Genomic DNA, 72,089 nt, shown 5'->3' with positions numbered 1-72,089 from the left:
GCTCCTTATTTCCATTGCCACCTCAGCCCCTACCCCTGAGGTAGGATCAGCAGCTGCAATCATTCACAGCCCTCAGACAACAGGCCTTCCCAGCTCAGTAGCTCAGATGCTTGTCTGGAATAGAAGTACTTCTACAACAATCTTCCCCACCCTACATATTTATGTTTCCACAACACCATGCAGCATAGCTCTAGAGAGCATTAACAGAGGCCTTTTAAACATCTTTATTTAGCTGAGTAGACAGTTCTCATCACTCATACTATTACCAGCCTGAGACAGAACTGACTTGGATCTCTGAAGCACTCCTGAGGAACAGTAGCATCAGAGCACCAGTGTGTACACATTATGAGATACATCCCACTAGGTGTAGCTAAGAGACTCTGACACAAGCAACCATAGAACAGTTGAGATCACCATTTAGTCATTCCAACCAGCTAAGACAGCAGGACTAGGACTGACTTGACAATCTAGTCCACATGCAAATTAGTGGGAACCTAGAAGTGAAACACCAGTCAGAAATACCAAACTTGGTAGACGAGAGATTTTTACCTCTATAGGGTTCCTATAGAAAGACTGCTTCCCAGAAGATGGAAATGACATTGCAATAATGCGATCTGCAGAAAAGACAGCAGTCAGAAGTAAAGGCAGAAGCCTTCCCACATGTAGGAACTACATGATCAAGAGCTACATTATGAAACAGCTTATTTCTACCCTAATTATAAGAACCACCTACCCATTTCTGAGAGGTTTTATTTTGCATTTACTACAGCTAGAGCAGGAGACTAATGCTTTCTGATGCATCAGCTACCATTAAATGTCAGTCTCCATAGATTCACAGGCAAAAATACTGTGAATTAATCAAGTTTCTCAGAGGGCTTTCTGTCATTGCATACAGCATGGACAACCTCTCTCCCAGAGGGCTAATCCTTGAGAACAGCATCAGAGTCTGGAATTATATTTTAAAATCCCACAGAAAAGGAGTAGGCCTGGTTTGACTTCACACTTACGTTTCACAAGTCTAAAACATTGCCTGTATTCCATGTCAAGCACTCATTAACTGAATAACTAGTGTTAGCAAGTGTCATTTGCTTCTACGAACCAGTAACATAAGTGAGGTCCAGATCAAAGCCATCTTTCATATAACGTCTTTTGTTTTCAGAGACCTACCAAAAAAAAAAGTAGAGTTAGTCTTCCAAAGGAATGCCCAAGATCAAAAAGTGTTGCATATTATCGGGGGAAAAAACACAACCATCTAGACTCTGAACTTAAGTAATGAGTAGCAGAGTCTCATTTTGCTATAGCAAAGATCACAGCATTAGGCAAGAATTTGTGTTAAATTTTAGGTAGAAGCTCCATACAGAGTTTTTACCCCAAAGTGTCAAATTTATTCTAGTGCAAAGAACACTAGGGATTCTTTGCAGACTGCAGCATGAATCTGTCAGAGTGTTTGGGGGCTGAGGAAGGAAGAAGAAAATCAAAGGCAGCACAACCAAGACTGCATATGCCTGAGCAAGAGGACACCCTTGAAGCTTCAAGTACCACTTCAGTGTCCCTGATGAAAATAAGAAGAGGCATTTACAATGGATAGGGCTTCAACAGCTAAGGTCATTTTGTTTTCACCTGGAATGAGCAGCAGAAGCATTAAAATTCCTATCCTCCCATGTGAGGGCAAACAGTCCAGGTATCACACAAACTAGAAATTATCAATAGAGACACATGGTGGTGTTGCAGTCACTTGGCTATGCTGGCCTTCCAGGTCAAGCTGCTGCTCACTTGAACAAAGGTCAGAATTACTAGCTATACTCAAGTTGAAGGCAAAGCTCTGGTTCCCTGGCAAGGACACTGACCAGACATGTTACTTAGGCAATAACACCATTTGCAGACCAATAGGCTGTGGGCAGTCCTGCTACTCACCATTGATGGCTGCCTGGAGAAAGAAAGAGCTGGAACAGAAACTTTGATATATTAAGAAGCCAACTTACCATCCTCCTGGTCACTACTTCAAGTTGCTTCTTTTGTGAAGCGAGACGAAATATTCTTATTAAGATGACAATTCTCAGAACTCGGAGGAAAATAACCATTCTAGACAAGAGTCACATTCATCATAAAAGAAAATGAGCACAATTAAACTTAGATGCAAAGCTTAAAGCTATTTAAAAGCTGTTTCAGAGACAGTTCAAAGCTTTGTTTCATATATTGAACCAGAACTCCCCAGGCTGATTTTGGAGAAATACTATACTTGGAGAATACCACCATTTTGAGGGTTTTTTTAGGAGTACACATTCTGAATAGCTAACAGAAGTAGGAAACCCCCTACTTGCTTGAACAGACTTTTCACTGGCACATCTACCCACAAAGCAACAGGTTCCTTTAACACCACCCATGTTCTTATCCCTAAATTCTTGTTCCTTGAAGCTTGTTCTGAAGTATACATTTAACTGTAGGTAGCTACCTGAAAAACAGCTGAAGAGAGAAGCTAGACCGGCTATATACATCATGCCTTGATTAAGAAACCTGAAAACAGATCTGTATAAACCCTGTGTTTAATCATTCAGCAACTTGAGCAGATGTTTTGATTTGAGGAACTTTGAACTGCTGTTGAACTTTGAAGCAAGATGCTTATGCAAGTGGTTCTATGAAACAACTGAACAGAGGCCACTGCTTTCACATACCCTTAGGGACTAGGGCAAACTAACCTCCATTCCTTAAGGAGGTATGTTACCTAAGCATATACTTTTAAGTAGCACATGCACATATTTCAGGTCCTGATACACTTAGGTAAGAATCCTGATGAATGCCTACAGTAAGGGGGACAAATATTACAGAAACATTAACCCATTGCCTTCAGTTGAAAACAGTCTGCTCTCCACTGATGTGGAGCTTTAAGTCAGGAAGACATGGTTGTCCTGGACACCTAGATGGAAGCTTCCATTTCTGCCTCAGCTCCTTGCCAGTCCAGGATCACCCTACTGTTTTCAAAACACAGCTCCCTTGGAGCTAGTAGACAAGGAGATGAACTAACACTGGTTTAAAGACTCCAATAGCCCCTCTCCCCAGCTTGACCCACAACCATGAGAAGCAGCTCTTCAACATAACAGCAGTTTGCATTCTGCCTTTTAAGAAGTTAGCCAGTTAAGGATTAGCTCTCAGACTAATAACCAGCTCTCATTCCTCAAAGCCCTTTTGTAAGTCAATTTTCAAGGAAATGAGTAACCCAATCCAATGCACATCCAGCTAGGCCAGACTGGAAACAGACCATATTTCTCCATCAGGAGATGTTACCCCTATGGACCACCACCAAAATGTCACTCATCACATCATCCGCACAAATGCTGCACAGATTCTGATTACTCTGCAATTTATCAGGTGCTTTAAGACCACTGTTTTCTTCTTGCGGAAGGTCAATGAGCAAAGAAAGGTGATAAACCCCAGGTAGGCTACTGGGAATTAGCTGGATTGTGTGGACACTACTGAAGTGTTAGGTGCTAAGACAATCTTATCTCAAGATTTGTGATTTGGCCAAGTCTGAGTTATCTATTGCCAGGTAGTTAGAGCAAGACTGAAGAGCCCTTCACAAGAGAAGCTTTGCAGAAGACCTTGCATGGGTGAAATGGTAGGCCCCAGCTCAGTTTCTTCAGAGAGTATCAGTGTGAACTCCTTTCCACATGACCCAAAAGCCTATTCTAAAGCCCCATCGACTTCACCAAGTCAGAATACAAGGTACTTGCATACCCCAATCTACGACAGGATGGGGCAGCACAGGATCGGGCCTACTACTAACACAACACAGTGAAGACAGCAGTGCAGATTATCCTGTCACAGTGCTATTTCTCCTACCTTTAATCAGATGCTGCTAGAAGATTAAAGTTGCTTTAGAAAAATGTGGCCAGAAAGGTGGGAAGAAGTCATTTAACTCAGATTAATGTTTAAAAAGACCTAGAAGGAAACAGCCTTTTATGATCCTGAGGCCGCAAAAGCTATTCCTTTGACAGTTCTGCTTTCTGAAACCTGAGTTTAACTGGCATTTGAAGAGATAACTATTGCTTCGAGGTGTTTGTCTAACTCTGGATTCTTCAATAACTAGAGTTTCTTTTAGATTAATGTTTCTCCATTTGTGCCCAGTAGCCAGTTGAATTGGGGGTAGGGGATGATTTAAAAGAAACAAAACACACACAACAAAACTGAAAAAACCAACACACCACACACAATCAGCTTCTTTCCCTGGATGATGCAAGCAAGTTTCACTCATTCAAACCTAATGCAGATAAATTAATCTTAGGGTTGTAGTTCTGTCTCCATCAGGAAGGGATTCCTCTCACAGGTTATCATCTGATCAAGCTACAGAAATCAGATGGAAATATAACTTGAATCAACTTATGCACATAAACAGCATGTTTTCCCTTCTCAAGGCATGGCTGAAAAATCCAACATATGTTACCATGGGATTTCTGGAAAAGCAAGGTGGAAGAAACAAGACAGTGTGGTAACTCTCTCAAGATCCATTAGATGAAGATTCTCCCTGTTTGTCTCATTTGCTCTTAATAATCCAACTCTCCTTTCTGACCTTTTTCAGACTCTATCAGAGCTGCTGCACACCTTCCGCCCAGCAAAAAAATGCTTGAGTCAGATCATTTGATGGTGTCACTATTTACTTTTAGTTACCCCAACTGACACATTTAGATCATCTCTGCCTTCAGAACAGGGACAGTCTATAGTATAGCTGTTGACCCAAGTTAAGTGTTTCCTATCCCTCTTTAGTCTGCACCATGAAATACTAGCACTGCCATATGTGTGATGTAGTATGCACACATCTAGCTTACAGATACTCAAGAAAATTCTTAGAAAACTATCAAGAAAAGAGAGCTCATATTAACAGCTACCAAACCATTCTTACCTTGGTATCTGATCTGCTGCAGCAAGGTCTGAGAAGGAGTATGTCATGTTAATTAACAGAGTGCCCACCACTATGAATGCATCCAAAATATTCAGTTTGGACCGGAAATAGTTCCTGAAGCTGAAATAAAGGAGAGTTTTAGACAGATGCCAGTGTGGATAACAAAGATTAAAACATATCTTCAGGAAGAGAACGACCCATACAGAACTACTGCTAGAGACAAGCTCTCCTGAAGCAGTTCTTAACAGTAGCACAGAACACTCACTAAGAAAATAATCTTACACCTGGCCTCCACACAAGTCACAGCAAAGCTGAGGCACTCTTCAAATGCTCACTTAAATCAAAAGTGCTTTACAGATTATTCTATAGAAGGGTAACGCCAAAAAAAAGACAGCCATTGTCTAGAACCAGAAAGCTCACCTACAGAACATCCACGTTCACAGTCCAAGCCTGAAGTATGGCTTCCTTACTAGCCTGAGGACTTAACACACTGACTTAACTTTTGCCCATGTCTTACCCTTCAACAAACACCCTCAGGAGAACATCGATGAGGAAGAAGAGTGCTATTGCCAAGGAAACACCTTCAAGAATCTCTCTAACACCTTTCTTCTTCTCACTGATAGCCAGATCCACAATCACGACTATAATGTCCACAATGATAAGTACAACTCCAAATACCCTGCAAAAAGAAAAATACAACTTGAGAGCTAGGAATGAATTGCTGACATTTATTGACTGATGAGCACAAGCTCAGAATTTTGTTTTAAGCTGTTCCAGCAAGAGCATATTCTCTTGTATACAGACTGGGGTGTGCTCGTATAAGCAGCTGAAGGATTCCACAACACGGGCAGTGGGATTGAGTGCACTCTCAGTAAGTTTGCTGATAACACCAAGCTGTGTGGTGTGGTCAACAGGCTAGGGAGTAGGGATGCCATCCAGAGGGACCTGGACAGGCTTGAGAGGTGGGCCCATGCAAACCTCATGAAGTTCAACAAGGCCAAGTGCAAGGTCCTGCACATGGGTGGGGGCAACCCCAAGCATAAATACAGGCTGGAAGGAGAATGGATTGAGAGCAGCCCTGAGGAGAAGGACCTGAGGGTGTTGGTTGATGAAAAGCTGAACACAACCCAGCAATGTGAGCTTGCATCCCAGAAAACCAACCATATCCTGGGCTGCATCAAAAGCAGCATGACCAGCAGGTCGAGGGAGGTGATTTTTCCCCCCGCTACTCCACTCTCATGGAACTCCACCTGCAGTACTGTGTTCAGCTCTGGAGCCCCAAACATAAGGACACAGACCTGTTGGAGAGGGTCCAGAGGAAAGCCACAGATTTGATAAGAGGACTGGAGCATCTCTCCTATGATGAAAGGCTGAGACAGTTGGGGTTGCTCAGCCTGGAGAAGGCTCCAGGTAGACCTGATAGCAGCCTTACAGTACCTAAAAGTGGCCTACAAGAACACTGCAGAGGGATTTTTTTTTTTTTTTAAAAAAAAAAAAACCCAGCATGTAGTGATAGGACAACAGGTAATGGCTTTAAACAGAAGAAGGGCAGATTTAGGTTAGATATAAGGAAAAAATTCTTCACCATGAGGGTGGTGAGGCACTGGAACAGACTGTCCTGAGAAGCTGTGGATGCCCCATTCCTGGGAGCACTCAAGGCCAGGTTGGACAGGGCTTCGAGTAATCTAGTATGGTGAAAGGTGACCCTGCACATGGCAAGGGGCATTGGAACTAGATGATCTTTAAGGTCTCTTCCAACCCAAACCATTCAATGATTCAAACAGCATTAAAGTGATCTGCACAGAGCACATCATCCCTGTGGAACTGTACATTTACCTCTGACTCAACTGTAGTTATTCATCTGTATTTGCACAGTTACCTAGAAGCAGTGCAAAACTGAATGCCTTAGGGCACACAACTGTCAGTGCTGCCTTTCAGTCTGCTCATTTTCCCTCCCACTTGTGTCATAGTATAGTCCATTAAAAATAACTGTCCTTAATGGCTTACTTTGTTTCGGCACCTAGACTGCATACAGCTGACCAACTGGTTGTTCAAAGGCTGCCACAGCCTGGAGTAAGCCATTAAAGAGGTTTTATCCAAGTCAACAGCATTCACAGTTCTGACTTGTAGCTCTCCTTTGAGAACCTAGTTATCTGTTTAAGACTTATTTCCCAATCCAAGTATTAATACTTTCCTCAATCTACCCTTTCTGGGGGTGTTAGGAGGTTTAGCACTTTCCAGACAGAGAAGGCTGGAGTCACAGTCATTCAAGGAACTCTCCAAGTTCTTAAACCAGAAATAAGGACTATTTCAACCCTGCTCATACCATTACAAGCATGATCTTTTACCTGAATCCAAATGACATCACAAATGGGGAAATTTTTCTCCTAATTGCACTGCAAGAGAAGAAAATTGGCATCAAGAAAAGTGACATTCTGCTACTGGTATTAGCCATGAGAGCACTGTTAGATCCTTTTGTTCACATCCTTTTCATTTTAGAATTCTGTATAGTAGTAATTTCTTTAAGAAGAGATTATTCAGTTGCATTCATGAAGTATATAGGCTAAGACAGTACTTGAAAGCAATGCTTTGACCACTTGTTAGAAAAAGCATTCATCAGCTACAGACCCTAGAAGTACAGCAGTATGTACTCATGCACAGCAGTATTCAGTGTCACAATTGTAGCGAGACTAGAAATCTGGCTTAATGCCCAGTTATAAGCTTTAAGAAGTGGGCTTCTATAATAGCTGTTGGTCAAGAGGATGATTAAAGGATAAATGTCTCTCAAGGTATCTTGTTCAAGATATTAGCTTATTGTACCAGAGGGTTTTTTTTTTATTTTGTTTTTTTTTCAAGCCTGGAAAAAGCTGCACTTGTTAATAGCTCCACTTATGCTTCTGTGCTCTTGGAATAGAGCAAGACAAATCTTTCTTTTACCTTTAAAAAGAAATATTGGTTTGGCTGTCAGATTAAAAATTCAAGAGCCTTTTAAGAAAATGAGTTACTGAAGCCAAGTTCTTCCAACTGTGGGAGTTATTTCCAGCCCCAGCAGGGTTCAGCTCCTGTTTTAGTGCTACAGTTAGGTTCGGTTATGGTGGGACTCAATCGTCTTGAGGGTCTCTTCCAAATGAAACAATTCTATGATTCTATAAGATTATTTGTTGCCTCTTTGATATGCTTTAAGCCTTCTGGTTTTAAGCTAGGCCTTTGTGTCACTATCTCAGTAGCTGACAGTCTCCTTCAGCTAGATCAAAAACTAAGTTAGAAGGAATTATCTGCAAAATCGAGGTTCTGATCACTTGAAAGACAGATTTCCAGTCTGTTAAGTAATCTTGGGATGACTTAACTACAGTGAGCACTGGAATCTCTTAATGGACACTTAAAAGAAAACACCTTCTAAAAGTATATCACTAACAGTATAACCTACCAAAAGGTTCTAACACCAACAAAAAGTGCTGGTAGATTCCTTTTGTATTGTTCACATATCTACCCTCTTTCTTGTCTTATACAGTTACTACATTTCCCCTCCCACCACCTTTAGAGATACCACTGTTACAGGAAGTCTTTGTCAGCTCAATAATGCATATTGCACCCCAGTGATCCTGCCTGAGCTACTTGTTTTCTCAAGTGCAACCTGAGCATCGCATTTCACTTGGTACATATCCTTAACACCTTAGTAACTCAATTTAAGACAAGGCTAGATATATTTGAAGTGATGAGGAAGCATCTTTCTAGGCTTACTGATTGCTTCTTATTATTAGGTTCATAGTTTAAACTAAGGAACAAGGTCTAACAAGCAAACATCTGCATCCCTAAGTTGTAGCATCCACTTTTCCAATGGAAGTCAAGGACGTAATAAAAGGTCTTGTCTTGAAGGCAGCCTAACATATAAGAGGTTCTCGCATTCATAGATGTCTGATATCTAAGGAAACACTGCAATAATTACACTAACAGCCAGCTGGTCTTTGAGCTTGCCCAGTCAATGCAAATGTAGTAGGTATAGGAAGACTTCAGCTTTCTCAGTCTGAAGACAAGTATCTTTACCAGATGCACTTAAGACTGAAATATATACACACCACTCTAGTTCAGCCTGCAACATCTTAAATCAGTTGAAGAGAATGTGGCACATTTACTCACATGCTTAGATTAAAGCCTTTGTGAAATATGTTTGCAAATGCCAACTTCTGAATTCTAGAAAGACATGTTGTCACATTGAAGAACCAAGATAACAGGCTTAGTCTTACTGTTCTTGAGCTGCAGGAACAGAGAACTGTCTATTCGCTTGTCACTGACTTCACTAAGTATGCTGGGAGAATTAGTAACTGGTGACAAGAGAAACAGTTAGAAAATAACTACTTCAATAACAGAGTTAATCACTAGCAAGTTCAGGCATGATGCTTATCATTTGCCCCAAATACTCATTCACCTCATTTTATCAGAAGCATTTGTTCTTCTGTGCTCTCCCAAACTCTATCCTTTGGGGAAATTTAATCACCACAGTTTGGACTACCCATCCTCCATAATGACAGACTCACAGCTAGTTCTTGTGTTGGGCTTTCATCTCTAGAGGCATAAAGAAGCTTCCTGAACTCATCTTTATTACGTACCATATCAAATGTCAATATCAAGTGATTTACTGGGCTTCAACAAGCCATCTGTCTTATTTTGGCTCAATGGCTCCCACTTTCAGGGGTAAGCAAGGCATTTACTATATTATTAGCTTACTTGGAACAGCTGTCTGGTTCATTATCCTCATCACGACCATCATCAATCTTTACTGTGGGCTCTTCTGCTGTTGGAGAGCTGGCAAAGAAATAACATGAGTCACATACTGATACAGATGTCAACTTTACACATTGCTACCCTTCATTGTTCCAGAGAAAATATTAACTGTCAGCTGAGCAGCAGCCTGGGCCAGAGCACAGGCACAGTACCAGGGGAAGAAAGATCTCCCACATGTTGGTACCACAGAACCCCTTGGCTTGTACTGACCTGGTTCCACATCAGCAATCCATCTCCCAAAAGTTTCTCTTTTGGAGAAAGGAACAGGTGTGTTCAGCAATAGGATAAAGGGCTTTGAAGTAGGACATCTGAGAGTCCACTGAGGACTTTGAAGTCCAGTCCAGACTCTGGAAGTACTGGAAACATGCACATGCAAAATTGCTTCAGAGTCCAAGTGACAAAGAACGCTGTTACAGTAAACTACTTGTTCAGAGAATAAATGTTTCCACCAGGAAGAGCTATAGCACAGAGATGTTTTTGTGCAGCACAGGATACCAGACAGGAAACTGGAAGAGTAGAGCAGCAGCTGAGCTAGTGCTAGGACAGCATTTTTTGGGCTAGTGGCTGTTTGCCATAACTTCCTTAAAAGGGTTTCCTTAGATCAAGTTTTTGTTCAGCCACCTCAGAAGCTTTGAAGGTCACCTGATGACTTCAGAGAAAATAAAGTGCAAAATTCAAATCCAGGAGTTTCTAATTCAGCCTTCTCCACAGAAAGGCTATGCTGTGTAATAGCACAGCCAGTGTTTGCTGTGGCTCTGCCTCTGGCATCATTGCTTCTCCAACAGAAGCAACTACATAGACATATTCAATATTGACATTTCCCTGCTGTTCTGAGGCAATCTAGCATGATTGAAGCATTAGTGTAACAACTCAGAGGATCCAAGTATTCCTCGTCATGTACAATGGCCCCATGCACCAGCACTGCAGTGTGGGCTAACCCCCTCTTAAGCACAACATTTATTGATGCATTTCCTACAGTTTCAACAATCAGTACGGGTGGTTCACCACCTGCACTCAGTACCAAGCCAAACAGAGGAATTACTACCCCCCAACAACTTTGGTATTTAAAGGCTAATTTTCCAGCTCCAGTATCCTCATTTTGTTTCTAGAATTGAAGCAAAGCTCTGGCAGTATGTAGCCATTCAGCTTTGCTTCCCAGCTATTCTTATAGGATACTCACTTGGGAGTCTCCACTTAATGTACAGCTAAAATACTTCACTCATTAAAGCAGGTTTTTGCTGCTACAGCAATTTTGCTGCAGGTCACTTGTTTATACTTGCAGGCACATGAAGTGCACCAAATGCCACCTTCTTAACCTCTACTGCGATTAAAAAAAAAGTCCAAATAAGAATGAGTGTTTTGGATTAGGAAGCCAATCTTTAATACAAAAAGAAAACAAGCCAAGTCTGGGTACACTGTTTCCATTGTGTTCTCACACAAAAAAAATCAGTTCTAGATAATGCTTTCCTCTGAGGGAGTTTGTTTTGCTGAGCATTCTACAGCTGCTTGTTGTCCAAGCTGAAACAAGCTCTCTGCCACAAGCTACTACATCTAGTCTTTGACTACTGGGGTGGAAGAGAATAAGGATATACTAGAATAATAACCTATTTCCTCCCTACACACACTCTCCATACAGAGCATAAGCTCTTCTGATTGCTTACAACTATAGGGAACTTCAGACTTGAGGCTTTCAAGGAGAGAAGAGCATCTTGCTCTATGTGAGACCCTGACAGTGTTTCTGGATGCTAGAAGAGAGCAGAATTTATTACCATAAGATTATACCAGGGCTGGGTGTTCTGCAACTCTTAGTTAGCTCTTAACAACTTGCAAGAAGTCAACCATAACAGCACATTTCTCTCAAAGATATCACTCCTCTCAGACAACAGCATTTTAAGGAGGGGGTGGGAGATACAAAGGCTATATGCTATATAAACTCCAAGCACTGTGTCATTATTCTCTTTGTTATGTTTAAAAACTAAGAAACCCTAGCCAGGGGACCACACACTGCATACTTCAAACCAAAACCCTTGCCCTGGTGCAGTCCATTCCACTCACCTGGCCGCTTCTACCAGCTCTGCCCCTTGCTCATACCTCACCGTTGTCATCTTGTCTGTTGTTGCTCCACTGGCCTCAAGAGAAGCACATCTAGTTAAAGAGAGATGAGCACAAGAAACAGTGAACACCAGCATCCCATAGCAGCCACACTCATGTTACCAGTAGACAGGCTTCTGCTTCAGGCATTTACCCCCATAGTTGACAATACACAATCTTATCTATAAAGCTCGTGAGAGTCAGGGCACTCGCCAATGTGAGGAAGGTTTTTTTATCATAGTTAGTATGCCACAGTGACGATAACTTTAAGGCAGCATCTTCACCAAAGGATGAAACATTTTCCCCTGCTTCAAGCAATGGAACACACAAGAGTCCAGCCAGCACCCCCGGGACGGGCACATCCCCACCTGGAAAACCAGGGGAGGGGCTCCAGGAGCTCCCGGCGCCGCGCATCAACCAGCCCCTCGGAGGGGCGATCTGCGCTTCGCCCCTGGAGCCTCTGCTCGCGTACACCTGCCCCGGGCCCAGCCTCACAGCCCCAGGCAGGGAACCAGCCCCCACGCCGGCGGGTACGGCCCCGCCGCAGCCTCCCCGCTCCCCCGGCGACGGTCCAGTGCCCCTTCCCGCCGTGGGCCTCGCACAGGCCGAGCCCCAGCCCGGCGGCCGCCACACAGAGCCTGCGGCTCGGCAGCCCCAGCGGAGACAGCCCGCGGTGGCCGCAGCCCCCGGGAGCGCCCCCTCCGCCCGCCGCCCTCACCTCAGCGCAGCCGCCAGGCTCAAAGTCGAGCCCGGACACCCGCCCCGTCACGCCGCAGGCTCAGCGGAAAGTTGCGTTAAACTTCCTGAGGGCTGTTCTCCCGACCCTCCCGCCTTCCCTCGCCCGCCCCGCGGAGCCCCACTCACCCGCCGAGGCGAGGCCTAACCGCGGAGCGGGAGCGCGCCTCATCCCCCCGCCGGGCCGCGGCTAAATGGTCCCGCGGAGCCGCACGGCTGCACCTGGGCCGGCCCGGGCGGCACCGCCCGCTGCCATGGCGACGGCCCCGCCGCCGCTCCGCGGGCTGCAGCAGGTGGGCGGCAACGGGCCCGCGGCGGCCACAGGGGCCTCTCGGGGAGCTCCGGGCTAGAGCCGGCCCGTCCCCCGCGGATCATGCATTCCTGGGCCCCCAGGAGCGAGGAGCCCGCCAGCCCACCCCGGCAGGGCCCGCCGCCTTCCCCCGAGCCTCAGCCACTCGCCTTTTGTGGGCTTTGCTGCTGTGCTTTGGTGCCTCTTACTGCATTGCCCTGAGCTGGCGGACTGGGGGGCGCTGCAGGCCAGTCAGGCCCCCATAGCCTGTCACAGCGACTGTCCATCCAGGGCGAGAGGCACGTAACATTGAGCACTTAGGCTTTTCACATAACATCGAGCACTTGTGCTTTTGCAGAACCGGAGCCTGCGCGGCAGAAACGCGCCGCGTTACCCCGTGTTCCCAGAGGCTTCACAGCTGGCCCGGCGCTGACCCGGCCGCACCTCACGGTGGAATAACCCTGCTGGGGTTCCCCTGCTGCCCGGGGAAGGGTGTCTGCAGCACGGCGAGCAGCAGAGGGAGCTCCAAGCGAGCTTTTGGGGCTGCTCCCGGGGCTGCAGGAGCTCGGGCAGGGTTAGGTGCGGTTACCTGCTGTCAGGAGCCTTTCTGGATGCCCTTTGCCCGAAAGAAGTAAAATCTTTAGGATGAATGCTGAGAATAGGAAGCATTTCTGGGCAGCAAACTAAATAGAAAGTTTCCCTTTCGTGTGTATAAATGTGTGGGTAAGCGGCTAGCACAGACAGCGGTACCAAGTAATGAGCCAAATGTGTTTGGTATATTCAGATAATTATGTATTTGATAAACAGCCAAATGTGGATGGAAACTAAGTCAGATTATGAGAAGAAACATTAATTTGCTCTTAGTCCTGAGGAAAAACGTTACATGTGCAGGTTATTTGATCCTGTGGACCGTGTGGGTATCCTGTGAGTTACTCTCAACAGGATCTTATGCCCACGGGCTGCCTTCACAGGGCGTACCATATTGGAGAAGGGTGTAGAAATATGGGAGTCCGGTTTCCTCTGTCCTGAGCCCTGTAAGCACCAAGGTCTGGAGCACATGTCTAATGAGAAGCGGTTGAGGGAACTGGGGCTGTTTAGCCTGGAGAAAAGGAGGCTGAAGGGAGACCTGATCACTGTTTACAACTACCTGAAAGGAGGTTGTAGCATGGAGAGTGTTGGTCTCTTCTCCCAAATAATAAGTGATAGGATGAGAGGAAATGGTCTCAAGTTGCACCAGGGGAGGTTTAGATTGAATATCAGGAAAAAAATATTCACAGAAAGGGTTGTCAGGCATTGGAACAGGCTGCCCAGGGAAGTGGTGGAGTAACCATCCCTGGAGGTGTTTGAAATGCCTTTAGATGAGGTTCTTAGGGACACTGTTTAGTGCTAGAGTTAGGTTATGGTTGAACTTGATAATCTGGAAGGTTTCTTCCAACCAAAACAATTCTATGATTCTATGATAAGGTGTGAAGGCAGTGTGGGTATTGAAGTGGACTCTTCACAGAACATCCTGTAACAAACAGTTGAAGGAGGAGCTGGAGGCAGGGAGGCTTCCAGTTTGGGGTTCAGACTGAATGCCAAGGCCGTAAGTGAACCAGCTTCTAGATGAACTTACAGTAAAAAGGAAAAACAACTCTTTCCATTTTTCATCATATAGGTAGACACTGCCTTGCCAGTGATAAAACCATAACTGTTCCTTTCAATGTTGCTAATCTTATCTTAGAGCACTGGTGACGCTGTAGAAGATGTGCCAGCTCTCATGCGTCATCATGAGTTTCCTGGTGGCTGTTCTAGCTTTCTTAAAATTTTGACTTCTTGAATCAGATGATTGAAATAAAAACATGACTTTTTTATTAATAAAATTAAATTTCTACCTCTGAGCTGCTGAAGAAAAGCACAGGAACAAGATCCAAGGTTCATAAAGCTAAAAATGAAAAGGAAACTTTGAAAATATTCTGGTTTTAAAATTCAAGACTTGTAAATCATTGTCTTTGTATTTTGCTGGTTAAGTCATGATACTGACATTTAAAAACTCATAATCCAGTTCTGATCCCTTGACAATTATTCATCAGTGTAAAACAGGAGAATTGTCAACAAAATGCAGAAAGGATTGAAATGTTCAGTAAATAATCCAGCTACATACTGGGTAAAGAGCAGGATGAAGTATGCATATCTCAGGGGGGTGATGACATACTTTACATTCCAGAAATAACAGAGAGGGTGGTAAGCAGAATCTATTAACTCGGTAGATTTTAAAATCAGTAGGTATGGCTCATTTATGTCTGATATGTTTAAGACTATCAGATACAAATGCCAAGAAAAATAATTTTATTTTTGTAAAGTCTTGGGGTAGCAGAAATCTGGAGATAAGTGAGGAAGAAAGCCAATTCTCTGCCAATATTAAAATCAGGTGGATTATATGACCTGATGACGATAGACCTGTCAGTTTGGCTTTGCTCCCAGACAAAATGAGAGCAGAGTAGATAGAGGCTCCAACTAATAAAATATTAAAGGAGTTTAGTGATAATAATTAATGCAAATCAACATGGGATTAGGGAAAATAATTCCTTTCAAACTAATTTATATTTCCTATACAAGATTACAAGTTTTACTGATAAAAGTATTTCATTGCTTCTGTAAGCAACTGTCTGGCTAGAAAATCACATTTGATTTAAAAGGTAGGAGAATATAAAAATCTGATTCACACTGGTGAAAACCCAGCACACTAGTCTTAAAATAACTGAAAAGAGAACCATCCTTAAGCAATTCCTTTCCAGAGAGGTTCTGCAGGGATTGGGTGTTCTCTTCAGCTGTTCAATGTTGTGTTGTTTTGTTTTAAACCATACGCTGGATAAAATCCCGAGTAATTGAGCCTGGAGCTGACAAAGAGGTAAAAAAAAGTGATTGGATAGAAGAAGAATTGCTGCCTAGCACTGAGTAAACTGTAACATCTGGTAAGTCCAGATGAGCAAGAATTGTGCTTTTCCCTGCATCCCCTGTCAATCTCAGAACAAAAGACCTCAGGGCAGTGCTTTTCAGCCCTTGGTACCTGAAGGACCATGAAACATCTTTAAGAAAAATCCTTGGTCTACTTATAGTCCCACTGACTGTCACTGCAAGGCACCTGCCACCTGCATGGGGTATGTGTACACATGTCAGAAAGCTTGGAAGCATTTCTGGAGTAACTTATGTTGCAAATCACAATCATCTTGGCTGGAGGGAGTAATGTCATGGCAGGTCAGACTTGGAGTATCAGCGACTATATTATGAAAACAGGTAACTGAAAAATGCTGGGGTAGTAGTGGGGAGGAGCCAGCCACAGGTGATTGTGGCATGTGGCTCTGTGACAAAAGGAATAACAAGATCCTTAGATCCACAAACAGGAAATGTGTTGGGTTGGAAATATTCCTTGAGCTTTTGGCTCCCATGTGCTCTCAGCTCTCTGGTCCTGGCAGCCACAACTCTAGAAGGAAGGGGGAAGAGCCGTGATGTGAGTAAAAGGCTGAGAAGTGCATCTCATCACACCTGAGACAAGGAGCTCAAACCTGTCTGTCTTCTTAATCATAGGCAGTCAGGACTGGATCTGAAAGAAGGTCTAGGTGTCTTTAAATGGGTGTAAGCAGACTTTAAGCTTCAAAATTTAGATGTTTTATATTGCCTAACGCTAGAGACAATTAAATTAATTTGGTACCTCAGACCACCCCAGAACCTGCAGTTCTTCTGTGTGTGCCCTGGACTTTCCTGGCCACCTATCTCTGCTGCTTTCCCCTGCCTAAGGTGGATCAGGATCCCAAAACTAGGCAGAGAGGTACTGCAGTCCCTGGAGCCCCCTCAACAAGCTCAGTGAAACCACCTCCACCACACACTGCCATACACCACCCACAGTTCTTTTCACCTCTGTGTATGTGCTCTGCGTGAAACAACCCTGAACAAACTCACCCCAGGAGCAGAACTTGCTCTTCCTCTTTCCCCATGCCAGGTGAGTGCCCTCCCATCAAGTGCCCTTCCCTGAGGATGTGCTGGTGCCCAGGACAAGCTCCGTGCAGCCCCTTGCTCTGTGACCCTGCCGGCTTCCCACAGCCTGCTCACCCACAGCCAAAGCAGCTGCTGGGGTTTGGGTGCCCAAGACAGGGGCAGGCAGGCACACAGCGTTATTGTAGTTGGACCTACCCTTGAGCAGGGAAAATGACATTTGGCAGCAGAAGGCTATTCCCCTTTGCAGAGTCAAGCGTCATGAGATTAAAAAGGCTGCAGGATGAGACTTGGCAGATTCAGTCTCAGGGGGAAAAAAAAAAAACAACAGACAATGTGGGTAATTAAGCAGTGGAAGAGCATGCTAAAGTCTGTGGCTGATTCTTCAACACTGAATATTTTACACCAAAATGTTTTTTTTCTCAGAGATACTATAGTTCAAATGGGAGTGAATTAGGTCAGGAGAGTTCTCTGACCTGAGGTAGGTAGAAGATCACACAGATAATCCACATATTCCCTCTGGCCTTGTGACTAATTCCCTTTGGTACAGCTATTCCTGATGTGAGATCTGCTCGGACCTGTGTTTGCCCTCGGGAACTTATGAACTAATTACGTTTGTTGTGTCAACCCATTAGGTACTCACAGGCTGCACGCAGACTCATTAGTTAGACTGAATTATGTCTTTGCTCTTTGAACGTTATCAAAACATTCAGATCTAGCATTTTTCATGGTCTGCCACCATTACTCCTTTGTACACAGATTTCTGCGGTTGCTCCTTGCGAACAAACCACAGGCCTTTCATACACATATACAGGTTTCGGTTATTTTGTAGATTGAAACTATGATGGCTGATGTCATCCTGATCTTTTAAATTTATCTTACTTTTTATGAAATCCTTTATTGTTAGATTAAAGAAGTTTCAGACCTCATAAATTACTTCTGTTTTAAAAAACATGGCAACACAGATTCCTACAGAAGATGTATAGTAGCTCACACATGGAGAGCTTGCAGGTCCCTGGTATCTCCACACCTCAAGTGCCTGCAAAGGAGCCTGGTCCGTGGTCTCTCCCAGTGAGCAGGATGCTCACTGAAAGTGGGACATGCTGAAGAAGTATAAGAATGATGGTAAATGCATAAACCACCAGGATTCAGTGCAAATGAGCCATTTTGCTTGGAGCTATCTATTGACTACTCCGCATTTTCCTAGGGCACAGCTAGGCAGTCAGACTCTTGCTGTGAAAACCTCAGGTCTCTGTAACTCCTTTGGAATCTGAAGCAGTCTGCCCCATTTCTTCCCTGCCCCCTTTAAGAACAAACAACGAGGAACTGGTCATAGAGTTTTGAGAGGCCGCCACTCTTCCACCTGCAGTGATGTTCTATTGGGCTCTGGGAAGTGAAGGTGCATCTGATGTCATCTTCATGTCTTCAGCCCCAGTCATTCTTTCTGGGGGACCCCAGTGCCCCATGGCTGCAGGAATAACAAGAGCTGCCCCAGAGCCACTCTCTTCATTCACATTTAGCCACCAGTTTGCATTCTTGCTGTGCTGGCTTTCCATTTAATGTGTGAATAATAGTGGTTTATGACTGTTATTCAGCACCTACGTACTTTTGCTGGAAGGAGGGTGGAGGAGAGCAGGGTGGGAAGGTTTTTACTCAATGAAACTGTTATTATTTGCTGACAAGATCACTGAGTATCTTAAGAAGAGGGAATTTGATCTCCTTCCAAGTAACTAAATAGGAATCTGCAAGGCAGAATATGTGTGAACCACGTGTATTCCAGGGAAAAAAAAGAAGAGCATTTCCAGTCCCATTGCCTAGGGACTTCAACATCTGTGAGGAAACAACAGCAGTGATTACATAGTGTCCACGTTCTTTACGATGACTTGATTATTTTAGCTCTGGGCCAGTGGAACTGTACATGAACACACTCTCCCACTAGACCCACCTCACGTGAACTCAACCTCATGGCAATCCCTCTCTTGTGCTCCAGACATTCCTAAACCTTCATCTAGCTTGGGAAAATAAGTTCATCATGAAGCAGGTATGCAAGGAACATGTTTCAGCTGACTGGGGTTTCCACATGCAGACATTGCTGAAGCTGACGCTGGTGGAGTCCTTTAGAGAGCATGAGAGTGCTCCAGGTGTTTTGGCTCTGAGAGATGTCTCGGGGGGCCCTGAAGGAGAGTTGGACTTTGAGTCCTGCTCCTGCAAAGTTGGAGTCACATAACACACACATGTGAGATCCACCAGGACGGCAGCTCCACCTCCCCCTCTTAACAGCAGAAGTCAGAGACGTGGGGCCCAATGCACCCTATCCATACAGCCTGATGCTCCCTGGCCATACAGCCCTGCAGACAGCCACAGGCACCATGCTGCCCACACTGTGACCCCAAGGCTACCACCGCAGACCCGGGCTGGTGTGCAGTGTCCCGAGCACTGTCTGACTCTGGTAAGGACGAGGCTGCTGTGGATGAAAGCCCCAGGGGGTGGTATGCAGTCCCTCTGTGTGGTACCCCAGCACCCTGCTGTCAGCCTCAGCCGCTGGCTGAAGGGGCAAAGAAAGGGATGAGGAGACATTTCACTCATTTGATTTCACAGCTTCCAAAACCAGCCTAAACCCGGGGGTAGAGAAGAAGTGAGCAGAAAAGCACTGTTTACATAATCCTTTGGCAGTGAAGTGGGTCAGCGGTTCTTGTGGGAGAGAAGGAATGCAGTTTTTAAGAAATAAACAGCATTGCTGTACTTGGTAATTGCTGGATAGTCCTGCTTTCCTGAAAAGTAAGACAGAACTTTATGATGGGCTTCTATGCCCGGTCTTTTTGCCTCACAGTCTCTCCTCCAAACACAGCTCTGTAAAAAGGAATGTTACTGCTGTTTTCTTTAAATTAACCTGTAATTCCTTGGCCATAATGCAAAGAGAAGCACCCATCTGTTTGTTTGGGGTTATTTTCTCTCTTCCACAAATCTGCTTGTTTTGTTATCTAGCAAATCTAATCATCCAGCTCAGAGGAAAGTTACACAACTGCAAACCTCCTGAGATTTCAGTCTAATAGCAATTCTTGCTTAATACCCTGATGTTCACTTCTTGCTTCAGATTTGCAGCTCCTTTGGTGCTACAGCTGTGCTGTGCTTTTACATATACACCAGATAAAACAGCAAAAGGAATGCTGAATGGAAAAGCTGTGTTATTTCCACCTTGCAGGACTTATTGAAATGAGCCTGGCTGTATTAAACGTGAGATAAAACTCCCGAAGGGAGCATTAGTCTGAGTGATTCATATAAACACTTAAAGAGTCAGTCATGGTTGAGCTTCCTAGTCAAATAAGGTGGGTAATGGTGCGCAAGCAGCAGAGCCCCTCTCCTTTGGAGAGAACCGCTGATAGAAACCAAGCTGTCGTTTATCCTCACTGGGAAGCAGCAGGATGAGTATTGGGTAACAACAAATAACCTGGGGTCTGGGTAAATCTTTTCTGTGGAACTGCCTAGTGCTGTGAAAATGTTCTTCATCTGCGCCCTTGATGTGGGCCATCTGGAGAGGAAAATCTCATCAACCTCTAGAAATGCAGCCAGTTTTATGATCACTTTCTTTTGCAGTTGACTTTTAAGGGAGATAATCTTATCAGGAGGAAGTCTGAAGGAAAGGCAAGCTACAGGTATGTGCGCTTCATACATGTTGATAAAGGTGTAGATGAAATTGCTTTCTTTCCCTCTGCCTGGTTTTCAGGAGCTGTTACTCAAACCCATCCTTCCTGTCAGCTTTTTGCCTCCACCCGTATCCCATGGGGCCTGATTCAGAGCTCCATGCTGGTGCTGCAGCCGCTGCTGTGTGGTGGTATTAATGTATGGGTCATGGGCTGGCGGGTCCCCTGCTGTAATACTGAACTCTTCTCTCTGTGGGCTGAAAAATGACGCATGCTGGGGCACCCACCTGTGTGGCATCTTTTATGGGTGGCTTCCATGGGTGCTCTTTCCCTGGGCTTGCTTTGGGCCCTGCCTACCCAGCTTGCAGGCGGCTGGCTCCCCTGTGGCAGTGGCTTTGCCGGCTCTGGAAGCACCAGCCGCTGCAGGGATGCTAATAGAGCTGTAGCTGACACAAAGCACATCGCTGAGAGCATAGAGCGGGGTAGCCAAGTTTCTGCAGCACTTCCAGATGTGAAGCGGGGGAGTCACATTTAGCCTATTTTTCAGATTTTTAAAAATATTTCAGATTTTTTTTGTTAAGCACCACGCAAGCACAGTGTGAACAATTTGTACTGTTAGCTCGCGTTCAGCTGCATGTTCCCAGTGGCAGTCGCTCAGCGTTTTTTCTAGCTGAGACTCTCTGACCAAAGCCCCATCTGTGCATTGGGGCATGTCAGCAGCAGAGATCTCTTCCACTGAAATCCAAGCAAAAACTAGCCTGTGCCTGCTTCGTCCCACGTGTGACCTGCCCTCAGCCTCTGAGGAAATCCCATCCTGACAGACTGCTCCATGGACTGAGGAGGGGCAATGCCTACACTCACTCAATCAGGAGGAAAAATTACTCTTAACTTTGTAGAGTTTGAACTGAATAAGGACTGTGTGATTTTGGCCCATCAGTTTGGCAAGGAGTGCTCCAAAGAGGTGTTATTGCTGAGTAGTTTCCTATGTGCATGGGCACTCGGGAGAAGGGGCAGAGGCTGCTGGAGAGTCACAATGGGTATTTATTTCTCCAGGGAGCAGGAGCTTGAACCCAAGCCTCAGTTCTCCTGTCCACATGCTGCACTGGTGCTTCAGCTTCTCCATAACACGCATCTTGGGGATCAACATCACCAATTTTGTCCTGACAGTAGTTTTGAGCAACCTCCTTAACAAATCCTGCAGCGTTTTCTGGGGAATTAAATATGATTGAGGGAGGGATTAAGTTGTGAGAGGAATTAAAAGAACTTCCAGTGCAGCCTGTTAATGCTTCTTTTCAGGTGATAAGAAATGAGCGTGATGATGCCCTTGCTGCTGCTGCTCCTTCTCCTGGCCAGCTTTGGCTCACCTGCACCCAGGTTTTCGGTGCGTATCTCTTAGCTGCTGTCTGTACAACCTCTGAATGATTTATCCTTCCCAGTCACATAGAGATAGATGCTCCCCACAAAAGGGACATGGGCCTGCAAGAGCAGAGCAAAAAGCTGTCAGACAGGCTAAAGTATGGTCACTCTTGCTGGGGCTTTATGGCATTAGAGGGTGGGCAGTTCTTTGAATGGCTGGATTGACATTGCCCCTTAAAGAAAAAAAATAAACTTATTTTATGGCCACTGAAGAAATACTCCGCTCCATTCCCTCAGGGAAAATTGCCTTCATTTATTCATTGCAACTTTAAAAGCAGGAAGAGAAAGAGGCAATCTGTACTCTCCTGATGAGCAAATTACTCTTGGGACACCCCAAGGAGGTACCGAGCAAGGAGAGTTTAGCAAGCTCGGGGCTGTCTGCAGCAGTTCCCTGCGTGCCTTGAGCCTGGAAATCCCCTGTGAAGGAAAACCAAACGGCCTAGGAGAAGGAAGAGGCAGCTGGGAGGCCACGTTTCAGCACGCTGGTCAGTCTGCTGTCCTGGGCAGCTGCTTGTTTTGCTTATGCCTAGAACTGGTCTTCACCTGGTATTACTGAAGCCAGCTTGCTCAGAGCAAAACCAGCAACTGATTCTTATTGCACAGGTTTGGTTATCTTGGAAGAGATTTTGCTCTGTTTTGTTATGCTTTTAATGGAGTAACACCAGCCATCTATTAGATTGTTGCTCAAAATATTTATGCCAGGCAGCATGGGCCAGATTCTGGTCTTGGTTATGGTAATGCAGCTCTGAAGTTACTCCGCTGATCCTGTAGGCTCACTGCTTTCCACTGATTTGTACCAAATATCAGCCCTTTTATCTTCCAGTTTTACAAGCAGGTGTTTCTGGAACCTCACTGTTTTGGCCTGGCTGCAGTGCAAGAGCTGTTTTCCCCATCTCTTACTACTATGAGCAGTTTCATAGTCTGCAAACACTCCCTTTGAGTTCACTACGTGGGAGTCAAAAGAAATTATTTTTGCCCATTTTCTGTGTATCTGATCATATTCTGGGGTGCTCTGAGGAGTAGCAAGATCTTTATAGAAAATCCTTTTCCACTGGGCTCTACTCAATGGCCCATTCTGTGCATGATTAATGTATCTTTGAGACAGACCACCATTGAATTGCCTTGATCCTCAAAGGCAGTGTGGCATGTTAGAGTCAAGAGGAGGCAGATATTCCTTCTCTCTGCCTCTCTGTTCTTACCACTGACTGAAGCATGGTGGGTTTTTTTGTTTTAATTTCTCCATAGGAAAAAGATATCTGCCTCCTAGACAATAATAAATTAAGACAAAGGTTAAAACAGCTTCAAGACCTGCTTTATATATATGAACTGCAACTGAAGGACATCCTGGAGAACACTTACCACAGAACAAGAAGTGGGCTGTTCTCAGGCAACAGGAGTGTGCAGCATGAGGTGCTTTTACCCACGACAAGTGGAAATTTGATAGTCTATGACCAAGGTACAGTTTGCAGTAGCATATGTGGAAATTTCAGCTTGCCACAATGTTTATTTCTCCCTGCAGTGTCCAATATTTTATTTCTGCCAAATGTTTTAGAATTTTTAAAGTGGTTTGTGTTTTAAAATGCAGTCAGATACATGGGAAGGAAAAGGGCAGATAGGTGGCCCTGGTACCAGCACATTTCCTGGGGCTGGAGTCAGCTGGCCCAGCTTTAGGCACCTACCACCCAGGTACAAGGCACATTCCTGCAGGTGGGCTTCTCGCCTGGGGCTCTGGTGCAGAGAGGAACAGGCACCTCTCAGGTATTTTCCATAAGACCTACTTTAGACATCTGCTTTAGGGAGAGGTGAGTCTTGCTCTAGAAGTGCTTATGTTCCCGGAGTGACTTATGTGAGCCCAGAGTGCCTGACTCAGCTGCAGGTACTGAAATCTGTTTGGAGGGGCCCACCTCCCTGTTCCTCAGGTCCTCCATCACTTCTGTGGCACAGTAGCAGGCATGCATACTCTGTTCCTTGGTGTCACTTTGAGAACACGGCGATAAATGGAATTGTGGCCTGTGGCCAAGATTTTCTCCTTCATAGGCATTACACTGAAACTGGGAAACGCTGAGGTCCTCAGAGGTGCTCTCCTGATGCAGCCCTGGTAGAGCTGGTCACAGGAGCTTAGACTCTTATTTTAAAATTTTTGGGTGATGATCCAATCTGAAGTAGAGCTGAGATTACCTTAAACATTGTAATTAGCTTCCCTGCAAATGAACTTGCTGACAGAGTCAGACCTGGTCCCACATTGCTCCTGTGCTATAGTCCCAGCCTGAGCTGCTGCAGTCCTATATCTCACCAAAGATTTGGGAAAGAACCCCTCAGCGGGCATGGCTGTAAATGCTCTCAGGCTGCTCTTCATCAGGCCCAGCAGTTCGCAAACCAGCATCGCTACCCCCTTACTGAAGCATTTGCTTTGGCTTTGCAGGGCTTGCAGAGTTATTATGCAAGCTCTCCCTGTGTCCTTGTCCCATGTCTCAGTGATGTCTCCTCTTGGCTGCACATACCCCTTTGCTTTCCCCCCACTCTGTTTGACAAACTGACACTGTTCTGCCTAGACTGCTCCGCAGTGTACAATAGGAAGAAGACCAAAAACGGCTACTACCGGATCAGGCCCAGGGCGGACCGAGAGCCTTTCCTGGCATATTGTGATATGTCTGATGGCGGGGGCTGGACTGTCATTCAGCGGCGGAGTAATGGCAAGGAGAACTTCAACAGGTGGGTCCACCACGGTTGCATCAACAGGGTTTGCAGTGGGGCCTCTAGCTCCCACCCCCTGTCCTGCTGCCTGGCAAAATCCAACATCTGAGAAGCAGGATGTGCAAGACTGTGCTTTAATGGTGATAACTGTGTGTTAGGACAATGTGGGGGTACGTATTGGTAGCAGGAGGTCATTTTCAAAATGGACCTATAGTGCCCTTTCCATAGCTTGTCTACATTTGAGTGTGTCTGTATGTATATATTTGTTTTATAATTATTGGAGACTGTCCAAGGGTCCAAACTGTTAGGAATCTGCTGCCAGCACATAGACTGGGATCTGTTGAACACATTATCTGCTCTCATATTAGGAATTATGTTCAGCATGGTGTAATATTTATTTCCTTATTCAGATCATTCAAAAAGATGCCAAACCCCTGCTCCAGATTGTCCTTTCTCTATGCAAAATCCCAGAGAGGTGACTCTCACCTGAAAATCTCCAGGAGGAGAGATGCTTTGGTAGCACAGTAAAGAATAAACATCCCCAAGCAGATTAATTCACTGTCATAGCCCACACAATTTCAGGGCATGTCTAGTGTCTGTAGTGCAGTCTATTGCAAAGCTGCCTCAGCTGGCTTTAAGCTGGCTCACAGAGAGTGGGAACCATCTAGCCATGGTGGATGAAAAACACCCCGAAGAGGAGCATTGATTAGTATGTACATGGATCAGGCAGGATTAATATCCTTACAACAGCATGAGAGAGGGAATAAACAAGATGTTAGTAAAGCTGGAAATGATGACGCACAGGAAGTATATGTGAATATCAAAGATAATATAGAAATAAAAGGGGAGATTTTAAGAGAGTGAAATGATAAGAATAAAGTAATGGCAGGAGATTTCTCTTAGAAAGATGAAGCCAGAGAATGCTCATGAAAAGTAAATATATATCTTTGAAGGACAAGTTGCCACATCCAAACAGTGATCCTGCAAAAAAAGCAGAGATGAGAGTGGTCAGTGAATCAAAAATAGGTTTAAATGGAACATGGAATGGGAGCACAAGGCAAACCCAGATACTTTCCTTTAAACTTAATCTGGAAGCTTGTGTTTGCAGCTTCTATTCAGTTTCTGATTCTTCAATATACACCATCATACATCCAAGACTGCAGCGTATTTCAGACTCCAACATTCTTTTCCAACCAGGAGTGCATTTGAATTATGACTTGCTGACGAACAATATCAGATACTTTGCTGCAGACCAATATGACAGCTGCTGCTTTCCCTTTCCATCTAACCGACAACCTCATTCTGCAAACGCTGCATCTGGCAGTCTGAAGGTTTGATCCAGTGTATGTGCGTGCAGAGGCTCAGCAGAAGTAGTAAGCTGTGAGTTGTATTTGCTTCTAAGGCAGAGTGACAAATCTCAGCTCAGCTTGCAATGAAGCAGATACTTTTAGAAAACAATGTGTAGAGATACAGCCGAAGTTCTACTTGTTACCACAGCTAAGTCTCACAAACTCTCTAATTCCCTCACATGCTGAAATTGATATTTGTATTTCACTGCAGAAAATGGGATGATTACAAACTGGGATTTGGAAAATTCCAGGGCAAGAATGATGAATACTGGCTGGGCAATGAACACATCTATGACCTGCTCGCTAGAGGTGCAAGTATTTTCCCTCCACAGGTTTCTTTCTAGTTTGCATGAGATAGTTCATTTAACATAACACCGCTTTGTGTTTAGGAGAGAGCTCATTAAAGATTGACCTGATGGACTGGCATGGGGAAAGACGTTATGCCATTTACGAAAATTTCCAGCTTGCAAATGAGCAGGTGAGAAATGGAGTGAGTGGTGATTTGCTTGTATTATCTGTCACGTTGGGGCACCTGCATGTGCAGCATCAGACTTCAGCATCAGGGCTGTAATTACAGCTCTGCAAAACTTACCTGCTCTGGTGCCCTGGGATTCCTGGTTTGGCTGACTGACAAACAGCGCTGGGAGCAGGGACATAAGCCTGGGACATCTTCTTCACAGCCATTGGGTGCCCAAGCCAGCGGGTGACAGGATCATGTGTGCTGTCTTGCTAACTCTGCTGCAGGGCACAGGGGTTCCCATGTGTGTTTGCCTCCAGTTAAAAGAGTCATTCCATGAGGGAGGAGCTAAGGTTTGAACCTCTGTAAGGAAACAGAACCCTGTTCTCCTACTTCCTTGGAGAGTGTTCCAGGCTGCACATAAAAGGCAACCGCCAGAACAAACCCCCTCTACTGTTTCAATCATTGAATTCCAATCAAAACTTTGAAAGAGCAGTTGTAAGTTCCCATCCTGAAGAGAGGTACCTGCAGCACTAGTCTTAGCATTGAAAGCCCAAGGACAGAAAATCCTTGTATCTTCATGTTTGCATTCTAGCTTTAGTCAGCATCCTGCTCAATGTGGGTGCTGTTCTTTGCAGGCTTACATTTCTGAGTACCATGCATAAGTAGCCTGAATACCCAAGGACATAAGTTCCATTGCATGGACCAGTCCTAGTTCCAACTCCATCACCGCTCCAGAAATTTATGCATTATGTTCAGATTGAAATTAGAGTTTTCTTGTGAAAAGTTTGAACAGCTTCATTTTAATACCTTACTGCTATCTTTCATAAATGAAAGTGGGGCAGGAAAAAGCCCACACCACAAAAGTAATCATCCATCTCATATCAAATGTCTCTAAGATCTGTTAGCTGTGCACAACGGAAATATTCTTCTAAGTATTCTGACCAGGATGGGACCATTTAGCTAGAAATTGGATGGCTTTTAGTTCTTGGAGAAGCAAAATTCCTAAGGAGTTGCTCTAGCTGAACAACTGCTCAGTTTATGAAGGCAACTACTTGGTGCAGTTTCATACCAAGTTGTTCTTGATGAGATAGGAAGAGCCTTCTAGCTTGTTGTATAGTGTATCAAATGGTTATTAAAATACAATAAAGCCTGAAGCCCTTTGTAGCAGCAGCAGTGATTAGCAATCCTTTCTGGAAGTTTAAATCCCATATTGATCTACATTAGGATCATTAAAGCATCGGGCCAAAAGTCATGTTTGAATTCAACAGTCATGACTTTCACAGTGGATACAATGGCCAGGGCAAATTTGGTCTCAAAAATGGGAGGAAGGACAGGAAGAGCTGATTCCAAAGACAAGTTTCACACATTCTTGCAGGACAATTACAGGGTATGGTTTGGCACCTATTCTGGTAACGCTGGCGACGCTTTGTCTGGTGGGAGCAGTTTTGAAGACCAGTGGTCAGCTTCTCACAGAGGGATGCAGTTCACCACATCTGACAAGGATCACGACCGATTCCTGGCAGGCAACTGTGCATTAGAGAACGAGGGCGGCTGGTGGTTTAACAGGTATGGAAAGCAGTTGATTCCTCTCGGAGGCATAGGTTGTGGGTGGCTGTACAGCCGAGGGGACTTGCCTGCTTTACAGCAGCTGGAGGTTGCTGTGTGCACATACCACCTTGCACAGCCAAACCTAAGATATTCACACCTACAGATCCTCAAAGGAAAGCAATCTGCTTCTTTCAGTATGAAGCAACACCTGTAAATTGCATTCATTTTAAGAAAATATGTCAGAATAAATGCATAGTGGGGAACAACCTGGAAGAAAAGGCGTCTAATTAAAATTCCTTAAAGTGCTTTGGGTTATATCCCACGAACGAAAACTGCAGCCCATGCAAGGTGAAGTGTGTTCAAAGGACATTTCTCTATTGTGGAGCATGTCTAGGGGGTGAGCTAACCATAAATAGTCCCAATGGTATGTCTGCTAGTTGGGCATAGCCCACACATCAACAAATAGGGACTCAGGCTCACCAACCCTGGGAGCATGGACACACCGCTCTCAGTTTTTCCCTGCTTTAGTGTAGAATGAGCCTCTTCTTTGACCAGACTCTCATCATGTACAAATTGAAATCAGTGCAGCTACAAAAATGTGCGTTGACAGTGTGATTCACCTTGATTAAAAGATTTCTGCATTTTTAGGTGTCAATACTTCACTGCCTACACTTGAGCTAGCACCTACTGAATGACACCGATGTCCCTCTGTTTAGGCAACTGAATCGTGTCCCTAGTTAATACACTTGAAGGAGTCAACAGGTTGAATTGTCTGACCAGTGTTGGTGTCTACTTTATGATGACTCACATGCTTTTCTGGGTGCCACTAAATGCATTAAGCCAATCTCCATAGGCTATAATAGGACTTCAGATAACCAGTTCAGTACAGACAGACGTATCTAGGTGTCTGAACCTGTCAAGGAATCCCACCCCAGTATTTCTAAGTGTATGTTGTGTAAAAATGGTACCTTGCTGCAATGTCTTCCCACGCTAAATCTGATCTCCGTTTCTCCCTGTCCTACTTCGTTACAAGGTGCCATGCTGTAAACCTCAATGGACGATACTACAGAACAGGAAGGTACAATGGAACCCATGACAATGGCATGGTTTGGTCTACGTGGCATGGGATGTGGTACTCACTAAAATACTCGGCCATGAAAATCAGGGCTCCATTCTTTGTTGACAGTGAGAGTGGAGATGGTGAGAACAGCCAAGGCAGCTGAAGTCTGCTGCTTTGGAAAGACAAAAAGTACAGCCTGAAAAGAAATGCGTATGTTAATAGCCAGCCCTCTGCTGCTGCCAATCACCAAATCTGCGCTGCGATAACTAGAGTTGCATATGTTTCTATGAGCTAAAGCTAACATCATGAGCTGTTTGAGCACAGCAAGCCAACAATTTAATGGAAAAGTAATGGATCTCAGTCATGGAATAACCAGAGTTTTCTTTTTTAGCAATTTTTAGGACTTTATTTGAGGGTGTTTATGAAAAGCTCTCTGGACCATGAATGATCAAGCATGTTCTTTTAGCTATCTGTACTCTTCATGGGCTAAATCTTTCTTATCTTGATTTTAATGGTTGGTGCCTCCGTTACAAGAACACAAGAGAAAAAAGGTGCTGAGGGCATCTCGTGTGCCTTCCTTAGTGCTTTGCTCTGGATCAGGACCATGTTTTTAAGCAACTCGCCCTATGGTCCCCCATTGTCACATTTCAGTTGTAGAAGGCTCCTGGAGGGCGTGAAACCAAGCCAGTGGATGGATGTGCTCCAACTGCTAATGCACATCCAGACTAAGGCCACTTTGGAGTAAACCTTCACAGCATGGACAGTATGGACTCTGGGCTTCATCACCAACAGCTTCCCTCTGCAGATCCACTTCTATAGCACATTGTGACATGTTAATGCAGACAAAGACAATGCTGCCGACCAGACTTAAGCCCCAGATTAAAATTAGACAGATTTTACTAAATTTAAGATGAGCACAGATATTCTTAGGAGTTCATAAAACGCAGTCATGATTCATTTGTGTGTTCTTGTGTAATTTACCGGATAACTTGGAGTTATTGAAGGGGGATCAGAAAGAGGAAAGTGATTGAAGCATAAGGCACATTGCTTTCATTGTCTCATCTGAGTGAAATGGTAAGAGCAACAAAGATAAATGAAAGAAATGGAATACTGAAATTTTATTTTCCACAAGTTGTTAATAACAACAGTTAAAAATGATTAGTAGTATCAGCTTGATGCAAATCATTTAACTACTGTGTTGTAGAATGAATTATAACAATTTTTTAACTGGTAGTTCTTTTCCATTTATTTGCTTTTAGATCCATACATACTGTAATTTGTATTATATATCCATAGTGTGAAATAAAACCATCTGAGTGGGACTTAACACTTTTGTATCTGTTTTTCAGCAGTAGGAACTTGAACTGAAATTTGGATGAAAATCTTGAGAAAGCTCGTAATATGAGAATTTCATTATTTTGGTGTCATCTCTGGTGCTTTTGCAACTTCTGTCCTGGGTAGTTGAAAGGGTCTGCAAGGTACATTTCATTGCCATGGCTCGCACCATCCTGGAGACATCACAGAGACATGTGAAAGTTCAGCATAGAATTTGTTTTGGTTCCTTTGCTTTGTCAAGAGGGAAACCCTGTTCTCACTTCTTCCTAGACATCCCAATGATTGCAAAAATGAACAGTGGAGCACAATGGGGCAGTGCTCCAGGGAGTGTGCTCCTAAGCCTGTGCCCTGGCCAGACTGCACCACTGCCCTCTTCCCAAGAGCTGGCAGGTACCCACATGGAACGAAACTTGCACCTACAGCTCTGAAATGAGGTTGCCTTTGTGAAGAAAGGGCTGTGAACAGCCAGCACCTACCACTCTGTTTCTCATCACTACTTCTGTATTTTACAATAGTATAATCTTTGTGCAAGGTTCTAACTGCATGTTGGGAACATAAGGAACCACTTTGCACATGTTATAACCATGTGGCCACTGATGCAGTGCTGAGGGCAGCAAGGACAATTTTTGTCTAGGCAGAAGACACAGAAGAATGTGAGTGAAATAAATTAATGCCTTCTGGTAGATGATGCTCCATCCCATTATTCAGTAGAGGGCTAAGGAAGCAGGGCAGAGATTAGAGACTGGTGATACTCAACTCTGCATGCTGGAAATCAACTACAGCACCAAAGGAACAACCCTAGTGTTTTGATGGTTCATTGAGCAGCCAATAATCCATCCGATAATGGAGTATCAAGGTGGAGATAAAGTCAACAGGGCTTACTCAGACAGCTGCCACTCAGTCCAGCTCCCCAGTGGGTGAGCAGTGAGAGATGTGAAGACCAGAGTACAGAGCCTGTGTCAGTATGGAGAGGTAGGCGTTACAGCTGGACTGCCTTCAGCCAGCATCAATATGTTAATAGTGGGGTTTTTTCTGTCTCTCAGAGACAAAAAGGGGTCAAGATCTGACAAGCTGGAAGAGAACGGGTCTGCCTTCCTGTCTTAAGTGTAGGATGTACCTAAGTCCATCTAATGCATTACAGGAGCTGTTCTGAACACAGCACAATATTGAGGCAAGGTTGCAGGAAGCCGCAACTGCCTCAGAGCAAGGCGGCCCCTCCTCTGCCCTCCTGCCACTCAGAGAACCCCCTTGGAGATGCAGGGAACCCAGGGCTTTGTGCAGGACCCTGCAACTCCCACGGCAAACCCTAGGAGGTGTTTCAGAACCTTCTTTATTTTAATAAACCGGGGAAAATGCCACCAGCACAGTACTTACTTGATCTGGGTGCTACTGCCAAGTTCAAATCACTCCTACTGAAGGTTAGAAAAATGCTGAATGTTGCTGTTGGATCTCCTGTTTCTTGAGGGTCTCCTGTGCCCAGAGGATCACTAAAGCTGTATCATAGAATAGCTGAATCATAGGATGTCCTGAGTTAGAAGGGACCCACAAGATCATCAAGTCCAACTCCTGTCCCTGCACAGGACAACCCCACAGTTCACACCATGTGTCTGAGGGTGTTGTCCAGTCTCTTCTTGAACACTGTCAGGCTTGGGGCTGTGACACCTCCCTGTGGAGCCTGTTCCAGTGCTCCACCACCCTCTGGGGGAAGAACCTTTTCCTAATGTCCAACCTGAACCTGCCCTGGCACATGTTCCTGCCATTCCCTCGGGTTCTGTCACTGGTCACTGAAGAGAAGAGTTTGGCACCTACCCTTCCTCCTCCTCTTGTAAATAGATCATGTATCACCGTAGACCTAGCGCTGACAGATCCCTGCTTTGGGGCGAACATGCTTCACACGGTGCAGTTTACCCTGGCACAGGGGCGCTAAGCAACCTGAGCAGTAATTGCTTCACAGAGCTTATTTCCAGTTCATTTAAGTCAATTTAAAGACTCGTTACATTTGATTAGCCTTGGATCAGTGCTCAAGTGTGGACACGTTCTCAAACGCTTTAAACAGCATTTCAAGCTGACAGTTTACAGGAACACGTAGCCAGTACAAACACGGCGCCGGGCCGAAGGGCTGGATGCTGACAACGCGGGGGCTGGCAGGGCTCCGGGGAAGGAGGGAGCTCGCAGCACCCCGTGAGTCAGATGCGGTGCTCCAGCAGGAGCTGCAAAACTACCCATCCAAAAGGCCACTCAAACAGGGCAGCCTGATTCTGGCAGTCAGATGCTGAAAGTCTTGTTCCCCCTGGGCTGTCCCAGCCAGCTCTCCAGCTGTGTGCCTGTCACGTTACCTGTGAGGCTCTGGACACTTCAGTGGGGTGCCGTCGCTACGTGGGTAATGCACAGCAATGCTCCTCTGTCTTTAAAACTGGTGTTGGCTTGGAGGGAAAAAAAAAAAGTGTGGGATTGGGAAATCTCTCTTTCCACTCAGTGAGCCAGTTTTGAGAAAGACAGCAGCAAACTGCCAGAGAACTGAGCACATGCTAATTTTTCTTTCACACCTGTTTTAAGGCTGACAGCCCCCTGCCTGAACCTACCTTCTCTCCCTCCATCCTCCATGGGCAGCATCTCATCTTCTTGTTGCCCAGCACCATTCCCCTGGTCTTTGCAAATGCCCTGAAGAGATGGTTATCTTAACAAATGGCAAGCAAAGCCTCTGAGTCATTCTCGCTGGCCCAAGTTTTGTCTCTGTTGTTAACTGGGGTTTCAACCCAGCTCTGAATACTTGCAGCAGTGTGTAATTGCCAATTTGCGGTCTCTATTTTTTAAGCACGACAGAAAAAACCCATCACTTTTGTACTTCACTATAAGATTCTCTGGGAATCACCGGATGTTGTCAAGCCATTTTATTTTTTCTTTTTGTTTGCAGAACAGGTATTCACCAAATAAATTTGTTGTTCACTAGTTTTGTTCATAATTTATTTTGAGCTTGCCATAGTAGTACTATTGTCAATTTATTTACATTAAAAAAAAGTTTAATAAAGGCAAAGATGATTATGGAAAGGACAGGTGATTCAACATTTCTCTCACTTCCTTTTACAAGTGCTTAAATGCTGCAGTGACATTTCTGTGAGGACTAAAATATGATCACCCTTTTTCTTTACCCTCCCAGTAGCATGCCCTTTAATACTAATGTCCTGCAAATATTTGTGCATTACTGTTTTCTTGGTGTAAATATTGGCAGAAAGAAATTATCAAAGTCTTGAATGCTGAAAAATGCCCCCTGAATTTTAAATTCACTCAAAGTATTCAGCATCAATTGTTTGCACTTCCAAGCAACCAACTAAAAGTAACACCACCATATGACTTATTTAAGCAACTACGACGAAACAACACAGTTCAATAGTGACTACCAGAAAAACAACGAAAACTACTCACGACTTGAGGTTTGTGTTTTCTAAATGGGAAAGGATTCACTAATTAGGACATGGTTGAGGATATTGGACAATGGATGCGTTAGGACATAATCTACTAGCACACAGCCCACAAGGTGGGAAAAGCTTGATCAGTGGCATTCACCATGTATGACGCAGGAAACATGACTGCTTGCTGCAATACAATGTACTGGCTATTCCTGCGTCACAGCTTTACTAACGTGTTCTCCCAGGGTATCTTGTGTGTATTGTGCACACAAACATACAAAAAATTATACGGAAGCACTTTCCAGTAATTAGGAAGGAATGTGTTTCCACAAGCCAGACTTGGGGCATTATTCCCTCTTGCTCCGTGCAGAGGGAACGTGGTTCCTGCTGCTCCTTCCACCAGATCCTGCAGATCCTCTCCTGCACACGCCTCTCCTGCAGGGCTGCAACGAGTCGCTTAGATCACCAGCTTCTCCACGCTTAAAGTGCTTGTTTCATCCTCTTCATTTGAGCCAAAATACCCAGGGAGGTCGATCATCTGCTGCTCTGCCTCCGTTAAGCCAAAAGTAGTATTATCATAAAAGGCAAACTCAGGGTCCAAGGGGAAGCTCTGGCACTTGTCCTTTCGGTACTGGGCAGGGCTCACGCTTTGGCCTCTCTGGGAATTATCTTTGCCAGCTGAGCCCGTTTCCTTCCTCCAGGCACCTCTGGGGTTCGGTGAAAGACCCCTCTTACCTCGGCTGGGCTCGGGCTTATCAGCTGCCTTCTCCTGACCTGCAGGCTGGCGGTCAGTGACCAGGTCCAGCTTCTTCACCGGGGGACATGGCCTGTGGTGGCACTTTGCATCGTGGCCCTGCAGTTCACATCCCAGCGCGGCACTGTGGGGCTGATCCAGCTTGTCACAAGTTGGATTAGCAGCGTTTCTTGATTTTGGCCGCATCCTGTCCTCCAGACTCTGGTCCCACATCCTGGTCCTGGAGCAGTAAAGAGGAGTCTGTCGGGGGGTGAGGGTGGACATGCTTCTCTCTCTGAAAGGCCTGGCCTTTTTAGTTTCATGGAAACTGGCTGTTCTTCTAAACTGTGGGTTTCTGTGAGAGCCCCTCTCAGGAAAGTCCCCTCTGTTATCCTGGTGCTTGAAATGAGCTCTTCTTATCAAGGTTTGAGTAGGGCTCATTGCAGGATTGGCCTGCGAGAATGGAAAATCCAGCCTAGGGTGAGAGCTTTCCCCCAGGAATTTGGGCTGACTGGCTGGCTGGTCCAGAAATGGAGATTTGATCCTAAATTTGTTTGTCGCTGCCTCTTCTTGGTTTTCTCCGCTTAGGGGAAGCATTGTGGTGGCACCAACAACCGTGTCTGTGAGCGGATTCTGAGAGACGTGGTACACCTTGGTGGTTTCCGTCAGGCCTTTCTTTTTCATCTCTTTTAGCTGCTGCTGTGCAAGGCGGTAGCTAAAAATTGGAGGGATTATTTTTTGGGCATTTGGTTGGAAGTTCTCACTTCCGGAGGCATCATCTTCTTGGGCAAATTGGAGGCTTCGCCTGTAGGTCAGAGGAATGTTAACAGGGGCATCCCCTCCTTCGGCAAAGCTGTCCCGCTGCTTGTTGCCTTGGCAAATGTTCTCTTCATCGGAGTTTTTTCGGAAGCCAGGGGAATGGACGGAGCTTCGGCGCACGGCCGTGCTGCACTTCTGAGCTCTGCAGAGCTTCCTCCAGAGGGTGATGAGAACAGTGGCAAAGATGATGAACAAGCATAAGGAGATACCTGTGATAGTGACTATATTATTTGCTTTCTGGTCCTCTCCTGGCTCGACAGAAGGTGCGGTGGGAGCATTGACAGCTGTAACAAAGAGCACACATGTCTGTCAGAGTTTCGCTATCAGTATTTTGGTATTTTAGGATGGATACTTAACTACAAAGAAGAAGTAACCGATCAGCATAGTAAGTTGTTTACCATTAAGGTTTGCTCATTGTAGAGGACTTGCTACTGATCACTTCAAACTGACAGGAACAGATCTACTTACTTTAAATCAAGGGTTCCATGGACCTTTTAAATGTCATAATTACTTTTGCTTCTTCTGTCATTTCCGTAAGACATTCCTAAATATGTGTAAATTAGGCTAACAACACTGGCCCTCCTTTATGAAATAACAAAGATCCCCTGTGGAAAAACACTGTAAAAGGGGTAAGAACAACCCAAGCCAGGCTAGTACTTCAGGTATCACTTTAAAATTATCTTTAGGATGGCTTAAGTGGGTGTGAGAATTGAAATTATCTTTAGGATGGCTTAAGTGGGTATGAAAACTGCAGCGAGTTTGAAGAGCAGAGAGGCGGCGTTAACAGATTCAGTGTAACTTTTCTAACCAGCCCCCTGCAGGTGCTGCTTCCAAGGCCACCCGGTGTCTCAGCCACACAGGACAAAACCTTCCCCTCCACAGCAGGTTCCTAACTGAGAAGAGGACATTGCTCTAGTGCCCCTGGCTTTCTGGTATTGACACTCTTCTGTTGTGCACAGGAGATGGGCCTTCAAATGGGGAAGACTACTCTGCAAACCTGTACTGTGAACATCTCAGGACTTTCCACAGCCCTATTTAAACGTCTCACTTGCCCATCGCATCACATTATAGATGGCTGAACCAAGGGCAATTAATAATTCTTTTTTTTGGATGAGGTCTCTAGCATTTCAGGGCCAACCCTGAGAAGAACACAGCACAGTTAAAAGTGGATGAATTGGTCCATCGGCTAATTTTAGTGTGTGTCAGCACTCCCCAATCATCAGCTCCATAAGCCCATGAAAATGCTTTTGGAGGAAAAGGCTGCTCAGTTGTAGTTAACAAGAGCTGACCATGAAGCTGTGAGCTCAAACTGAATCACTTAACAACCCTTCCCAGTCTCTGGTTTTATCCAGAAGCCAAACCCTTCCATTAGAGTGATAGAGAGTTTACTGTAAAACTTGCCAGGTGCTCCTGCCTGCACCACAGTGACTATCCAGCTGTAGGAAAAATGTGTCTGCCAAATAATGAGAAGCAGACACCATATACTTCTCATAATCCAAAAAAGCACTAATTCAACTGTGAGCTGGTGGCGCAGCTATTAGATGTGCAGGATGCACAAAGGCACTGATGAACGCAGACCAGAAGGTCTAAGGCTGCTACAATAACAGACGTGCAGGGCATTGGCTGGGCAGGAGACCCATTTCTTTTACTGAGGGCTAGCTGTCAGCACCAAGACTGGTATTAAACTTTATCTTCATGTCACTCTGAGTTCGACATCAGCATAATGAACATGACCATTACCTGTTCTGTGTTTTCTGGAGGATCCCCAGGACTTGTATTCAGCCCAGTGCCCCATGCCCAGAGCACGGAGCTCTGCCGTGCCAGGGGCCTGAGCCAGGCAGTAAACAAGCTGAGCGCAGGGGAGAAGGCAGGACCAGCATTTGCTCAGCTCAGTACCACCGCAGCAGAGCAATTCACTCACTGCTCATCCTTCTCAGACTCACAGTTATTTTCTAAAGACTACATTTGCTATCTGTAAAGCACATTGTGCTGTACCATTTGGAGTAGAAAGCTAACAGCTAGCAAACAGCGAGGTTCAAAACAGGACTTGGTCACGTAGGTTTGCTGCTCTCCATCTCTTCCCTAGACTCTGTACTAGTTTCATTTATTCAGCCATTTGCTCCATCTGCTGGACTAATGACTACAAACTTATGGTGAAAAAAACACTTTCCTGCTTCAGAAAGGCGTGGACAGTCAGAGGGTGGGAAGGGTGACACAGGCAGCAGATGAACACTAAGATCATAGTGTTAAGTCACTTCTTAAGCAATGTAAGATTCAATGAGATGTAAATCACATAAGTGATTATGTAAAGGAAGCTGCCTGATGTGGGAGCAGGAGGACTGGAAACCATGTGCAAGAGAGAAGTGAAGTAATTCCTCCAGAAGTAATACCTCCACCTCCTATGGGTGAAGGTGTAGGTGTCCTATGCATCTGGGTTTTCTATCTATAAACTGTCTTTATTAAACCAGAGACCTCGCTGGACTCTGCGACTTCTCCAGACCTGCTGAGTGCCATCAGACAGTAACTCCAACACGACTGCGTATGCACATGACAGCTGACCTCTCTGGAAACCACTGCATGCCTTGCACAGTTGCACCCCCTCCGAGAAACACCAAAGAGGCCCATCACTTCCCTGCATGTGCCCAGGACACACTCCACACACACGGACCCTGCTCTGGGGAACTTTGTGCATTAGGGTGGCTCTCTGAACTCCAGAGGAGTGGGGTGGAACTGGCCAGTGAGGAGCCAAGTCAATTACTGTACTTAATGAAATAACTCGCCAGCAGGTAACAGGAGGTACAGAATAGCAGAGCCCAGCACCAGCTATAGAAAAACACCAACTACCTCACTGCATTTTGGTGGTGGCAGTACTGCCCACAGCAGTTGAGAGAGTTTGGCATAGAGAAGAAAACCAGCCCTAGAGCATGGCATTAGTTTTAAGACGGGGGCCTAAACATCTGAGTTGTTCCTCTCTGCTTACACTCACAGCTTTACAAAATAAGTAGACTCACATGGCCAGCACTTTCTAGTCATTAAAAACATCATAAACCTTAAAAACAAACCGCTACAACATCCCAAGGGCTGCTTGAACACTGACAAACTGCAATACCTAGCTTGATGGAATAAAATTTTTAGTATTTTTCCCTTCATCTGACCTTTTGCTCAATACAACCCACTTCTCACAGTGCTCCACAATACATTTCAGTCCTGCATGTATACTTTTGCGGTGTTCATTCAACAAACATCTTGAAGCTGGTTCAAGCCAACACCTCCATCAAAAGAGGAGTCCTGCCCTCTTGCTGCTCTAGCTACACGTTCTCCCCTTCTGCTGCCCTTCCCTTTCCAGTGGCACAAGCATTGCAATGGCCATGTGATAAGCAATTTCCCCACAACCCCAAACTGTCCATATTTTAGCTGGCTCTGTTCTATTTTTCCACACTGAACTTTTGCCAGTGCAAGGAAGTGAGCACCGTGGAAGCAGCTAAAGCAAGGGGTAAGGCATTGCTCCATTTGTAATAGCTTTAAGTATCTGTTCAGTTACAGCCAAAGAGCCTCGGAGACTGCACATCCCTATGCACCTTCCTTCCCCCATCCCTGCCAGGCTGTGGCACCTGTGGGATGGGGAAGGCACCAGAGCTTCTCGACCAGCCAGTTTCTGAGCAGATGGACCCCAGAGCCCCTTGGCATCAGAACCTTCCTTTTTTGCAGGGAGTTTGCAAGAGGCAAAAGTTTTATGTGGACTGAGCACCATCATCCCATTGAAAGGGGCCACTTCTCCTGCCCTCCACATTGGCTGCAAGCATCTGACTGTGGTGCTGGCACAGCCTCATCCAGCCCCACCAAGGCGCGGCTGCATGCTGCTGTAACCCCCTCTCCCCTTGCAGGAGGCTCGGGTCTCCTCTATCTGCATCCACTTGCCACCCAGCAGTGCCACCCAGCCTGCCCTGTCACCAGATAGCAGTGGTGGCAAGCTGGAGCACAGGGAGACCTGGCACTGCCACCTCAAAAACCTCCCAAAGTGGGAACCCCTCACCACGGGTCCCAGCTGGAACCAACCCTCTTGTAATAGGTTTCCACTTTTTAATAGGTTTCCATTGCCTGGAACAGAACTTGTCCTGCTGCCCTGGTATCTTTCCTCCAGCCCTTTCCCAACCATGCTGGAGATTTTAAACGCCTTCCATGGCACTCACAGCATGCAGAAATCCTCTTACTTCGGGGAACCCTATCTCCAGCTGTCCTGCAAACGCATGTAGGCTCCCACCCTACCACATCAACCACAGGAATGTGACACCTCCCCAAAACCAATATGACTGAAGGAGAGATCGGATGCTTCCATTTCACAAAGCCCTTCTAATAACAGGCCCCTTGATTCTGCCAGGTCACAGGGACGGGGACAGCAGAGTTACGTACACAAACACTCCTCCAGCGAGCACAAGGACGTCTCCCTCGGCAGTCCGGCACAGCCTGGCCTTGCGGGCGAGGAGGTGAGGCACTCTCGGAAGCGCTCGCGGACGCCGTCCCCGCAGGTGACGCTGCAGGGGCTCCAGGGCTGCCACGGGCTCCACGTTTCTGCAAATACAGAAACTCACAGCAATGAGGAACGTGTCTGCCTCCTTTCCTTTAAAGATATAGCCATTTGTCTTCTCTTATTTAAGAAAAACAGTAATAAATAAGCAAGCAATGCAAACGGCAACACCAAAAGAGCATCCAGGGACCTGCTCCTGTTCCCATCAGAGCCTGGAGCAAAACTCCCACTTTTTGTTTTGCTTTCTTCACTGCAGTGCCAGCCAGCAACACAGCGGTCAGTCAACTGGCAGGCAGGTTCTGCCTGGAACAACAGCAAATGGAAATTAATCCACAAATCTCTGGAATGGGTTAGTAATTTATATATTCATCCAATTCCTGCCTGACAAATAGTGCTTTTACAGCAAGATAACTTCATTGACTTAAATGTAGTTACTCTTGATTTATAGGATTATGAAAGGAAGATAAGCCTACAAGGCCTAATGAAACAGCAATATTGTTTTTTCTCTTTATTATCTTCTCAGCACATAAACGTGTTATTGAATCATTCATTTGACAGCTTACAGGTCCCTACTGTTTTATTGTTTATGGTTAGGCAATTAACTCAAGATGAAATTTTGCAGGTTCATTTCTTTATTTTAAATGGAAGCAAACTCAGGTTCTAATGCTACCTCAAACATTATTATTTTTTAATGTGTAATGAAACCCCTCTTTTACTTAGACAACATCTTCATCCAGTGTTTGACACTCAAACTTTACAGAGAGAAAGAGACTGCTCCTGCCCATATCTGACAGCTGTGACACTGAAACAGGACCACAACTTTATAAATCCCAAACCAATGCACAAGTGCAGGTGCAGCCTTTAACAACACACACATGCTGGGAACTCTCTTATGCATCAGTTGACTCAGGGACATGGGTTTGAAATGTGCCAGAAGGAAAAACAATAGATTACTTACTCCATTTCAATGCTCACAGATAAAGTGGAAGATCAGCTAAATCACAAAATGTTGATTAGATTTGCTACAGTTTGCTATTTTAAACAATTTATGGTGTTGCTACTGCCAACACTGGTCATGATCTTTAATTTGCTTTGCTGCTAGCATGCCACTGAGCTCCTGATCAGTGAACAATTTATGATGTTAAAGAACTAGACAGTGTTGCATGACTGCAAATGGTTTCATGATTTCATGTTGTATTGGTTGCTGTATTGTTCATAGTGTGCTATTATTTTAAAACTCTTAAACAAAAATAAATACAGTTATCTTCTAGTAAACAGGAAAATTCAACTGCTTTGGACCCTGTCCTACACATTTTTGTGAACGCACCAGTATGCATAATGTTAATGTGAGCAGCATAACAGAATGAGCGGGGCTGCTCCTGCGTGCAAGTTCTCGCCTGTGTTGCGCAATGGGGCCCGGAGGTTTTGAGCTCAAGCTTGTGCTGTCAGCCAGGGCTGCAATGTGTGTGTGGGCACTTACTCATAGGATCATAGAATGTCCTGAGTTGGAAGGGACCCACAAGGATCATCGAGTCCAACTCCTGTCCCTGCACAGGACAACCCCACAGTTCACACCATGTGTCTGAGGGTGTTGTCCAGCCTCTTCTTGAACACTGTCAGACTTGGGGCTGTGACACCTCCCTGGGGAGCCTGTTCCAGTGCTCCACCACCCTCTGGGGGAAGAACCTTTTCCTAATGTCCAACCTGAACCTCCCCGGCACATCTTCCTGACATTCCCTCCGGTTTTGTCATTGGTCAAAAGAGAGAAGAGATCAGCGCCTGCCCCTCCTCCTCCCCTTGTGAGGAAGCTGTAGCCACCATGAGGTCTCCTCTCAATCTCCTCTGGGCTGAACAAACCAAGTGACTTTAGCTGCTCCTCATACAGCTTCCCATCCAAACCCTTCACCAACTTCATGGCGCTACTCTGGACACTGTCCAGCAGCTTTATACATTTTTTCTCCTGTGGCGCCCAAAAAGGCACACAGTTTCGGACGCACGCACATCTGTGTGCATACACATTGCAGTAGAGCTGCCTTGCCTGATGCAGAGCAGAGATGGGCACGGTGAGACACCCCAGTGATACTGCGGTTTTAAGCCCACACAACAGCAAGTGACCTCCCCGGCTATTTACCACTGACTCTAACACAATATTCCAGCATGTGTGATCCCAGGCTGTCTTTCAGTTTGTGCTCTTCACGCACCTCTCTGCTTTCACCCCTGAGCTGATGGAGCTGTAGAGCTGCAAGAGAGAGGAGAGGAGCCCAGAGGCAGGCTGAGCTTTCACACTTCTCATCCAGTCTGTTCCCAGTAAAGCGCAAAATGGAGCCACACTGGATGCTGTGTGGTGTTCAGGAGAGAGAGGATGCCAAGGAGGGGGGAACTGGGGAGGTTTGTTAGGGTAAAGAGTCCCTCAAAGGTACAGGCCCTGGACAGCTGCAGAATCATATCGGGCAGAGAGCAGAGGTAGCAGTGGGGGCAGTGAGAAAAATGGCCATCATCAATATTCAGTCAAGGATCCACTGATTCCTCCTGCAAAAGACTTCATTGTATCACAGTATCTGGGGATATCACAATACTTTTCCTCATGTCAGTGTCATTAAAGGCTCCAGCAGTGTCCCTCATCACTGGCAGACGGAGGGAGTCTCGCTGGAGAAGCATCCACCTCCTCATGGACTACTTTATGTGAGCAGCTTGGTGAGCCCCTGCCGTAATTTCCAGAGCATGAGCCAGCCCATTTCCCTCTCTCCACACTCTCTGCTCATTTAAACTTCTGTTAATTACAGTCAGGTGTAGAGCCAGACCCAGAAAGGTTCTTGTTGCCTCCAATGCTAATGCTGGTGATAGTGGAGGGTGCTCAGCAGCCTCCGCATTGATGCCTCTGGGCTTCAATGTACAAGAACATTCAGGATGAGTAATTTTCTAATTTTGACGTCAAATCTACAATGTGCCCATTGCTCCAGGGCACTTCCCATTGACTTTGGCTTCAGCTGAGGGCAGAGTTCCTTAGCAAAAACATGTGGCATCCGTAGCTTTGGGGCCAAGAATATGTGCCCTAAGCAGCAGGAGATCAGGAAATGCTCCCGCTCCCATGAAAGGAGATTTAAACTCCTGAAACTTGCTCTGCAACCTCCTGCAATTACCAGAATGTAAAAGAAAATGAAGCATAGTTTATTCTCCCCTAAGGAAATGAAATGATTAACCTCCCTTAAAGACAAACAGATCCAAAGTGCCAGGGGAAAAAACAGAAGGTATGCACTGCAAACTATCTCTAATAAGTGTGATTTTTTTCACATACAATTGAGGAATCAATTATCAACGTGAAGACATCTAACTGATGAGCTAGTCTGAAATAGCTGACAGTTGGCAGATCTGCCAACATGAAAGATAAATGCAATTAACTGTGTTAATTGTTGCTCTGCATAAGTGTCTCCCCTCAAATCTCGGTGTTTGTAAGAACTTTGAGCACACAGCACTATCCAACAGTGCAGTCAGTGAGGGATGCTCAGCATCACCCCTGCAGCCTGGCCCACGGGATTGTCTGAAGCACTTCAACAAGACCAGTGATATGGGACAAAATCACTAATTATTTAGAGGCTCATGTAAATGCCTATGCCAGCCTAGGGGTTTGCAGAGCACTTTGTGGAAGCTGAGTTTTTAGGTCCTGAGACTGGGTGCACACATGTTGGTGTTTGGATAAGACCTGGGAAAGCACCCTTCTAACCTGTTCCACATTTCTCTGTTTCCAGGGAAATGAAGCACTGAAAAGCTGGTGTGCTCCAACACGTTATCAATTTGGACACTGAAAGGACAAGGTTCCCTTTAAAGGAAGAAAACCTAGACTCTGACTAGGCAAATTACAGTGTTTTTTCCACAAACAGGCATCTTTAAGAATTGCTGAGATGCAGCCTAAAAATTTTTTTCAGAAGTGAAGAGCTATCCCAGTGAGTCTGTAACACCTGATTTATTCCTAAAATGATTGGGCTGTGGAGATGAGGCATTCATTAAAACAGGAGAAGCAGATAGGGCACAAACAGCCCTGGCATTCCCAAATTCCCTTAATCTGCCTGTTTCTAAATAAACACAAGACAGGTACAGATTCAGGCAATAGAGCTAATCAGTTCCCAGATTTTCCTACAGGTCTGATTCATATAGTCTTATCCGGGGACCAAGAATTTAATGGAAGTTGTATGTCCCTGCTTGACCCCTAGATACTCCACTTATCCTCCCTTACTGAGCGCTTTTCGATTCACAAAGTCTTCCCCTACCTTCCTCTTTCCCTTTGCTGGTAACAGCTGCACTTCTTATGCCCTGCTGACCTCCAAATAGCTTTTTTTTTTGACAGTTAGCGAAAGGCAGATGAACAAAATTCAACTCTGCTGTCAGCAAGTGCAAGACACTTCACTGGGAGTCACACCAAAGGTGAAACCAGTCTCCAAAGTGTAACTAAGAACCATAAAAGAAAGTTAATTAACACCGGCAATATGAAGATAATATGCCCATTTCTATGCTGTAACAATACTCTTTAATTTTATCAGTCTCATCCCAAACATTTTAAGTGGGATACAGGCTAGGACATGGAACATCTTCCTAAGGAGTGCAGAAGTCTCACTGCTTAAATCCCAGATAAGGAAAATATAGGATAAAGCATTGAAAAGAATGAGCCTGCAATGCATCTGTTGCTGGGTGAGATGATCTAATAGAGTTTCCTACCTAAGACATTCAAATAATCTAGTCAAACACAGGGAAAAAATTAGCTGCATGACTCTGCCTAAGCCACCTGTGTGAAACAGTTAACATCCCACTGAGATGAATGAACTGACTCATACCTCACTGCTATTTTTTCACAGTTTCTCCAGTGGAGTCTACAGAAAGCTGCTCAAGTGCTGACTTAAATTTCACAGACATATTCCCCAATTTAAGAGATACATCCCCAGTCTTAGACAGCGCAGGTCTTTTTGCAACACTCGTTCTGAAGCTGTTGGCCTGGGCTGAAAAAGCTGCTGTCCTGGCTGGCTTAGGACCACCATGAGCCTTCTCCTTCCTACTCCAGCCCTAAGCCAGATTCCTGTCACATAGGCTGGACCAAACCTGGCCAGGATGAGGAGTGAAGAGTCAGGAATACAACTAATGCCTGATCTATGGAAAACGGGTGTGGCAAAATAATATTTTATCTCCTCCTCTGTGGTTTGGATGAAGATAATTTTAATGATTTAGGAGCTTTGATTTTTTACAAGACAATATCTCTGCTTCATACTAATAGAGCATATGCTAAATGAAGTAAGAACTGGCTGAGTGACAGATTTGATATGGAATTGTCAACAGAAAACCATCACCAAGTGGGAAGGCACTTGGAGAAATTCCAAAGGGATTCATATAAGGCTCGGTGTTGTACAATGCTTGCCTAGTTGACACAGAAGTAAATATAAAACCCTTACTGAGAAAATATGTCACTCCTGTGATGACATAAGTGAATAGCACAGTTATATGGAGCAACATAGGTTACTTGCTAAGTTAGGATAACTCAAGCAAGGTGGATCGCAAATCAGGAAAATGTAAAAAGTAGGAAGACGGAAAACAAATTGTACCTGCAGGATGGTAGATTACATACTGAAAGGTCATATGCAAAAACAGCTCAAGAAAAGTTTACAGGATAAAAGTTACAGCAAAATTAGCTAATGAAATGGGTGGAAATTAAAGCAGAGGAGCAATTACGCAGGGGTGCTACTGCCCAAGCAGCACTGGTGAGGAGGACATCAAAAATGGCAGCCAATGCTGGTACTTCTGTTGTCAAATAAAAAGTACTGTTAAAAAAAAAAATGGAAAGGGAGCCAAAAAGACAGAGAAAATTAATCAAATCCTGAAGAAAATGCCTTCCAATTAAAGACTCAATCTTTTCAGTTTATTAAAAAGAATACTGAGGTTATCTGGAAGGACTGAGATGATCTGGATGTGCAAACGCCTTTGTGGGAGGAAGACCATGGATGGGAAACAGCTGTCTCCTCTAGCAGAGAGCTGCGGACTAAGAGCCAGTCACTAGAGGATGAAGCTAGATGAGCTTTAGTTATGAAACACACAGAGTTTACCTTAAAAATAAAATCAGGGCAGAGTACTGAGAGAAATTACTACAAGAGTCTCTGTTTTGTGGTGTGTTCAACAAAAAGCCTGGGTAACACTGGGGGATAAGGGGCAGCGGAACGCCAAGCCTAGCTGTGGGGCTCAACACCAGGGTAGATGGATGAAAAGTGATGTCCCACGCTGCACTGAAGCCCTGACCAGAGGGATTATCACCTCTCCTTGCCTGAAAACGGGTGAGCTCAGGAAGCCCAAAGGAGAAAATGAGTGACTTGAGGGAGATGCCTGTTGCGCAGCAACAGCTCTCAGGTGTCCAGGTCTGTGCAGGCCACCTCCCAGTGCCTTGCCACAGGGTGAGGGGCACATCTGAGCCCAGGAAAGGGCTTCCCAAGGCAGCGGGGAGGGGGACGGCCATCGCTGGCAGTGCAGGTTCGCTCTGCCTGTCGTGGCTCCGGGCTGACGCACCCCTCCCAGAACACCCCACTCCTTTCAAACGCTGCCTCGGGCTTTGAAGTCTTGCAGATACAGGCACGAAGTCAGATGTGCTGCAGTCTAATTAATTTCAGGTTGACATTTTATTTACGGCTATGCGGTGCGGTTTCGCTTTCATCGGCTGTGTAGATTTGACACTTCAAACTTGGCAGCTATTGACTTTACTCTGTTCTTCACAGGCGCAGTCTGATTCTTTCGACTGTGGTTGTAAGGTTTGTGCTATCGGGGAACCCAAGGAAACAAAGTGGATTGCATGGAGTCATTGCTTAATGTGGATCTCATCAATTAAAAGTCAAATATTGGGCACAGAAACATATCTATGTCATATCCTAGGTATTCATCTGTCAGGGTAATTATCTAGATTGCATCAGTGTAACATACCACACAAGCACAGAGGAAAGTACTATGATTCTCTCTTCCTTTTTCCTTCAGAATTATCTCCATTAAGAAAATAATATGCTTTCCTTTTAAGACAGACTATCTTATGCCAAAGGAAGAGAGAGAGTGCCAACAACGAATGCAGATGGGAAGTTCAGATGAAGAGAGGAACTACGTACCAAGTTTGGCATATGGTGAAAACAGAGGTCATTTTTAGTACAGAGTGCTAATTAAAGAGCTAACAGTTTTAGAATTCATGAAATGGTAGAAAGTAAGACCGCATGATGCTAGGAACCTAATTAAGGTAGGCTGTGTCTAGACTGTGTTCTATGGATCATGTCCTACACGCCTGGTCTCCTGATGACCCCGCTCCAGAGACCTGCCCATGAAGCACAATGACCCTTTTTTGGCTTGAGTTCCTGCACTTCTTTTTCAGGGAGACCAGGGCGGAGAGGTGTAGAAAATGGTGTACATCTCAAACCTTTCAACCCAAATTCTTTGAAGCATGCAGATGGAAAAGACTAATTCATTATGTATGGACATTAGCCTGCTCCAAATGAGAACATTCACTTTTCTGTTCCAGGGTGTAGGCAACACAACCCAACTCAGCCCCAATCTCTTTGTGCACATACAGCCCATGTCTCACTGTAGTTGCCCTCCACAAATGAGGGATGAGAAGGACATTTGGCTCATCTGCTTCCTCTGCCATGCTACTGTGATTTGTAGACTCTGCCAAACCATGTACTGACACCTCTGAAGTTACATCTGCATAAGAGGTATAGATATAAATAGGATGTATAGATATTCTCTAAACAGGGATGAGGAATGGGCTCCAGCTCTGTCCTGTGTTCATACTTAACGGTGATCACTTAACCATGATCATTCATGCTCCTGGAGATGGTTTTGGCATCTTCCAGCCAGCACTCTCCCAGACCATGCCTGGTCATGGACCGAAGGACTATATGGACCACACACTGTCCCTAGTTGGCAGTTTGCATTATTCTAATAGTTTCTGGGAGGAAAAGGGTAGCTATACAAATGTGACCCATGATCTGCCAGGTGGCTTCATGGGTCAGAAAATGCACCCTGGTCTGTTTTAAGCAGTAGCAGAGACATGCTTGAAAGCCTGCTTGAAAAACCCACAAGCTGTCCAAGTGATGTGACAGTGTCATTTGCTATGGCCAAATCCTGATTCATCTCACCAAAATTTTGTATCTAACAGGTAGAATTCTAAACTCCTACAGCAAATGGGCTAGAGAAAAAGACACCCAGGTGAGGATTCAGCCCATGTATCTTCTATACCCACGATCTTTGTGGGACACCTGTCTTGACTAAAAAGCTAAACAACTACTTTACGTTGGACCCTTGGCTTTTAGACACTTAAATGTAGGTAAGACTAATCCTACCTTTAGTGTCTAAAATCAGCCAGATCTCCTGCAATAGGTTCTTACCGCACTGAGAGACACAAGTTTGAGTTTTACCCAGACTAGATAGATAGACCATTCAGAATGCCCTAAACATTTTTGACTGGTACTTAGTGTTAACTTAGCACAGTTTTAAGCTACCACAGTGGGTCTGCTACCAAATGTCATTGTGTATGCCCCTATATAACAGCCTGTTCTGTCTTGTTCCCACCTGCACATGATATTACAACTATTTTGTCTGCTGTAGAAGACCCAAAAAGTAGCTATTCAGTAGTAAACACTACAATAAAACCTATTTATCATTGTCCATGTTGGCTGGGGAGAGTGATGATTTTGGCTAAAAGAGGACAAACATCAGTACAAACCCATATTCCTTTGGATCATCATACACTCCTTAGCTCTTGTTGGGAAATGACTTCGGTTTGAGAAATTAAAAAGGTCAAAGCAGTATTTGTTCTTCCCCACGTCAAACAAAGTGCAGTTAAAGTCCGTCCTGTTGTCTCCTGGGTGAAGGGTGTTTTCATACAGCCAAGCTGTTCTTTGACTAGGATGCTTGAGAGCCTCTTTATAGACGACAATTTTTCCACTGATAGAAGTGCACGGTGGAGAGACTACGAAGACCTGAACCAAAGTTTTGCATGTTGCTTCTGGTGCCACAACCAGTCTGTATCCAAATTTGTGGAGGAGATCTATGGGTCCCATGGAGGCAATGACGGAATGTGTTTCTAACGATTTCAGTAACACAGTGATGTATGTTTCTTGACCACCAGGTGGGCAATCAAACTCTACCCACTGGGACCTAGAGAGTGGGATTCCTTTGCTAGTTCTAACACCCAGAGTCTCATCAGAGCTTACCCTTCTGAATTCATAAAGGGTGCTGGTGAATATCACATCCAGTGAAACCACCGTCTCGTTCATGGCACACAACTTCTCATTTGTAAAAAGTCCAACCTGAAGGGAGCTCCCAAGCACCTCTGAACTCTTGTTCAAATCAATGTGAAATACGGGCCACTCCACATGGAGGGTGGACATACTGCTTCTGCTCTGCTGGGCAGCACTGCTGTTATTGCTGGGAGAGACCATTCTGAACAAAAAGTCCCCAGCACTCTTGAAATGGAAACACTCGAACTCTACAATCCCCTGGGACTGATTTGCTGGAAGCTGTTTTCTTGCAATTATTTCGTTGGTGCTGGCATCCAGCAATAGGATGGATGGATGCTCTGCTGTCACATTACCACCACCACCGTAGTACTGATATTCCACAGACACCGTGTCATTGCTGAAGGCTACATGACCTGGGCGCTCCAACAGGAGATACTCCACTTCACCGAGAACTGAAAGGAAAAGTTTCACAACAGTATTAAGAACCAAAGAGACAAGTGATTATTTATCTACCTTATGGAAGAAAACATAGATTTATGAAGTGGATATTCAAGAAGCAGTTCCCAAACTTTCTAAAGTTTATCAGTTCACCAAAAAAAAAGGGTCCTAGTTATAGCAGTTAAAGCTCACCACCTTTCCTTTGTGCAGGGACATGGTTTGGAGCAACTCAAAGTCTACTGCAGTAACATGTTCAGCAGAGAGGTTAAAAACGAGGTTTAAAACCAAACCAAAACCCAACCAAAACACAACAACACAATAACAAAAAAGATTCACAGAAAACTTTATTTTTCAGGATACATTCCCAAACTTCTCATCTTCTTTGACTTACAGATTCTTAAAGTCCACTTCATAGTGGCCAGCTGCTGTTCTACTTACTCTAGCTATAATTTAGGCAAAAAAGGATGGTAGTTTCTTAATACAGACATATAAAAAATGTCCCTTAAATTAAATAAATTAGGAAGTCTGCGTGACGCTTTTTGAAGCCTCTTCTCTTGCTCTCTCTTATGAATCTTTCATTTTGCTCATTTGCATCACAGAGACACTTGAGTGAAAGAGCTGAAAATAACAGTGCTGGTGACTGCAGCACTTTTCTTGTCTCAGATGTGGTGCAACATGTCTAAATGATATCATTTCATTATAAATGGCGCAGTCTTTTTGAATGTACTTCTTGCATGACCGTGTTTGTGCAAGTTGCCAAATTATCCCGAGACATGCCATGACAAGTGGGGATAGATGATATCTAAAGCCATGGATTGGGGAGATCACATTACTGTTCTTAGCTCAGATAGCTTTTCTGCATTGCTTGAAACTTAAGGATTTCAGACACAGAAAGGTTATCTGGAAAATGGGAACTGCATACATCTATTCCAGATATAGAATGTGCTGTGAAACATCTTTATTTAATTAATTGTCTGGGAAAAGGCCTCTGAGTCTTGGATGGAGGGTGCTACGGAAGTGTAAAACTTCGCTTAAAGCAATCCTTTCATAAGTAGCATAACTAACAATACTTTGACTTGTTAAATCTGTTACACATGTCTTTAGATTACCTCAAAGAAAGCTTTGCTGGAAAAACACTGCAACTGCCAAGGCAAGCACTCAGAAGTCAGGAGTAGCAGGATTAATCTCATATAATATTAGACACCAACCACTCTAAGCCTTAATTTGAGTTAGTCGCCTTGGGTTCACTTTCTTGTCAGCAGGGAAAATTTTCAGGAAGAAATTCATCTGACCAGCTATAGACATTTACATCAAGGTGAGGTACGGTGTGCACAAGAAGAGCCTATTACTCTCCAGCAGCTATTAACACGTCCTTAAAATAACCAGCTCCAACCACATCCATAAAGTCCGAATGAAGGTGGCACGCACAGCCTTGCACATATAAATCATGCATAAACTGTTACATATATGTACTATAACTCAGTCTTTAATTTGCATGACTCAGTTCTACTTTTTCCACAAGAAGCTGCTTCATTGGCAGATGGATGGTGCTCATTACCAAAAGGCTCTTTTGTTCTCATCCTCCCATGGGTGGTCCCATGTATTATTGACTGTACACCATCCAAAATCCATCCTGATAACACAGAATTATTCATTTCTCTTATGGACTCTTCTACCATGCTCTTATCATAGTCTATTAGTGCATTAGAAATATTAATGAGTTTATCCTTCCAATATCCCTGAAAGATGAGACGATGTCACTAATCTTGTTTAGTGTGTTAGGAACCAAGCATAAAGGTGAAAACTGTCAAGTATCAGCTAATTGTGGATGCCCCAAGAAACCCAGAACTTGGTTTTAAATACAATGGTCTTTCAGACATCCAAAGCAGGATCCCATTGATTCCAGCTGTGGGGAGCACAAGGCACCCTAGCAAACCTGATCTCAACTCAGACACTCAGAGAGCAGGAAACAGACCCTGAATGCCTGTGAGAAATGGCTCACTACAAATTGCCCAGCAACACATTCTCCTTCCTCTTCATGTTTTGGTTTTGTCACCTGTCCCTACCCATATTTTCCAGTCTTGTTCCTACTGTCACCTTCTGTCAATATCTGTTGGGTACTATCCTATATCTATTACCATTACCATGGCTCTCCAAACTCCTGCCCTTGTCTGTTTGCCTTACAGCTCCTCTACTTTCTTCTGTTGTCTGGGCTTGCGATTACCTCCAGCAAGTCCCCACCTTTCTGGCTCACTGCTGGTCTGACAGCAGAGAGCACAGGACAAGCATCTCTAGTGCCTGATCCTACAAATGTAGGGGGAACTCTGCTGCCCTGAGCTGGAGCACACACAGCATTGCACAGGGCTGGAAAGAGCCGGCAGGACTTGGGGCATGCTCAGCCCTTCAGAGAACTTCATTGCTAACTCATCCACAAGGGCTTAGATCTGGGCCAAGTCTGGGCAAATCCTCATCAGGGCAGCAGAAAGCATGTCCCAGGCCACTGTGAGCACCCTAACAAATGTGAAGTTCCCACAACTGTGTTACAGTTCCTCAGTGTTTTTATTTATTTGAATAAGGGCAAAATGATGTGTTTCCCTAAAGGAATTGGCTAGATTCAACTTAGCTGAAACATTACAAGGGAAAAAGAAATCAGACCATGGCAAAAACCCAGCATGAAAAATTTCAACTTCACACTTTAAACTTAGAGCAAAAACACTCAAGTGATAGTAATGGAAAGCACTGATGTTTGTATCTACCGCTCTACTGACCTTACCCTCTTTTACAAATATCTTGACTCTCTTGCACTATTTTTTGTTTGGAATGGTTCAGTTGAGAAGAATTAACACCAGTTTGTGTGTGTGTGGGAGGACTGCAGCGAGGCCAGGGGACCACCACATGGCTCCCATCACCCCTAATGCAGATGACTCAGGAGGTGAGGGAGGTGAGGGAAGCGAGCACCACTGGAGGAGGCTGCCACAGCACCGCAGAGCTCTGGCTGGTGCACCCCAGTTCACAGCATCCTTTCCCCCATCTTTGGTTAGTAACACAAGAACTTTGCACTCATGGACAGTCCATGCAGCAGTTTTTTTTACAATGCTCCAAAAGGTGTCAGTCAGAAGTAACCAGTCTCTACCACAAGCTCCTTCAGCCGCCCTCCAGCCCACTGTGCATGTGACTGTGTCCCATGCCAAGACTTGGTCCCAGTTGTTTGGACAGCCAGTCAGGGGCAGCTTTCAATGCATTTGTATATTTTTGGTTGTCATTACAATGGTCTCACATTGAACAGAGCCTGGCTGTGGCACCAACAACCTGCCAGAGGAGCCTTTGCAAGAACTCGTGCTTCGAAACATCAAAAGGAAAATCCTTGTTTTCACTGAAGAGTAAGAAAAATTATTCCAGGGTGCTATTCTGATATTTATTTATTTTAATTGTGTTTAAGACAACTCGGATTGTGCTGTTGGCTTGTCAGCCATCAGTAGCACAGAGCTAAGAAGAACAAACACATCAGAAAAACTGATAAGAAATGAGAATACTGTTTTGTTGTATGTTAGGGCTTTTTTTAGCACTACAGTAATTTTCCAGAGCATACTGGATCATTTAAAAAAATAGCCCCGGTCTGAAACACAGAAGTCTATGAATGAAATAGTTATCTAAAGACTTTGTACACATCTGATACTCAAAATGTGTAGTGCATATGCAGAAAAGTTTGGAAGTAATTTTCTGAATTATGGACTATCCTTGAACTGGAAATACGGCAAAAGATGACACACCTCAAGTTTGCAGCAGAGATTTTGCTCTTTAACTGCAGCTTGTAATTACTTACTATGCCACGCTTTATAAAGTTCAGGAATAACAGCTTTTACCTCCGAGCCAACTAGTTGTGAATTTCTACAGGACACCAAGAACCAGAGGATATTGCAATCATTCACCTCACTTCTTGGGTTAAATGAATTTAACACCTACCTTCACTGTGTTCCCCACTCAGTGCACTGTTCCTAACTTGGCTAGTTTGTCTTCTTAAAAGAAGAAAGGGCACTAAAAGCCATAGGAAAGTATCTCCACATCTACTGGAATGAAGCTCATCTAAAATATGGCAATTCTAGATTCTTTACACCTTGCAGTGATCCCTTGTTCTAGAGTGGAGATGGAGCAAGAATAGAGGCCTAAGTAGCTGAGCATACTTAGTATTCAATCATTACCTATAATCAGATTTTTCTCGCTTACAAAAGGACAGCCAACTGCATCCATTTTTTTGTCCATTTCTCTCCTTTGCAAGACATCGTCAGCCATCTGGTGTGTGAACTACCTGCTGCTACAGCTCATTCCATAAGCGCGGACTAAACAATTCTTTTTCCACTTTTTCCACGCTAGAGACATTTCAGCAGTGCATGACTTAATCCTTTAGCATGGTTTGACAAAGTACTGCAGCTGTCAGAACAACACCTGCTTTTAAATTAAGAATGTAATTTTTCAAAACATGTATTATTCAGGAATTAAGAGTCACATTTACAAAATTTCTAATTCACTGTGCATTAAGGAATTAATTCAGTTTGCAAATCTACTTCCCACTTAGTACATTCTTGGAAGAGATAAGATGCCATGCACAGGATGCCCCTCAGCTTGTAGATATCTTACAGTTGTCTAATTTGAACTTGGATGTCCAGCCTCCCTCCTTGGCAGCTGACGGTGAGAAGGAGGTGCTTTCTCATTCTGCACATCTCAGACTGCAGATGGGTTGGAGCTGCTTTTAATATATGCTGATTTGTGCGTGGACTGCTCAAAGGAGACTGATTGCCTCTACTTGGCTGCCTAATTTTATATGACTAAAATTGAACTAGTACAAATACCATCCTTTGGTTTATTCTTTGGTCAGAGAAAAGAACAGCTCTGTTGTTCTCAAAACTTCTCCAACTGGCAGCTTTGGTCCATCAGATGGGGAGCTCACTCAGTTATAGGAGGTTGCCTGTACTGTAGACGCTTACACCTCAGCCAACCACCACAGGTTCCTTTTATTGTTAATGGAGAGAATCAGGTAGTTGTACGGCACAGTTCCCCCCATTCTGGTACGGATACCTAAAATAGGTCTACCTTCCATAATGTTCATTAAATACAATGAAATATGAGTCTTACAAAAGAGCAAAGTTATAGTTACTGCTTCTAACACAGCCAGTCCCTCGATGATGCCCACAGAAATCTGTTCATTTATCTTGTTTATTTTTCTGAGCACATTTACAGCAGGAAAGGTTCCTGCCACTCTGATCTAAAAGGGCAGGTTATGCAAGTTGCATTTTCCACTTAAATATTGCGTAAGATATAGTCTATATTCTGAGCATATCAGTGGTGGCTTCTGTGACACCTGATTTCAACACATCACCTGAAAACAGCATCATGCAAATCCACCGTATGAATACACATCACACAATTTTCCCTTGACAGCTCTAATACTCACCATAGTCACACAGCACTACTAACAATAGATTTGAAAAATCTTTCAACATCTGTTTCATTCTGACCACTGAGATCCCAGGTCCTTTTACTCCTCATGTCCTTCTTCAGCTCCAAAGTGCAGGCACTTTTTTCCAAGAACACCTGAAAGTTAAAAAATTAGAGCTGTGTTAACTTTGCTTCATGGGATACAAGAAAGAAGACACCTCACTAGTAAGTAAAAAAACCACAACACACTATAAATCAACACTTTTCTACCATTTACTTAAAAATTACTAATACTGTATCGATTACTAATAATGTATCAACTACAATTCACTGTACAATAAATTTTCCCGCCTGAACTGTCAGCTCCTGAGCCAGAACAAAACCACATCACAATCATTTACCTTTGCACTGCAGTAACTGCTGCTGTGCATGTCTCATATTAAGATCAAGACTCATGGTAGCAAAATAACAAGTATTTATACAAAACGTAACTCTGATCTCTGCACATATCCATACTAGAGATTTATTGCTGCTACACAATTTATATCACTTGCTGTCAACTGCTTTCAAGCATGAAAGAAACTTGGTAGAAAGCTACTATTTTGGTCCTCAAACTACACTGTTTTTCAGGTCTAGTAATATATTCACTTAATAGATTTATAAAAGACCTATAACTGGCTTTTATGTCATGCAGACTGATCAGATGGAGAAGGTGCTAACTTCCACTTCTCCTCCACCATTTAGCCTTGGTTAAGCCAACAAAGAGTGTTCCTTTTGGCAAGTTTCAAAAGTTTATGTCCATGTGCTTTAGTCTAGTGTTACTGAGTCTCTTAAGAAGCACATAACACAAGTCGGAAGCACAATGATAGCAGCAAAACTAACAGTTCGCTTCAGAAACAGAATTAGGGGGGAATCTAAAAAGATAAGATCTAGCTCAAGGAAACTGTTCTCAAAACATAAGAATTGCACAGCATAGGAGCGCCAGCAAGTCAGTGTTACCGTGCTCACTGTCAGGCTAACGTGGAAGAAAGTTCTTGTTCCATGAAGTTTACAACCAAATTTCATGAGAGAAGTCTGTCACTGCAGCAGGCCTAAGTTAGGAGCGATCAAAGCTGCCAAACATATAGGTAAAATGGAGGAACCAGGTACAGCAAAGATCAGGTATGTCTTTAGGAATCACAGATGAGATATTTCAGCAATTACATTGCTAGAGTTCTGGAACTAAGAGTCAGCAGTCGTGTTATTTGAAAGCTTTTCAAACTGTTCTCCGTGCCAAGTGGCTGGAGAGAATAATTTCTAAGAAAAGACTAACGGCATGGCTTTGCTCACTAAAAGCCCATTACAATAATAACTGTGCGTATCTGAAGGGAATAATCATCATCCGGCCCACGAACTTGACAAGGCTCCAGGAAGAATTAGATAGGGACAGTGATACCGCCACCACCCACAATTTCGCTTGATATGCCGTAAATTACAGGAAGACAAACCTTATGCCTCAAGACAGGGGCGGGCAGCTCGCAGGGACATCCAGCCGGCCCGCGGCTGCCCCCAGCTACCGGCAGCAGGCACAGCATCGTGTCTGGGATGCTGTTCTTTTCATGTGTCATTACTGATCGTTAATCGGGTAATCCAAACAAAGTGGTCCAAGGCACAAAAAGCAGGTTTCAATCAAAAAAATTACAATAAAACGTGATAGATGCATCTGCCTCTAGCATAACTGCTCAAGGAAAGCGGCACAAGTTACACAGCGCTGCTGTAAACTGCTCTGGAATAAAAAAGAGAGCAAATGCCTTGTGGGCCACAGCCGTGATTGTGCTGGATCCTCTCCATTTCTAGCTTTCCTAGTTGAGTCTTATTCAAATGGCTTTTGCAAATACTTCTTTCAGAGTCACACACTGACAGGTGAAATTCAACTAATCCTAATCTCAGTCTAATAAGTGGCACACAGCAGAAGGGAATCGAAGCTATGGAAGGGAGAATAAATCCTCAGGGAAAAAAAAAAAAGAAAAGAAAAAAGCCTGCAAGGGAGAACACTCTCAATCAAGACAGTCACTTTGCACCTTAATTTGTGTGTGTTAGCCTGATGCAGGCAAGAGCATCCTGGTTCATGAGACAGGGCACCGGCACATGGCATTAGCAAACAGCAGCATTAATCTGCTCCCCTCTTTCCCATCTGATGTCTTGCACTCTGTATTTATGGTACAGATCTCTCAGGACAGGGTCTCCTTCTAACCAGCCCGGAGCCAGAGCCCTTGGGTGTTTCGGTAATGCCAGCCATTTGTCAGACCAAAACCTCTTTCCCTCTGTTATCGTGGCTCGCTTGGGAAAAGACTCTGGCGTGCAGCAGGGGCAACACCCAGGTTAGAAATGGAGTATTTGAAACAGCACCAAAACTAACTTCCAGTTAGTGAGATCAGGTACCTCTGGAAGCCTCGCCTGGGGCTGATTCACCCTCTGCCGTCACTGCGCTGCGGGGGAGCCCTCCTGCCTCACCTGCAGCCTCCTCGGGCTCCCGGCTGCAACACAGCCCTGCCTCTGACAAAACTCCAATTCAGGTCTCTTCCTGAGTTTTTGCACCTTGGCTAGCTCAATTCTAATGGCAACTCTGAATGCAAGAACGGCCAGCCCATTTCTGGTGTAGTATTGCCCTGTTCCTTCTCCTCTCTTTCACCACAGGTTTGTTTCTCTCCCCTCCTTCAGTTTTCCCTCCATTCACCGTGTCTCAGTTTTGGACAGGCCTTACGCTGATGTCTAAGCCTGGCTCAGACTTCTCCCCTCTCCCCTTAGTCATCCTTAAGCTAACTTCTTTCTAGATTGCACTTTTAGATCTTCTTCAGAAATATCCACATCTTTCCCTCCTGTCCCCCAGTCTATTATTTTTCCACTTTCTATACTCACATAAAACTTTGCTTTGCAAGGCAGACAGAACATCTTAAATGGTTTCTCCTCTATTCAGATCTTCTACCTCAAGTTCATTAACTTAATGAGATGAAAAATGATCGAATGGAGAAGGCTATCACACTCTGAATAATTGGCTTTTTTAATTTATTGCTCTCATGGACAAGCACGGACTGAGGCTCTATTATGTGAGACGCAGCAGAAGCACAGCAACATAAAAAGATGCTTTCTTCTTCCAAGAGACGGTGTAATGGGCTGACTGGAAGTGGAAGACTTCCTCTCCAAAGGGAATTGGAAATGACAGATGAGGGGATAAGCCATAAACAGCCTTGGAAATGAAGACCAAGATGTGTATGTGTAATGCAAAAGACACAGGAAAACTTCAAGTCCCTGCTCTGCAACAGATTTCCTGTGCAATCTTGGTCACATCACTTAGCTTTCCTGTGTCATAGCTCTCCACTGGAAATAGTACCTCACTGTCTGGTACAGTATTATGAGAGCAAATCCACCAGGAGCTGCAAGGCTTACAGGCGCTACTACAGTGTCAGGAACTGTGCAAGAGCCAAAGATGCAGTGTACAATTTTATTTACAATATTTTTTGCTAATAAGTAACAGAACAGATTACATATACACTATTAGAGCTATGTATCTTCATGTATCCAAGTAATGTCCCTATTTTTCTATGTCATTAAAATCACAAAGTATTTTGTCATCATTTCAGTTTTACAGAAGAAAAACAAACAAATCCACCCAAACCAACAACAAACCACAAGCCAACTGGATTTATGACTCCCGGTACTTTTTGCAGCAGCATCCAAGGCCACAGAGCAGACATGACATTTCCCAAATCAGCCACCTCCTCCAAGTGCTGTCACCTGCTGATTTAGCACTGCTAACCAGTTGACAGCTTCATCGGCTGCAAGAGTACAGCATTCAGCAGCTACTCCCCCTTCAAAACAGAGATGAGAGGCAAGTGAACCCTGCAGTTAAGAAAGGGCTATCAGGAATTAATCAGCCAGTGCACGGTGAAGCGCTGAGTTTAAGGAGACCACAAACTCACGGCGCTTGAAACCTCTGTGCTTTGGAGCCTCATTCACACAAAGGGGAGTGCCACCAATGGTTCCCGTATTTTGGCTCAGCCGCAGGTACCCTCAGTCCTCTTTGCAAATCCCCTGCGGGAGCAGAGCCCTCCCCTGCCCCAGCTCCATCCTCCTTCAGCAGCCAGGAAGGAGCCAGACCTTGCTCACCTCTCCTCCAGGCACAGCCCCATGACCTGAGGAACACATGAGACCGGAGTGGGAGAAGGGCTCAGGGAAGGAGTAAGTTAGGAGGGGGGATACGGTTAAGGACTGATACTCTTGGAACCAGCCTCCTTCCTTGCCTGAGCACTGCCCTGAGCAGCGGCACATACCCCAGCCATCCCAATGGACCCAGGGAACCTGCCAGGGTCTGGAGTGATGCTGTCAGAAAAATAACGTTATCTTTGCGAATTTAAAACAAGCAAAATTTTGCCAGAACATAAAGGAAAAAAAAAAAATCCCAGATGAAAACCAGTTTCCTTAACAGCTGTCCATTAGTGAACATTTTTCAGTCATATCTGCAGCCCAAATTTTGCACAATTCTGGTTTATGCATGACAGGCAGTAAAACAGGCTAGAGACAGAAAAGCCTCAAAGTCCCTAAATCCTCCCTATATTTCACATGAGGGGTGCCAAACAGCATGAACAACAAAAAGAAATGTGTATCTGCAACATTTCTGCAAATTTAAGATCTTTTCTCTGTATGGCAGGAAACAGATTAATTATTTTCAACCAGCATTCGCTTATTGCAATGTGAGATCAGGCAGCTATTGAAGTGTTACCACCTGCTGGGAATTTCAGAACTTCCCATATAATCCTCCCCCTTTGACATTAAAAAGGGAGTACCTCAGGTGTGCATCACATTTTATCAAAATCTAATCACTGCTGACCAATCAGAGTGGTCAGGGCTAAAAATATGCCACTTCTCAGAAGATATTGAGTTTAGCAAGGGAAGTATATATGTGATGTCTGCCACAGCAGGGGGCTAGAGCTGACATCCTCAAAGGCATCTCTCATTCTTATTTACACATCAGACAATTTTACATTGTTATCAGATAATGGCTTTATTAAAATTATGCATCTAAATTCACCAGGCTTACACTGACAGCACCAGATTCCCTGCATGCAAGAAAAGAAAAAAAAAAAAAGATAATTAGCTGGTAAAGCATATTCTCATCAACATTTGGGGTCTGACCACACAAAATTCTGGGATTTCTCAGCTCCTTTTGTATCAGCTCAGCAGTGCAAGAGCTAGCTGGCCAGCAACATTTGTCCTCTGAAACCTAAGGGCTACAGTAGACTGAATATATAGATGAGATTTACTTTGGAAAATGTACAGTGGAAATAAGTTTATTAAGCCTAAGGACATTTGGGAAGGTGTCCAAGCAATAATAAATAATGAATGCAAAGAATTAAATACATTAGATCACCCCTTATGGCATAAGGGATGGAATGCAGTGATCCATTCTTTCCTCTTCCCTCTAGATTAAAAAGAATATATATATATATATATTGTTCACTGTTTCTGGAATTCCCCCTTTAATGGAGCTTATCTTAAAGATCATAGTATGGGGAATATATATTGCACAGCTGGAATAATTAGAAATATGTCTGGAAGCAAGTCTGAGGTATCATGAAGTGTCACTATTAAAAAGAGAGCTGGGAAGCTGTCTCCTACGCTTTACATTGATTTTGTTGTATAGTTACGTGATTTTGTCTGGTCTAGCGACTGATACCAAGTAGAAATCACAAAACACACTGAAAAACGCTAAAATTAATCCTACTAATCAAAGACTCGGAGTGACAGAAACGTAACAGTTACTGTGCCAGCGCTACCTGCGCTTCGGGAGCGCCGCAACACCGCGCTCCGGGCGGGACGGTCCCGGCCTCGGGGAAGAGGCGATCGCAGGCAAAATCCAGGCGGAGGGCAGGCACAAAACCTCAACCTGAAGTCACACGGGTAGTTTTAAAAACCGGAATAACCAAGCGTTACGGCAAACACACCACGGTCCTGTCAGCGCTTCTCATAAGCGACCTGCGGGCTGTCCGCAGCCTGTGCCGGTTGCGGTCCGCGCCACCCAGCCTGAGGCTTCCCGGGGCTCCCCGGCGCAGCCTGGGGCTCCTCCACGGCTCCAGCCCCTCGTCCCCCGCGGCGAGGCGAGGCACCGCCGCCCGGGGGAAACGCACCCGTGCCCCGCGGACGGTGCCTGATCGACGCCGGGGGTCCCCCGCGCCCGCCCCGCCGCTGGGGGAAGCTCCGCCGGGTCGCGGAGCAGGGGCCGCGGTTCTCCCTCCGCCCGTCCGCGCTCACCTTCCACGCTGCTGCCTTCGGCTCTTGGCGGGCGGAGCGGCCGCCGCACCGGCGCCGCCGGCGGGACGGGCGCACAGGGACGGGGCTGAAGCGCGGTCGTTCCCGCGGAGGAAGCGCCGCCGGGGCTGCCCCTCGGCGGGCGGGCGCTCACTCACCTCCGGCGGCGGGGGGAGGGTTGAATGGCGGCGCGGCTGTCAGGGCGGCTGTCAGCGGGGCGCGGGGCGGCGGCGGGCGCCGTGCGAGGGGAGCCCGCGCCCCTGGCGGCGAGGCGCGGCGAGGCGAAGCGCTGCCCTGCCCAGCCCTGCCCCGCTGGGGCCGCGCCGCCCGCACACGCCCTCCTTCCCGCCCGCCGCCGGGGTGTGGCGGCCCCTGTGGGACCGGGGCCTCCGGGAGGGACGCGCAGCGGCAGCCCGCTGAGGGAGGGACGCGCCGCGATCCTTCGCCGTGTGCGCCCCGGGCTCAGCCGCCACCCAGTCCCGGAGAGGGCTCTGCTGTGCCCCGGTGTTCAGCAGTTCTCTTCGCGGTGCGGGTTGTGTGGCGCAGCGGTGAACGGTCGTGGTCTTCTCTTCAGTCATGAAGAAGCTGGAGAGACGTGATGAGAGTCAAGGTGATGCTGCGGAGGCAGGTCAGACCTTCAGACCTGCCCAGGCTGCTATTTCTCCACAGATGTGTAGCTGTCTCCACCTCTGGCATGTCTCTGCAGGCTTCCTTTGTGGTCAGTAGCGTGTCCTCACTGCAAAATCAGTCATAGAATCATAGAATGTCCCGAGTTGGAAGGGACCCACAAGGATCATCGAGTCCAGCTCCTGTCCCTGCACAGGACAACCCCACAGTTCACACCATGTGTCTGAGGGTGTCGTCCAGTCTCTTCTTCAGGTTTGGGGCTGTGACACCTCCCTGAGGAGCCTGTTCCAGTGCTCCACCACCCTCTGGGGGAAGAACCTTTTCCTAATGTCCAACCTGAACCTCCCCTGGCACATCTTCCTGACATTCCCTCGGGTTCTGTCATTGGTCACTAAAGAGAAGAGTTTGGTACCTGCCCCTCCTCCTCCCCTTTTGAGGAAGCTGTAGCCACCATGAGGTCTCCTCTCAATCTCCTCCAGGCTGAACAAACCAAGGGACTTTAGCTGCTCCTCATACAACTTCCTCTCCAAATCCTTCACCAATTTTGTAGCTCTCTTCCGGACACTCTACAGTAGCTTTATATCCTTTTTATCCTGTGTTGCCCAGACCTGCACACAGTGCTCCAGGTGAGGCCGCACCAGTGCAGAGCAGAGCGGGACAATCACCTCCCTGCCCGGCTGGCAATGCTGGGCTGGATGCACCCAGGACACGGTTGCCCTCTTGGCTGCCAGGACACACTGTTGGCTCATGTTCAGCTTGCTGTCGACCAGAACCCTCAGATCCCTCTCTGCAGAGGTGCTTTCCAGCATACTGTCCCCCAGTCTGTATGTACAGCCAGGGTTGCTGTGTCCCAGGTGCAAAATCCAGCACTTGCCCTTGTTGAACTTCATGTGGTTGGTGGTTGCCCAGTTCTCCAATTTGTCCAGATCCCTCTTCAGGGCCTCTCTGCCCCTGAGAGTGTCGACAGTTCCCCCCAATTTTGTGTCATCAGCAAACTTACTAAGCAATCCCTCAAGTCCTGAGTCTAAGTAATTTACAAGACATTGAAGAGTGCTCACCCTAGGATGGATCCCTGTGGAATCCAGCTAGTGACTGGTTGCCAGTCCCTTCGTGCTGGATGTTGGTGAAGCCATCCATCCATGCACAAGCTTGGAGCCAGGCGTTGGTCGTTGTCTCATGAAGAGAGCAGAAGGCAGACCAGAGGCCACTGTGCAGAGTCAGCTTGCAGTGGTTAACACACAACATTAAACAGCCTCATCAATGGTGAAGAGAAGCACCAGCTCCTTAATGTGCCCATCTGCACTCAAAGGTCATGCATGTGTGGGTATTTGTTGTGTCTAGTCTTGATGGATAATATTCAGGGACTATTGTGACAGGGATAAAACTGTCCCCTTGCAGAGAGACTTCTTTAAAAAAAACACAAAACTTTCCATCTGTTTTTATACTCATCCATTTATCTCAAAGCATGATTAAATTTATTTCCCTGACATGGAATCTGTGATTTAAATACAGATCAATGGATACTCACACACCCACAAAACTACAGAAGGATTTCAAGGGGCATTTAAATCAGCCAGTGTTATGTTTAATGAATCTTCCTGCTTTCCTTAATTCATCTACAATATGTGTGGACATGATATAAAGGCCCGAGAGGAAGTAATTGTCAACTTTTGGTGTCCAAAATCAAAGCGAAATGCTGCTCCTAGTTAGCTTCTATCATCTACATGACCAAGAAAATGCAACTTCCGCACAACACAACTATCCCTGCCCCACATGAATGCTGAGCCCCAGCAGCTGATTAGGGCTGCTGCCCACCCTAGTCCCCCATCATCTTCTGCCTTCACACTTTCACTCTGCTCTGATCAACCTGCACTAAAACCCTTTTCCATATGCTCGCTGGGGTCTGCGGTGGCCAACACTTCACAGGCACGCTGCCATCTGGAGTGCTGTCAAAAACCTCCAGGAAAGCAAGATAAACACTTGCTGAGGCACTCGGACTGTATTCTGGACAGCAAAGAGTGGAGTATTCATGTATCATAAAGATTTTCCTTGCTGGTTTTTAACATTTTAATTTGAACAATCCAAATTTGTAATATTCTCCTGGGTTTTTTTGATATGGGTGTATACATTTTTTGTTTTGGTTTAGTTTTTTTCTTAACTGCTGGCTTTTTGGTGTCTGTGAGATTTTGTTTGATGCTTTGGAGGAGGAGGGATTCATGTGTGTGTGTGTGTGTCCACTGTAGTTAGTGAATGTCACTGCATTTCACCATCAGACACTTGCAGCCACATGACCTGTTCCATGTCTCACGGTGGCTCAACCCTTTCTGAACAGTGTGGTCAGCAGGACTAGAGAAGTGATCATGCCACTGTACTCAGCACTGGTGAGGCCCCCGCTTGAGTCCTGTGTTCAGTTTTGGGCCCTTCATCATAAGGACATTGAAGTACTGGAGATAGTTCAGAGAAGGGCAACAAAGCTGGTGAGGGGCCTGGAGCACAAGTCTGATGAGGAGCAGCTGAGGGAACTGGGGCTGTTTAGCCTGGAGAAAAGGAGGCTGAGGGGAGACCTGATCGCTGTCTACAACTACCTGAAAGGAGCTTGTAGCATGGAGGGGGTTGGTCTCTTCTCCTAGGTAGCAAGTGATAGGACAAGAGGAAATGGCCTCAAGTTGTACCAAGGGAGGTTTAGATTGGATACTAGAAAAAACTTCTCCACAGAAGGGGTTGTCTGGCATTGGAACAGGCTGCCCAGGGAAGTGGTGGAGTCACCATCCCTGGAGGTGTTTGAAAGGCCTTTAGGTTCTTAGGGACATGGTTTAGTGCTAGAGTTAGGTTATGGTTGGACTCGACGATCCTGAGGGTCTCTTCCAACCGAAATGATTCTATGACTCTCTGACTTCAGTGCCGAGGAGTTTCCCATGTCTGGTCCTGGTCTGTGTGACCCGTCGGGCAGCAAGGACTTGGCTCCGGGCAGTGTCACTGTGAAGGTGCAAAGGTGCACATGTACAACCGTGCCAGAAGCTCCTTTCACCTTGATCACGTAAGGTATCAGCTGACACAAGTGGAGGTGTCATGGCACTGGGTTTGATTTGAGTGAAACAGGTAATAAATCTTGCGTGGTAATCAAGAAAATAATACTGTGAGGAGATTACAGATGATGGGGAAGTTCAGAGGTGAGGAAGCGTGTGGAGAATGGCTCCCTGCTTCGAAACATCTGCTGAAGTCCTGGCGCTGAAACTCCAGCCTCACCACCTACATTTAACATCTGAAAAATCTTATATCGGTGAGTGGTTTGCCAGGCTTTTTTCCTCTCTGACCACAACTTCTTAAAAATTTAATCAGTAAGAAAAGAATGTCGTTCCTCCATTCTAATACAGAGGAGAAAGTAAAGAAATCCACACAGCAGGAAAGAGTCTGAAATGTGGAAAGATGTTTTACTCATATCACAGTATTTTGCACTTATTATAGTGCCTTTGATCTGATGGTCTTAGAGTATTTTATGAGTTAGGAATGATCTTTGGTCTTTTTGTTTCCCACTCCTGATGAAAAAGGCTTTGTCTTCCTTTTTCTGCCAGAGTAGTGATTCACTGAGATTGTATTTGAATTGTAAAGCCAGAAACAGAACCAAGACTGTAGTTCAGGTCACTACACTCCCCCTTCATGCCTTCTTTAAGACCCATTTCACCTTTGTGTCAACATCCAAGAGGGACACAGTCCAAAAAATAGTGTTTAAAAACCACAAGTCATCCCTTATGATTACAAGATAGAAATTGTAAAGACCCCAGGTAACGAGAGGATGAGCACAGGATAAATACACAGCCTACATTATTAAACCCTTTGAAGCACACTGGATTATGTTCACACATAACACACCTGCTGTGATGCTGAGGACTAAGATCTGTCTTTGTTAATGTGCCGTCCAAATTTCACCAGGAACATATTTTTCATTAAAATACTTGAGCGGAGCTGGTCTCTGAGGCATCTGGCTAACGGCAGATGAAATGCCGGGTTCCTTGCCATTGAAGTTGGTTTCCCTGGAGAGTCAAACACTAATAACAGAAGGGACAGGAGAAAGAGGGAGCAGACGAATACTCGTTTAGCCCACAACCATCATGTTGAGAACAAAATGAATTTAGACATCGACGGATACAAAGAGAGAGTGACCTTTAATTGCTGATCTGTAGCACCAGCTGCCCGTGTGATAAACAAGCGGGAACTGTGCAGGCAGGTCCCACCTGAGCACAAAGCCGAGGTGGCTGAAACGTGAAAGGCAGCCGTGGCGGGAAGGTCAGGCAGGGATAAGCACCCTGGCCTGTAAAAACAGGATCATCTGTTTTCCAGCTGCTGACAGCTGTGCAGAAAACACTTGCACGTGTAGTGACGGGCGGCGTCAGAGGCCACGGGCAGCTGCTGCCGGCTTAGCCAGGCCAGAGCAGCCACCTCGACTCTAGCCACGAGCTGAAACCAATCTGCCTGATTTTGCCCAGCAAAATTAAGGGCATTCGTATGAAGGGCACCATCACCAGATTGGCTGTGTTGGTGGTTTTCAGTGGGCATAAGGTGGTGTGTTGGTTTGTGGCTCTCTCTCCTGCCAGCACAGTTGGGTTAGGAAGAAAATGTCTTTTTTTTCTGTTGGCATAAAACCAAGATCGTGTAGTAGCACATATTGACTACAGACCACCAGGTGTGAAAGCAGGATGGCTGGCTACTGAATTCCCTCTGTGCTCTGCGTAGGGGGGAGAGATGTGACATTGTTTGTGATTTCTATCCGTTCGAAATATGCTGAAAGTCTCCTCTTGCTGATATTAAAATGACCTCAAGCTTCCTAACGGGAGCGGTAATAATATCCTGACTCAGGAGGAGAAGCGTGCAAGCAAGAGAAATCTCTATATGCCCTCATCTGCACTGGCAAAGAAGATTTAATTGTGAAACCCCCAAAGGAGTGCTGGCTGGGATCCAAGCTAGTCATCTGTTGCGGATGAGCAAGGTAAGGGCCAAAACAGTAATGTAAATATTTGGTGGTGTAGGGGGAAACCTCAGAAAGCCGGAAAAATGGAGAAACTGAAATGTATCCTATTGGAAATGATGCCTTGGCACTGTTTAAGAAAGTTTCTCAAGCTATCAAAAAAATAAAAGAAAGGTTGCACCGCCTGAAAAAACTACAGTCTAGACCGGAGGACTGACAAGAATACTAATAGTTTAACTACAGAAGGCATTTGAATTAATAAAAGTAAGTAGAAAAAAGGTTAAATTGTCAGGAATTGGTAGAAATCAGAAATATAAAACTGTTAAAGAACTTAAAAGAAGATGAGAGCTGCAGCCAGCAGTATTGAGTGATAAAGATTTTGCTGATTTTAATATATATTTGAAACAAAAGAATGGTACCTATTTTACTGATCTACTGCTATGTGAAAAATTTGACTTGTCATTTGGAATGCAAAAGAAACACAGATGTTCAATAAATATTTCTGTTCTGTTTTGGCATGGAAAACAGCTGATAGAACCATATTCCAGCATGGCAACAAAATACTTCCTGTTCCAATGCAAGCCTGAGAATGCGAAAGAAGAGCACCTCCAGTTAAACAACCTGAAATCTGCAGCTCTGGATAAACTTGCATCCAACAACTTGTAAGAGTGATTTTCCAATCTGTTAGTCTGGTGTGGAGCTTTCAGACCCCTGGACGAATGCTCACACGCAGGGTATTAGTGGTTTGGTTGTTTTGTGAGTGGGGGCAGCCCAGGCTGCTACAGACCTGTTGGCTCTGCTCTGGTTCCAGACACAGGGATGGCAAGGCTGAGAATAAAAAGGGACAGTACCATCACCAATGCCACTTGACAAAGGCTGGTGGAAAATGTATTTTAGGTAAAGGTAGCAATGTTATGAGGTTATAATGCTTTATGTTTCCACGGAACATTTGGGTTAGTAACCCCTGACATTTGCAACAAGGACATATCTGCAGAATTAGCACAGCATGCATTAAAAGGATTAAATGTTGACTGATTGGTCTCAGAATATCATTTTTGTGTGTCATCTTCATGCAGGACATATTTACCTAAAAAAATAAGCATGGATTAGGCTTTAGCAATTTAGAATTTTTATCAGAGACCTAAAAGAGGATGTAACATCCTCAGTGCTCACGTTTTCATGTAACACACAAATTAGGAGAATGGTAAGTCCTGAAGGCAGGTCACTACCACTGAGCGATCTCTGAGTAAACTGGGCTTTAGCAGACAATGCATATTTTAATATAGCTTCCACAAAATTACATATCTAGGAGCAAAGACTGCAGGACATGCTTTATAGGGCGTGCAGCTCCCTCTGGGTTATTCATTACTTTACAAAGATCTGGGGATCATACTAAGTCGTTTGCTAATCTTGAGCTCCCACTGTCACATCAGTTAGCTTATGCAGCTGCCTGCAGGTTTTGAGCAAAGATGTCACTTTTACAAGTCTTTTGCCACTATCCCACCTAAAAGTATTATGACCAAGCGCAAGAAATATGACTTCAGTCAAAACCTTTGGGAAAATTGAGGAGAGAGTAGTTAGCATTGATATCTTATTAAATGGAGAGATGATAAAGGGAAATTAATCTGTCACTCTGCAAAAATCACACCACCATGGCACGAAGGACAAGCCCTGAGAAAGCAGATCTGTAGGAAAGCTGCAGGACAGCTTGGTTATGGGAAGCCCTGAACCTTTCCATCTACACTGTTGGTGAATAACCTCACTTGGTCCAGGCTCATAGTTTTTATACTGTGCTTAGGAAAGGTCGAGCTTGGGACATCCACGGGGAAACCAGGCTGCAGTGCACTTAGCCCCGTGCGGTTCTACAGGAGATCACCCTCAAATCACACTTTCCCTCTTTCTTACAATGCCCATGGGAATGAGAGTCCAGGAGACGTCTAAGTCGCGTTCAGAGCTGAGCTCAGTGGATGGGGAGTGAACTGAGCACGGACGCAGGTTCAAGTGCATGTGTGGGAGTGTGGGCATGCATGGGATGGCTGGAAGTATAAAAACCAGGGAAACAAATCATGTCTGCATTTAGCACTGTTGCAATATCTTTAGTTGGTCCAGAGATGGAGTTCACCATTTAAGGTGGCTATTAGGTGACTATGGAAAACCTTGGGAAGAGCAGAAAACAGGACAATGTAATGGAGAGAAGGACTCCACATCTGTTTAAGAAAAAGTTGCATTTCAGGACACCCGGCATGTAGGGAACTCATCCTTAATAGAAGATTTATTAAATAAAAGGTCCAGTGGCTAGAAGCTGAAGCTAAACAAACTACCATTATGTACACTGAAAACATTTTTACAAGGGGTAATGGTCATTGGAATAATTTGCTAAGAGCTGTGGTGGGATTTCCCAGAAGTTGTGATCTCTTGTTGTTCCTAAAAGAGAAGTTCTGCTTCAAACACAAATTAACTAAGGGAAGTCCTACAGCTTCTGTTACCCAAGAGGTCAAGTGAAATGGTCATAATATAATACTCTCTTCTGGCCTTGTAACCTATAAATAGATTCAAGTCCCAGTGGAAAGAAATTTATCCTTATCTTTAGCTTTCCCAAAACACTGTGGAAAAAACAATAGGAACACAGAAAGATCAGAAATAGTCACTTTGCAACAGTTGTGCCTAGTTCAGTATTTCTAGTGAAGGGACCAAAACATTTTTATGATCTACTCCAGAATGTGTTTTAAGCTCTTCTTGCTCTCAGAGCTCAGCCATACCCAACACACACATTGGCCGAGCTGCTAACTAGTCAACATTTGATAATCATAACAAAGGTTGAGTTTGAAGTCAGTGGGAGTTTTGCTATTCTCATTTAATGGGTGGATCAAACCAGAGTATCTTTGTAATTTAAGGACACACCTCAAATTCTCCATCCGATGTGAAGTGAGACTCGAGGGAATTGTGCCACACACACACAACTGCTGGGTCTGGCTGAAAGAAGACACATTTCACATATGCTGTGTCAAATACTGTTATATTTAGGCAACATTTGAAAATAATTCTACCTACATGAAGTGAATCATCAAATAGCCACAGTACAAATGCCATACCAGCAACAGACGCAAATTTATTCTGTGCAACTGCGCTGCCTTTATTGTTCTCTGCAAAAGGAGTGCTTCACACAGCGTATACCCTCCTGCAGACTTTTTGGTTAAAAGAAAGTCCTGTCTTTGAGCTTCTGGGAATGTTCTGCATGTAGGAAGCAAGGTACACAGGAGCACAGTGAAACAGGATTTAGATTATATCAGCCCCTTCCTTTACTTACTGTTCGAGATCATTTTGATGATCGTTTATCATCACCTAAGTGAAACCCTCCAAGTACATAAAATACTTTAAATTGAACAAACCAACGCAAAATGTCTATGTCTTCAGAGCCCTTATGCTCAGAGCATAAGGAGGTAGATGCGCACAAGTGCTGTGGCTGTTCCAGCAGCAGCAGCCTGTTCCGCCTGGAACTTGCTGTCCGTGGTGGCTGTGAGCGCGGCAGAGCAGGTTCAGTGTGCTCTTTTATCAGTGGGAATTGGAACTCCTGGCATTCACACTGCAGTGGGAAAGAGGGAGACCCAAGACCCTACCTGGGGTTTGGTTTGGAGCAGGGACACAAAGCAGAATGGTGCCTCTCACGAGTAGGTGCTAGCCAGCAGGCTATGGGTTTTCTGAAACAGGTTTCCTCACTCATTCCTGAAGATTTTGTGTTTTGGTGGGTTTTTTAAATATTTGAATAATGCTTTAATTCTAACTTTAATTCTAAACCACTCTTAAGCCTGCTGGCCAGGACAACTGCCTTGGAAGTACAATACTTAGGCCTCTACTCCAGAAAGTATTTAAGTATTTCCTTAAAATAGAGGAATGCTGCCAACAGACATGCCCACAATATCCTCTTAGCGTTGAGTACTTGCACCTCATTCTTTGGAGAACAAAATGAGAGTTTAGGTCTTCCCAGGAGAGGAAGACCCAGAAGTAGAGTGTCTTACATTTCACATGAATGCCTGAAGCACTGAGAATTAGGAGGAAATGGGAACTGCTAGAATAGGAGAAGCAATGTAATTGTCAGACCTGTGAATCTAGCCCAGAAAAAAATATCAGGGAAGGGTGTCTTCTCAAAGACAACAATTATTTCATATCAAATCCACAACTATTTTTCAATCAGCCATCCCTGCCTTTTCAGTGTATATTTTGAAAGAACTGTCTAGCTGCAAATGAGAGCCCCAGGCTTGAAGTACAAACTTCTCCCGTTGGCAACAGGCTCCTGCTGCCTCCCACTACTGTCCTTACAAACTGGGTAATATTTACCCTAATTTTACAACAAGTGCAGTCAGGACCTTTGGACAAAATCTAAGTGTCCTATCAGAAGAACTGAGCATCGAAGAGTTTAATTTATCAACATGCAACCAGTAGTTGATTAATAAAGATACACTTCTAAAGACTTCTAAGTACAGTCATACATATATATCAGATACACTTCTAAAGACTTCTAAGTACAGTCATACATATATATCCTTCAGAGAAAAAAAAATGTTTTCACTTCAGAAATATGGTTCAGATCAGATCCACATTTCTATAGGCTCAATATTTCTGAAAACAAAAGGAGAAATAGAAAAGTTGTACAGATACCTGAGCACTGTTCTTTTGCTGTCAGAGGTATAAAAGACCTATGTTTTGAACTGGAAAACATAAGAATCATTTAAGACCAGTCCATAGAAAAAAAAACAGCACTTTTTGAACAGACCTCTTGTTACAAACCTCTGTTCAAAGGACTGTATAACTTGGCAGCCCTGGCAAAATGAGATAACGTTCACATATCATGATACAAATATTCTAGGAATAATCAAAACATGAAAGGAAGTAGGGTTCATATAAGCACCTTCTGTATTAAATGGGAAATGATCTATGAGAACAGCAGCTCCTGCGTTTCCCTCTTCCCTATAATACTGCTTCAATATAGTCAATGGATTTTTGCTGGTAGTACCAATGGAACCAGGACTGCTCAGTGACAGTTCAGGACAGTGTGATGTACTACCGTAACACACCATGCCCGTAAATACCTCACTCTATTTGTTCACCCGACAGGCAGCTCTCAGGATGGTATCAGCTACATGATTTCTATTGTCCTTCAGCTGGGAAAACACATTTGAACGTGTCAAACGCCTCTGCAGTGCGAGCACAGGATGTGTGCTTGGCTCTAACTGGCTTCCTCATGGAACTGGTGCTTGTGTGGACATCTACAGCTCAGCGATTCTGGCCTGGAATGGATCACAGGCTGCTGTGCAACACAACCAGGGCATTCTAATAACATTTAATTC

The 72,089-nt window shown here is 44.9% G+C and overlaps 3 protein-coding genes across 3 annotated transcripts in view; 1 reads left to right on the top strand and 2 right to left on the bottom strand.

The window, feature by feature from the left end:
* Positions 1–11,781, bottom strand: part of LOC308053117 (phosphatidylinositol 3,4,5-trisphosphate 3-phosphatase TPTE2-like) — a gene marked incomplete at both ends in the record, with an annotated part of 19,896 nt that extends 8,115 nt beyond the window's left edge. Inside the window, 8 exons of the mRNA XM_080363899.1 lie at positions 550–614; positions 1,100–1,163; positions 1,983–2,082; positions 4,895–5,014; positions 5,412–5,573; positions 7,243–7,290; positions 9,620–9,697; positions 11,732–11,781. Coding sequence (XP_080220025.1) covers positions 550–614; positions 1,100–1,163; positions 1,983–2,082; positions 4,895–5,014; positions 5,412–5,573; positions 7,243–7,290; positions 9,620–9,697; positions 11,732–11,781 — 687 coding nt within the window. The remainder of the gene's footprint in view (positions 1–549; positions 615–1,099; positions 1,164–1,982; positions 2,083–4,894; positions 5,015–5,411; positions 5,574–7,242; positions 7,291–9,619; positions 9,698–11,731) is intronic.
* Positions 11,782–21,710: 9,929 nt separating this feature from the next.
* Positions 21,711–29,094, top strand: LOC308047081 (fibrinogen-like protein 1; the record flags this gene model as incomplete). The annotated part of the gene is made up of 7 exons (XM_080355322.1): positions 21,711–21,785; positions 23,066–23,276; positions 24,373–24,532; positions 26,075–26,172; positions 26,253–26,341; positions 27,699–27,889; positions 28,905–29,094. The coding sequence occupies 7 exons, from the start codon at positions 21,711–21,713 to the stop codon at positions 29,092–29,094; spliced, it is 1,014 nt and encodes a 337-aa protein (XP_080211448.1).
* A 5,036-nt stretch (positions 29,095–34,130) lies between these two features.
* Positions 34,131–54,943, bottom strand: THSD1 (thrombospondin type 1 domain containing 1; the record flags this gene model as incomplete). The annotated part of the gene is made up of 4 exons (XM_080362244.1): positions 34,131–35,509; positions 39,636–39,794; positions 48,482–49,450; positions 54,886–54,943. 4 exons carry the CDS (start codon positions 54,941–54,943, stop codon positions 34,131–34,133), a joined length of 2,565 nt encoding a protein of 854 aa, XP_080218370.1.
* Between the last annotated feature and the right edge of the window lie 17,146 nt (positions 54,944–72,089).

The sequence above is a fragment of the Nesoenas mayeri genome, assembly GCF_963082525.1.
Source record: "Nesoenas mayeri genome assembly, chromosome: 1".
In the NCBI taxonomy this organism is placed as follows: Eukaryota; Metazoa; Chordata; class Aves; order Columbiformes; family Columbidae; genus Nesoenas; species Nesoenas mayeri.
Note: the sequence above shows the minus strand (reverse complement) of the source record. Positions and strands in the feature narration are given on the sequence as shown.